The 72089-nt window shown below is 39.3% G+C and overlaps 4 protein-coding genes across 4 annotated transcripts in view; all 4 read right to left on the minus strand.

Moving 5' to 3' along the window:
- Nucleotides 1-407: 407 nt before the first annotated feature.
- On the minus strand, nt 408-14378 carry LOC101744078 (peroxidase). Its single transcript, XM_012690169.3, has 12 exons — nt 12403-14378; nt 10517-10659; nt 9172-9330; nt 7068-7252; nt 6179-6380; nt 5782-5970; nt 4791-4932; nt 4063-4219; nt 3448-3615; nt 2525-2723; nt 1699-1804; nt 408-1130 (listed from the first exon to the last, which is right to left on the minus strand). The coding sequence occupies exons 1-12, from the start codon at nt 12525-12527 to the stop codon at nt 1064-1066; spliced, it is 1842 nt and encodes a 613-aa protein (XP_012545623.2). The 5' UTR covers nt 12528-14378; the 3' UTR covers nt 408-1063.
- Nucleotides 14379-15445: 1067 nt separating this feature from the next.
- LOC101743930 (peroxidase) lies at nt 15446-32325 on the minus strand. The gene is made up of 12 exons (XM_004925871.4): nt 32180-32325; nt 29217-29356; nt 27932-28102; nt 27105-27292; nt 25646-25841; nt 23863-24051; nt 23219-23363; nt 22207-22366; nt 21249-21416; nt 20427-20625; nt 17878-17983; nt 15446-15602 (listed from the first exon to the last, which is right to left on the minus strand). The coding sequence occupies exons 1-12, from the start codon at nt 32293-32295 to the stop codon at nt 15533-15535; spliced, it is 1848 nt and encodes a 615-aa protein (XP_004925928.3). The 5' UTR covers nt 32296-32325; the 3' UTR covers nt 15446-15532.
- A 3585-nt stretch (nt 32326-35910) lies between these two features.
- On the minus strand, nt 35911-50906 carry LOC119630268 (peroxidase). The gene is made up of 12 exons (XM_038019074.2): nt 50729-50906; nt 48649-48788; nt 47460-47624; nt 42951-43138; nt 41872-42076; nt 40550-40747; nt 39831-39975; nt 38921-39077; nt 38517-38684; nt 37687-37885; nt 37295-37400; nt 35911-36302 (listed from the first exon to the last, which is right to left on the minus strand). The coding sequence occupies exons 1-12, from the start codon at nt 50851-50853 to the stop codon at nt 36200-36202; spliced, it is 1899 nt and encodes a 632-aa protein (XP_037875002.2). The 5' UTR covers nt 50854-50906; the 3' UTR covers nt 35911-36199.
- Nucleotides 50907-66326: 15420 nt separating this feature from the next.
- The window catches only part of LOC101742666 (peroxidase-like), a 15087-nt gene continuing 9324 nt past the window's right edge, over nt 66327-72089 (minus strand). The window contains exons 6-12 of the mRNA XM_038019091.2: nt 71004-71201; nt 70287-70431; nt 69405-69561; nt 69000-69167; nt 68179-68377; nt 67791-67896; nt 66327-67137 (exon numbers count right to left, since the gene is read on the minus strand). Coding sequence (XP_037875019.1) covers nt 67035-67137; nt 67791-67896; nt 68179-68377; nt 69000-69167; nt 69405-69561; nt 70287-70431; nt 71004-71201 — 1076 coding nt within the window. The 3' untranslated portion in view covers nt 66327-67034. The remainder of the gene's footprint in view (nt 67138-67790; nt 67897-68178; nt 68378-68999; nt 69168-69404; nt 69562-70286; nt 70432-71003; nt 71202-72089) is intronic.

A 72089-nucleotide genomic window follows, 5' to 3' on the forward strand; every position in this document is an offset into this window, starting at 1 on the left:
TATTACCAAACTTATTCCAGTAATGGAGTAGTATATTAAATAAGACTTTACAATTTTAAGGGGGGGAGATGTAACCTCTATACGATTAATCCTTAAAGAGGTTAATATGTTATTTATATCATTCTTCTATAGATGACATAAAATAGAATTTCGATTATTGAAACATTAGAACATTAGACATATAAAGAGCATTTTTGCAATATTAAAATATAAAAAGATATAAAAATAATGGTGAAGCAATAGCTTTAAATGTTGTTTCTCTTCATAAGAGCAACTCAATTGCTATAGTTTTACAAAGCTAAACTGTATTTTGATACAAATAAAATAATACATTATAAACATATTATTATATTAAGGTTTTATTAAATTCATCCTTAACTTGGCTACCTCAGAAAATAAAATAAAACTTCATTTGCATATAATATTTATTTGCGTAACGTAAAACAGTTAAAATTGAACAAAAACAATGGACGCCGTTAAAAATTACCAACAATATTAATTTAAACAATAACAAAGAAATAATGAACATTTAAAATTAAAGGAAAATCACTGAAATCAGTATGATTTTAAGTATTGGAAAAAAACGTGATTCGTTGCGATGCGTGTTACAGAAAATAATATAAAAATTAAGCTATGGCCGCAAGGAAGATTACGACTAGAAGGAAAAGCTTAGGATAATTTCATTGATTTTCAGTTTCGGAAACAGAAATGGTGTAAAGAATAAATGTGTCTGGCCTTTTTTTTCTTTCAAAAATACTCTTAATTCATATTTCATTAAAATCAAATAATTACATGGTATAGGGGTAGGTATGATAGAATAGAATATATTTGACAAAAATGTAAGTCGCGCTTAAAATATTCTTACCATTCGTTTGCATTAAAAAAAAAATCAACAACAATATTGTCCATATTGGTGGTTCTAAGTGATGGAAGACCTTTCCTTTCGTGGTAATTCCCCGAACGATTATCGCTTCAGAAAACAATGATTTGTTCGGATTTAGTAAATCTGTAAAGTTACGAATGTGTTGTTGGTTTTTTAGTTGCAGCTTTAAAATCATTAATCTCACTTAGATTCTTTCCAAGCAGCGAGATTCCATCTCGGGATTTCTTGGCAGCTGACCAATGGATTCCTGCGAACAATATGATACTTTATGTTTTTTATTGCTTAGATGGGTGGACGAACTCACCTGGTATTAAGTGGTAATCGAAGCCCATAGACACCAAAAACGGAAATATCGTGGCCCACCTTATTACATGAGAGCTAAGTTTCAGTTCTTATTTGTATTTATATGTATTTTGTATTTAAGATTAGAAATATTTTAAAGGTTTTTTTTTTATTGCTTATATATGCCCCAATAATAATGTCCATGTTTGTTTTTTCACAAATAGATGTATAATTACATATCATTGTGATGACCAATAGCATCAGAATCTGATTCGCTCCATGTTTTTATAATAACAATACATTTCACACCTGATCACACACATAAGATAAGGTAGACTGTTAGATAATGCCTATGGCATTAAGTCCGCCTTTATACTTTCTAGTATATGAAGTTATAAATAAATAATAGGTAGTGCAATATCACAACACGAAACTTTCGATGATGTGGCTTAGTGAGGTCCACAATACCTGTGAAAAAAGTTTGATCAGTATTTTTAGTAGACTAATATTTAATCTGGCCATAGATTACTTACGAAGCAGTCACTCTTTTAAGTGCCTCCCGTTGGATTCTCTCTACACCGTCACCAACTTCGCAAAGGAAGCCTGCAACTGTTGCTTTTCTTATTTCCGCCAGCTGAGCTATAATGTTTTAATAAAATCATCGTAAACGTTTATATTTGTTGTGTTTTGCTAATTTATATGTTTCAGCATTTTGGATTTTTTTTTTTTTTTTTTTTTTTTTTTTTTTTTTTTTTTTTTTTTTTTTTTTTTTTTTTTTTTTTTTTTTTTTTTTTTTTTTTTTTTTTTTATTGCTTAGATTGGTGGACGAGCTCACAGCCCACCTGGTGCTAAGTGGTTACTGGAGCCCAATAGACATCCACAACGTAAATGCGCCACCCACCTTGAGATACAAGTTCTAAGGTCTCGAGTATAGTTACAACGGCTGCCCCACCCTTCAAACCGAAACGCATTACTGCTTCACGGCAGAAATAGGCAGGGTGGTGGTACCCACCCGCGCGGACTCACAAGAGGTCCTACCACCAGTAATTACGCAAATTATAATTTTGCGGGTTTCATTTTTATTACACGACATAACTATGTATAAGTTAAGAGGCTTCCCCAACAAGCTTTGACTTTTTAAAATTTAAATTGTTTTATCTAAGGACCACTGAAGTGAATGGTCTCCCAACAAGGATCTATTAATTTAGAGTCTTAATGTAGTATTGTTTGTTTTGCTCTTTCCTCCTCCTTAAGGAACAGTGTTAAAATTAGCCCAATTTACTAAATCAAAGTAAACTAATACTGTTTTGTAAAGCTTATGCATAGATTGGTTAATTAAAACTAATATTGAATGCTTACCGACATTGAAAGCGTAGGGTCTGTCCGATCTCTCATACCAATGTCTGTCAGCTTTCATAGTGAGAGACAGTTGTTTGTTTATGATACAAGCTGCGGTTGGAGGAACGTAACCTCCCTCCATAGGTCTTTCAATCCAGATTCCTGCCAGGAGTTCCACGTCACCAGGGGTTTCGTAAATTTCTTGCAGACTTTCAATTCGCTGTAAAACACAAACAAAATTATTCCTAAACACAACGTGAACATGCAATTTTGCATTCCAGCAATGCAAAGAGGACTTTGCGCAGAGGTATTTTTTGTTTATAGTTAAGTCCCCACAATCTCACCTAGTCTAAGTATGTTCGATAAATAATATTACAACAGCCTATAGGTGTCGTTGCGAATACTTTCTTTTCCCGTATCATCTCTTGCTAAATAATGATAATAGACAAAAAATAGAGCAATAATGCCATATATTTGTGAACTAACAGATAATGTCTTCGTAGCCATACCGGATTTCGTATCTTGCAAATGTACAGGCAGATTCGACGGCGTTCCCGAGCAGAGTAGTGAGGGGAATTTGCGTGTATGGCATGCGGCATCACACAATGCCCAAGTTTAATTAAAGAATGCAAAGCAAGACAAGCGATATGATACAATATTTGCGACATATTATACTAGGACAGAGTGAGATCTTGTTACTAGTACGTACTAGTGAGCACGGAATTATATTCTGCGACCTTTCGAAATTCGATTTCTGAGGAAATTAAAGGTATTTTCGGTTAATGCTTGTTTATTATTTTGTCGTGAACTATGACTTCCATGGAACACTTAACAAGATGGAATTTTTGCGTCTATAAGCTCCGATAATAGCTTAGAATAAGATGTTACCGCGCTGTTGGCACTTCGTTTAAAGCAGTATTCAGGAGTAGGCATGTTATACTTACATCCATGTCAATGAATTTCAACATGTCTTTCCATGTTTTAATTTCGACATCATGGCACAGTTTTACGTAGTCGACGTAAGGTGGAATTTTGAAAAGCTGATTTTTCCTCAAATCCGCTGCTGTAAGGTCGGATGCTTTTTGCATTATTCCTAATCCCTTATCACAAATCTACGATGAAAAAAGAGAGAGTAGAGTATATATAAGTAGAGGTTCATTTTTAATCACCGGCATCGTATCAGGTGGTGTAGGACTTCCAATACTGAGCATATCTCGACTAGTCGTACTCGTCGATTCTCCCGAATTAAAGCAAATAGCTCTGTGTTAGGGATATTAAAAACCCTTGGAATGGAATATAAGAATTTTATAGTTATTTTGTACATTATTGAGTGGCAAATTTGTTTTATAGTAACATACACTTTTTGCATAACTTAATTTGCTGTGAAAATGTCAGTATAAAATAAAGCAGATACAACTGGTGGTACACCAATTGCGAGAACTTTAAGCCAATAAATATGTGATAAGGAAAAACTTAAGAAAAAAAAAATGATTTTGTAGTCCTAATGCCAAGATCTGTTTTAAATTACTAAACCAGATGATTAATTAAGTAACACTCACGGCCGGGTCTACAGCTCTATCATTATCTCCTCCAGCCTGATAGTAAGTTCCTCGTGTCATTTTTGCCAAGTTCTTATCTCTCATCAAGAAATCAGTATGTAAAGAGAGGTCTGTTACCATTTTTTTGCCCACGTACTTGAAATCCTCGTCGAAAAGTCTGAAAAAGTAAATTTTGTCCTTGTCCTTTACAATAAAGCATTGAATATAGCTGAGATGAAAGATGTGAGATGTAATGGTAAGCTGTCACTTTAGACAGGTCAATAGGTATGGGCAACTCGTTGCTTATGGCCAAGGATTGAGTTATTATTTCTCTATATTCGTGGAGAGTTTTTATGCCCAGTGGAAATCAAAGCAGAAATAGGCAATGTGTGGTGAAACCTACACCTAACGGCACACACACACACCCACATACACACACACACTCTCATACACACACTCACGCACGCACACACGCACACTCACACACTCACGCACGCACACGCACACACACAATATATCTTACAACTCGTAGAGAATACTCGATTATTCTACAAAAAATAAACCTGATCTTACGGGTCGTTTGCAACCTCTGTGTCTATGGAGGGATAACGTTAGATATTTGTAACGAAATAAATTAAAATGTTTAATTGAGAATAAGCAGTTAAAAATAGGTAACGTTTTTGTGTTCAAAAACCTTGAATATTCAGAAAGTAGTTTATATCTCTCAAATTTAAAAGATTTTTACTCACTTCAAATCACCCTCTGAAACCAAGTGGAACCATCTCAAAGCGAGGTAGTATTCGAGATAAGTAGCAGGTATAGACTCATCGTAAAGGTCTCTGTGTCCAGATTCAGAGTGAATCAGCTCATTTTTCAAACAGAATTCTTCACCTGTACATGAGTAATTTTTGTTTTGAAACCCTGCCTCCAAAAGAGATGGTATCAAGGACTTCACGACTATACCAATATATAGTTAGCCCATAGCCAACTTAATATTGTATAATCTATTTAATTGACTTCGAAACCAGACTAAGGTTAACGAATATGACGCTGATTTGTTACCGTCACATCTTGTTTGATGGAGTCCATTTTTTTTATTGCCTATCTATCTGCCAGTAGCCTTGATCGGCTATTCTGGCTTCAACCTGACTGGCTGGCGAGCTCACGGGGCTCAGTCTGAAATAATTTTCTAACACCTGCCCTAGCAAAAACAGTGTGTCGATGATTATACCACCGGATCAGAATAGCGGCCCACTGAGAAAATCCGATGAAAAGCTCAGTGGGTTGAGTCTTATGGGTTAAGTTACACGTCAAACTCTTTGTCGCTTTCAACAAGTTCCACGACAATGGTTAATGGTACTTTGAATGCCTAAAAGTAGATGTTTAGGCAACGGTGGTTGTTTCTTGTCCCTTCATCTGTATCAGGAATATACGACGGCTACGATAAGAGGCAACTAAAGTGCCCTGTCATTTTCTCGAACACGAGATCTAACTCTAAGTCGTAGAGAAGTTTACATTTATCATATACCCTGGAGGGAAATGTTGTGGAGGGGAGTTGTCCATAGAGCCAGGTAAGCACAACGGCTTCAGGTAATAACGTCACGGCGTCGGGTAAGACTTTACTGTCTTCGTTATTAAAAAAATGCTCGTTTGAATCGTGTAATTTCTATAGTAAGTAGGTAAAAAGGCGCAATATTAGAGCCAATTTCTACCAAATTAACAGTAATATTACAAGCTTACCGAATAGAGTTGGCAGCAATTCGTAGTAAACAAATTGGTTTGTTATTGCGATGTTAATGTCCCTTGCAGTTTGGAACAATGTTTCGTCATCCCAATGAGGATTGATTTCGTTTAGTTCTTTGGCGATCTTATTGTGTAGTCTCCACCACCACACGACCAACAATGTGACCGGCAGAATCGATGTTGAAACTAAAATAATAAATATTGATACTGCGAAATGATATTACCTTTTCACCATATCGCTTTTTTTATCCGATTTTTAATCGAGATGTTGTATCTATCTATGTAGTAGTGGTACCTATATGATAGTTTATCTTAGTACAGAAATATATCCAAGTCCACATTCAACTATTTATATCATCATATATTATGTGCAGTTAACTGAATTATTTTTTACCAGGGCCAAAACATTTCGTTTCTCCATTAGACGCGTCGTTTTGCAAGCATTTATTGCTGTGCGGTCCTTCTTGTGGGGGGAAGATGGTGCCATCGGCCTCTTGGGTCATCAGTAATCCGCCACTGTATGTTCTGTATTCTGGAGCCGGTTCGGTCGATCGGTAGATAGTCGATAAATCAAATAACGGTGTTGTGAATTCGATCTAAAACGATTTTCAAATAATTATGTATTATTATTAAAAGCGAACATTATATGGTTAGCAGTTGTGGCCTTAAGAGGAAATGAGGGTTCCCGCAATATTTTTTTTGTTATTGCTTAGATTGGTGTACGAGCTCACAGCCCACCTGGTGTTAAGTGGTTACTGGAGCCCATAGACATCTACGACGTCAATGCGCCACCCACTTTGAGATATAAGTTCTAAGATCTCCAGTATAGTTACAACGGCTGCCCCACCCTTCAAACCGAAACGCATTATTGCTTCACGGCAGAAATAGGCAGGGTGGTGGTACCTTCCCGCGCGGACTCACAATAGGTCCTACCACCAGTAAAGCAGTAGTTATAGTAGTTAGCAGTGAAGTATTGCGTCATTTCATGCTGTAAGACTTTTTTGTTCTGCGTCTTTAATATCTATATAATATAAATATATATATACATACATTTCAAGGTATACAGGTATATCGATCTCTGGTTCTTACAATACATCGAATTCTAGTTTAGAGAAAGGTGATCGTGTATAGCTTGTCCCCCGGCTTTTATTATTATTATTACTACCGCTGTATCCTCTTCAGTCACGACTAACCCGTATCTAATAATTTCGTACAAAGCAAACGCATTTCTGTTCGACTGAGACAGTCTGACAAAAAGCTGTATTTAAAGTGGGCGAACATACTCTGTCTACATTCGAGTCAGCAAGGCAGCCATAAGTCTGGAACGATTTCGGTCGAGTGAGATTCAAGCAGCGTATACCAGAGAACCTATGGACAGGGTCGTCCTGGGGAATATCTATAGGCGTGCACATATAATTTGATTTTCCTTCCGCTGTGCAACAATTTGTGGTCTCCGTTAACAAATTCACTGAAATTATAAAAAAAAACAGGTTTTTAGCTGTTCTGTGCTAACCTAATTGGGTTAACCTTTGTAACTGGGTAGAAGAGGTAATGTACATTAGTATTAATCGTTAACGGATCTCATAGTCGTCATAAAGTAAATACTACTTACTTTGAGACAAGAAGTTGATTTTACAATTGCATCGATTGAGTGATTTATTGGTTCATCTAAATAATAAAATGAACGAAACCAATGTAAAGTATTCGAACTAAAATGAACAATGGGCGTCCTTATCCGCAGGAGAAATACCTTACAAACAACCATTTGATGGATAAGAATCATGTTAAAAAAGATATTAAATGCGGTGAAATTACCATTTGACAAAATAAAGTAATGTTCGTAATACTTTTTATTTTTTTTTATTGCCTTGTAGGCAGACGAGCATACGGCCCACCTGATGGTGAGTGGTTACCGTTGCCCATGGACTTCAGCAATGCCAAGGGCAGAGCCAAGCCGCTGCCTACCTTTTATATGTATACTAGCTGTACCCGTCCGCTTCGCTAGGCATTTAAAATTAACATTATTATTTCTCACCCCCACAAAGACTCTCATCATTAACGCCCCCGCAACTGGTGTAAAGAGTCCAACACTCATATAAATATTAGCCTATCCATTAAGTATCTGTATTTTCTACACGAATACCAAGTTTCAAGTCAATCGGATGCACGGTTCAGTAGTTATAATGGAACATCCGTAATAACCATTGTAGATTTACATAAATCAAATCAATCAAATCAAATCAAAAAAAATTTTTATTCAACATAAATGAAAATACATACTTGTTGAACGTCAAAAGAACTACCGCCAATTCACAAGAACTAGCCTCCGTCCTGAGAAGAATTGGCAAGAAACTCAGCGGGCATGTCTTTTTTTTTTTTAAATAAGAAATTATTATTTATTTATTTTTTAATATTAGAGTTTTTTTTTTAAATATTAATTTTTTACAATAAGTATTATAACGTAACAATTACTACAATATTGAAATGCCCGGACCGAGCAACTCATTCCCACTTTGTGCAATCTTTTAGATAATCATTGACTTTATAGTAAGCTTTATTGCACATATGTTCTTTAATAGTTTTCTTAAACCTATGTATATGTAGGTTCTGAATATCTTGTGGGATTTTGTTGTACACAGACAAACGCCCGAATGAATTTCTTATCTTATGTAACCTACTCATCGGCACAACAAGCTTGTGTTTGTTCCTAGTATTTCTATTATGTATGTAGTGCATATTAGTATAGATTTTATTATTTATTTTAATTTAAGAAATAGTATTTATATGATTTTAATAAAAATATTGACAATAATAACATAATTAAATTAAAGCCAGAAACAAAATTGTAAGAGATTTAGAAGATTACTCTCCCAGAAGAACTCGCTTGATTGTATATGAATAAGAGGTTCTACATATTTTTTATAGGAATGATAAAATTTATTTATTTGGAGGATATTCGGAAAATTACGAGCATTTAGCATTAGGCGTGTTAGGTAGTGGTGGTAAGAAGTAATAAGAATAGTTGGGAGCGGCACAGTTGCCAGTTATAAATGTCTAGATAAAATGCTCCTCTAAACACCACTGAACGGTAATTGATAAAACAAAAGCGACGAATGAGTAAATAACTGAAGTGAGAGATAAGATTTTATTGCCATGACAAAATTGGAAATATATGAGTTTGAGAAATTTAAATCATGAAACGTCTGAGGTGTATTACGACGGGTCTTGCCGATTGCTAACGAACTAAGGTTTCCGGGCTATTGCTGAAAATACAGAAGTATGAATATTTTGATGTCGAGCGTCCATACTCATTGCAGTTATTTGGAAAGTAGATTTTTTTACTTTGGATATTCTAATATTAATTTATAAAACAGAAAACAAACTCACCGGAATCATGGATTGAACCAAGGTCAGCAAATATGATTGTCGAGATAATCGCCAATAGTTGTGTGTATGAGAGGTCTGATGCCTTCCCTGTCTGTAAAATACGCTGCCTGACTTCCCGGGCAGATTTTAAAGGAGCTCCAGATGGAGAGGTTTCATCGTCTATAATGAATTGTATATTACAGTGATACAACAAATGGTAACACCACTACAACATAAATACTAAAGGGAATTGTTCGTTGAGACTTTCAGTTGCTTAAAGATGCCTATTTTTCAGGATGACGGATGACCTGGTATAGTGCTTATAGAATAAATAGTTCGTTGTGTGTTTCTAGGGAAGAGTTTTGCCACGTACCATAAGGATCTGGAAAGAGCTTCTTTCACCGTATTTATTTGGCGCTGTTGCATTTCCTTTTTTAAACATTTCACTATATGCTAAGCTGTATGCAGTAGCATGATTACGCCTTTTTTATTGCCTTTGTAGACAGACAAGCATACGTCACACCTGATGAAAAGTGGTTACCGTCGCTTATGAACGTCAGAAATGCCAGGGGCAGAGCCAAACTGCTGTGTTTCAAGTACTCTTCGCAAGCCCCGTTTGAAGAAGGACATGTCATAGCGCTCGGGAATACCGTGGAGGGCAGGAATTGACATTGCCACGTGACTGCATACCGCTGTCCATCTACTCCATCACAACCATACATCATCAGGTATAAAATAAGCTTTTCTGTCATATTTAAACAAAACAGGCATAATTCAGGATCACGATTTAACCCGGTCGGCGGTGTATCGCGTTCCGACCCGGCAGGCTGGTTCTGGCCCAGCGGGGTATCCCGGAACACCAGCGGCATCACCCGGACGGCGGAGATCGACGTCGTTGGTCGTCGACTAGCGCCTCGATGACCCGTCGGTCGGGCGTCCTCGGGTTGGCGCCGCGTGTCTGGTTGTAATGTTGGCCGCGGGAGCCCCCCTACTCTGACCTGGTTTTGACCCCGGACGGAGATCGGACGTCGGGTGTAGGAGTACAGGGAAGTTGTTTAGTGGGTGGGGCCCTAAAATTCCTTGGGCCCGCGGTCTGCTCCCAACACCTTGCAGATCGTCAAGTCCCACATACCCCGCGCGGGGACCTCGTAGGAGGTTTGGCCCCCGGCCCGAAAAATAAAATAAAAGAGGATCACTGATTTAGTTTTAAAGAGTATAATAAAATATCAGATCTCCGGCTACCTTGACTCTTTAACTCGATGGTTGGATTGGATGATGAGCATATTTGTGTTAGGTAACCGCTGTTCTTTTGTCCCATTTCAGGTATAAGCATTTAAGGTAGCGCTAGTTTATTTAATTAATTTACCTCCACAGTCGGCTTCGGGTAACAATCTTATCACAGGGGTATGGAATGTTCCTCTTGACGGATAGTCGAAATTACTGCATGAGCCATCTAGACGTCGTCTCTCATTGGGGTCGCAGGGGAGTTGAATGTCATTGGTGCAGTTACTGAAAGGCTTCGTAGTTTAAAAAAAGTCCTACTAATTTTTTTTTAATGCTTAGATGGGTGGACGAGCTCACAGCCCACCTGGTGTTAAGTGGTTACTGGAGCCCATAGACATTTACAACGCAAATGCGCCACCCATCTTGAGATATAAGTTCTAAGGTCTCAGTATATTTACAACGGCTGCCCCACCCTTCAAGCCGAAACACATTACTGCTTCACGGCAGAAATAGGCGGGATGGTGGTACCTACCCGTGCGGACTCACATGAGCTCCTACCACCAGTAATTACGCAAATTATAATTTTGCGGGTTTGATTTTTATTACACGATGTTATTCCTTCACCGTCGAAGCCGATCGTGAGCATTTGTTAAGTACGTATTCCATTAGAAAAATTGGTACCCGCCTGCGGGATTCGAACACCGGTGCATCGCTAGATACGAATGCACCGGACGACTTATCCTTTAGGCCACGACGACTTCAAATTCAATATACAAGCTTCATAAAGTAGGAGAATATATTTCAATTCTTTTTTTTTTATCCATACAAGCTTTCTTACCGTCAACGTATAATTTATGAAATATTATTCATTTTATTAGGTGTGATATAATGATAGACGTTTGAAAAAATAAAAGTGGAATTGAGCCGCATATCAGATAGAGAGCGCTAATGTGCTTATCCTTATTGTCGCTCACCAATACAAGATCTGGTGTTATCTCTCGGTTCGTCAGATGTCATGTGGAAATTTCAGTCTATAGGCACTATGCATACTGGCACCGAACTGTGTAAGCGATAGGAATGTTATCTACCCATGTGAACGAACAATACGTACGCCCCTTATAATTACAGTCAAACCTGGGTAAGTGAGAACTGGATAAGTAAGAAAACTCTATAAGTGAGAGTAATAGCAAGGACCCGTCATTTTAAGCTCCCAAAACCTCTATTAGCGAGAAACAGAAACCTCTGTAACAGAGAGTCGTTTTTCCTCATGGACCTCCGTAAGTGAGACTGCTACCTATCCTATACCTCTATAAGCGACAGCCGAGCTTTATTTATTTATTTATATTATTTAGGAGGAACAAATGACAAAACAAATTACAAATTTAACATCTGCTATTTTATGACTCATTTTTAACTTTCGTGGAACTTCCTATCATTGTTTTTGTATTGTTTTCTCGTGAATATTGAACCTATTCTATTTCGTGGAACTAAATAACGTTGTTATTTTATCGTATTCTTTTATTGCATTATTTTCGAATGGACACGTGTGCCTGTGTACCGTCCTGTTTGTCGGACTTACTCAGTTTATCGTTAATCAATTGCGAAGGAAAGTTCTGTTCTGCATCATGTAAAAACAGAAAATTAAAGTACTGTCATTAAAGTCATAAACTTAAAATAGTGAATGCATTTGAATGCGGAAAATCGCGAATCGAAATTCAGAGGGAGCATTAGCGAGAAACTCGGGTTAGTGAGAAACCTCTATAAGCGAGAATGAGATTGTGCTCCCTTGAACTCTCGCTTATCCAGGTTTGACTGTATATAGTTTTAATGAACTCGGCAGTCTTTGTTTGCCATCTATGCGAGTTTCTGGCTTACGTCCAGTGATTATCGAATCTCGTAGACGCAACATAATCTTCAAATAAAATCTAGATAATAATACCTCAAATACATTGGTACAATAGCGGTACCATTCAAGCAAAACGGATCGCAATAAATTATGTATCGCGGAAATAAAACTTTGTAACTTACTCTAAATTTTCCTGTTTGATGAAGTATTGGATCTTTTCATCAGTCGCTGGTAGACCAGAAAACGATTCATAGCGAACACCGGCGGTCAGCTTCAGAAACGCCAAGAAAACTAATGACCAGAGCATTTTTGTGGCCCAATTCTTCAATTCACAGGGCTTCGTCAATCTTACGTGCAATAATTAACAGAATTGTTCTTTTTGTCGATTTTATACTATATTTTGTGTTGTGAATTAATATTTATGCAGCTGTCGTCTCGTAATTAATATAAATTTCTATATTGTTTGCATTTTTTACTTTAAGATATTTAAAATTATGAAGATACCACACAGCAAAGCATTTCGTTTTGGACAGTTAATTATACCGCGATTTTACCTGCATTTAATTTGTTATATCGTATTTTCGCATTAAAAGTGTAAAATTTCGAAATAGTGTTAATATGTGGAATCATTATTAGTATCACCAGTGTTTTTCTCATAAATACGGTCAAAAGAGCGTAGTTTAGTTTTTTTTTTGTTTACGTATATTTTGATTACTAACAAAATTAATACATAATTTTATCTTACTTTAAAATACAGATAATGTAACCGATAAAAAATAAAAAAATGAATATGGCAAAGATGATTAATATTAAAAATATCACATGTTAAACCGTTAAAACGCTCTCCTGTAAAATTAGTCATTTTTGAGATTAAACAGTTTTAATGCGAGAAGACGATATAGGAGCGTTCCGTTTCGCGGGGCAACAGTAGCCAAAGGAAATGTGACTCAGGTCCGTGCGGCGACGACCCACCCCGCGCTACCCGCGCCCGCGCATCTATCGCACCCCCTAGTAGTACGCGCCAGACTCTGAAGCGGCAAACACGCGTCCCCGATCGATATCAGAACTGACAAACCGAAAGTCCCATGCCAGTCGGGCACCCAACATTAAAATATGAATTTTTTGTCGTAATTAAAGGAGGTTTCTAGTGAACCGCGTAGGTGGGTAAGTTCTTCACTGCTCGAAGTAGCCTTGTAGCCTCTTATTTGAAGGATGGGCCATTCGCCATACAATAAGGTAGACAGCAGCAACAGCGTTAATCCTTCAGAACTGCCCATTAATCTATGTATTGGGTACGCTACACAGAACTTCACGACCTCTCTTAAAAGCTCAGGCTTAGATAAAAAGATTCTGCCATCACGGGTCTCCAGTTTCATCAGCCGACTCTACTCAGAGAGATCTCTTGTATACACCTTGGAGCCGTTGTTTCACCCTATATCCTTCTTAATACGCACGGTTTTAAAACGGCGTAGACCTGATTTAAGAGACCTTGAGACCTATTTGTTGAGCTGCCAAGATTTACACGAATCTTCTGAAATCAACAAAACCATTCCGCGTTGTCCTCCCATGAGCTTAAGAGGAGGGTCTGAGAAATTTTTGGTTCTGTTTGTACGATGGGTCCCAAAAACTTTGGAATCGATTATATGTACAGCACAAGCCCGTCGTTATAATCGTCCGTAGATCCTCTTAGGCGATTCAAACGGTCTTGAAGTTCGAGCTGAAAGTGCCCAGGAGTTTGAATCTGAGTGCTGGACGGGGCGTTGATCTCATTAGTCTGAATCTCTCCAGCTTGATATTGAGATTCAATGTCTCTTGCCTATCAATTATTAATTCTAGTTTAAACCGTATTGATCACATTGATATCATTGAATATTTGCCTTTTTGTCATTTGCCATTTAGATATTTTTAGCACCCCCTGCCATGCCGTTACCTTGGCCGCTACTGTAGTCAGAAATAGTTAAGCTGCGGGGGCTGGGCGGCGATTTTGTTAATTGCAGCCAAGTCGGGTTGCCATAATAACCACGCTTGGCATGCGGATTGGCGATTGCCGTATGCTGTTATAATACTCGGAGAATGTTGGTGCCCATTCTCTGGAGCATCCCTTAGTCGCCTCTTACGACACCCATGGGAGGAGGGGTGGTGTTATTCTTTTACGAGGCCGCCACCACACGGCCTACATGACAATTATATTTTTAGATATCTGAAAAATATAGCTTTTGTTTTTTTTTTTTGTTTAAATGAGATTTTTGCATAAATGTTACACTAAACGGCTGGTGTTGCAACGCTACCGCTGCATGCTCGTATTCTGTCTTTCTGCATTGAACATTAAGCCTTGCAATTGTGTCACAGGCTCATTGAATTCCCACTGTTACCATTGTCCTGTCTTAGTAGTTTTATTTTTATTTATTTTTATTGCTTAAATGGGTGGACAAGCTCACAGCCCACCTGGTGTTAAGTGGTTACTGGAGCCCATAGACATCTACAACATAAATGCGCCACCCACCTTGAGATATAAGTTCTAAAGTCTCAAGTATAGTTACAACGGCTGCCCCACCCTTCAAACCGAAACTCATTACTGCTTCACGGCAGAAATAGGCAGGGCGGAGGTGCCTACCTGCGCGGACTCACAAGAGGTCCTACTACCAGAATCTTAAATATTATAATATTGACGAATGATTTCCAAATATTTTAAAACATTCACTGTTCCTTTTAGTCTTTTTTTGTAGACCTTTAAATTACACACAATTTTTTTAGATATATTTGTCTTTCAAACATCTTTGATATAAATAAATCAGCATCTTTTCATGTGGTATTGAAGCCAAAACGTAAAAATCTCATTCAGAATTAAGTTAAATTTGTTTTATTTTTATGCCCTACTCGTATTTGCTGCCCCAAATTATTATAAATTTTGATAATCTATACTAATAAATCTACAGTGATTTTTACGGATGTTCCGTTATAACTACTGAATCATGCATTCGATTGCCTTGAAACTTGGTATCCATGTAAAAAATACATGTACTTAATGAATAGGCTAATGTTTATATGAGTGTTGGACTCCCTACACCAGTTGCAGGGGCGTTAATGATGAGAATCTTTGTGGCGTTGAGAAATAATAATGTTAATTTTAAATGCCCAGCGAAGCGGACGGGTACAACTAGCCTTGGCTAAAAACCATTAATAAGGTATGGTATTTCATGTTAAGATTAAAAAAACGATTCACAATTTATGATAGGGCATAATTATTGTATTTTCATGTATACAATCGGTAATTGGTCACTAAGTGATTTTTCAAAAAGAAGAGGACGTTTTTCACTGTTTGCATTCCTTCCATGCATTGAAGTCCACTTCGGGCAATTCGTCGCAGCTCACCATCTTATTTCTGAAAAGAATAAAACGAATAATAAATATAATAATCTTTCTAATACGTTCTCTATAGCATTTTTTTTTATTATTCTTTATTAGAGCCATACACTTATTAGGTTAAGTTCTCTATAGCTATTTTATTCTGAAAAACGAATGATAAAGTACAAATACCTATATAATAATGTACCACGCAAAAACGGCCCAGTATTTGAAGGCTTTTAGTGTTAGGAGAATTTTTTAGTCAAGGAGGCCCTCATTCAAAGTAAAGTCTTTATCTTATTGGTAAGATTGGTGACTGATTATGGATCATTTGGTGTTGAATAATATTCTAAGCGCATATACATCACACCCCCGCCTATCTACATAGCGCCCTCAAGCAATTATACTTCTATTGATAGGTAGATGAACTGCAACCATGAGGTCGCAGGAGATTACTGCATGTTCACTAGCTATAACTGAAGCCGTTTTGAATTTCATCCATACTATCTAGAAGTGCTTACAAGATGTACAGTGCACAGATTCTTCCTATTCGTACACTCTCGACAGAGTGGTCGTGGTCATGCATCAGTCGGATCCTGCGATACCGATGATCTCGCGACGCGACGCCACCTGGCACGGTATTTCGCAGAGTGAGAGCAATTGTTTATGTTACAGCCTGGCCACGGGACATTCGCCGATGCGAATATTCGCGCGGTGCGAACGGCGAAGCGTCTAGCGACTAAAACAAGCGCATAGAAATGTACCTAACAAGCCACGCGCACCGGCGACCGGCGAAGCGACCGGCGAAATGTACCGGGCGAATCGCGCGATGCGGCGGGCGAGCAAAACAAATGCATGAATACGGACGGCGCGAGCCACGGAGTCGAGCGGTAGTCGCGGCGAATAGTGCAGTGATTAAATGAGTTTAGTTGTTTTCGCCGCGAAAAATTAACGCCGAAATTTTTATATTTTTTATTTATTTTTTATTTTATATTTTTAAAGTCGTCGTGGCCTAACGGACGTCCGGTGCAATCGTGTTGAGCGATGCACCGGTGTTCGAATATCAGGCGGGTACCAATTTTTGTAATGAAATACGTACTCAACAACACTCAACGTTCACGATTGATTTCCACGGTGAAGGAATAACATCGTGTGATAAAAATGAAATCTTCAAAATAATAATTTGCGTAATTACTGGTGGTAGGACCTCTTGTGAGTCTACACGGGTGGGTACTACCACCCTGCCTATTTCTGCCGTGAAGCAGTAATGCGTTTCGGTTTGAAGGGTGGGGCAGCCGTTGTAACTATACTGAGACCTTAGAACTTCTATCTCAAGGTGTGTGGCGCATTTACGTTGTAGATGTCTATGGGTTCCAGTAACCACTTAACACCGGGTGGGCTGTGAGCTCGTCCACACATCTAGGCAACAAAAACAAAAAAAAAAAAATAGCTGAAATACTAGCTAGACCAGCTATTTGGAAGTCTAGCCACCCAAAGTATTTCTCGTACTTCTTGTGGAATTCTCCATCTATAGGTATACTCCGATTCTTATTCAAATCATGTACTTCACAATCTTTTCCAAATAATAGGTCCTGAACCAAAAAACTATTAATTTGTAAGCAATATCGAGATAATTTCGATATAGACATTTCGCTGTCGGACTTCCTTACTAGTCGCGGCGGCGAACGTGAGTACCCGTGGCCTGCAAACGGTGCTGCGCGAATGGTCGCCTCGCCCACCGCTTCGCTGTTCGCACCGCCGATCCCCGTGGCCAGGCCGTTAGAGTGAGTCACAGATTTTATGAGATCGGTCCATCGTGTTGGAGATCGTCCGCGAGATCTTTTGCCCTCGACTTTCCCTTGCCCCACCAACCTCTCAATGGAGTCCTCATCACGAGTGATGTGCACAGATGTAAAGGTAATATTTTCCCCGTGTTGCGAAACTCTGGGACTAACACAGCCACATTGCTCCCTCAGCGCTACCATATACCATGTTCCTCTTGTCCCTTAGCACATAATAGGTTCGGGAAAAAGTTTTTCGCATTTTTTAAGAAAATTCACAACATTTTTTAATATATTTTATTTACATTTAACTAAGGTATGTACGCACCATTTTGTTCGATAAATTTTTGCCATCTTGTAGGTAGGGACATGATCCCATTGCTATAGAAATTTTGGGGCTTCTGATCATAATACCGCAACAATTGGTTTTGGCAGTCCTCTCGTGATGTTAACCTGACACTGCCTATAGAATTCTAAAGAGAAATAAATAAATACCACGAAAATTTGAATGAAAAGGAAATGTATACTCACCTCTCACTCCTTACAAGAAAAGGATTTTTTGTGATTTTAGTGATGCCGGGTGCTACACGGCACAATAGTTTGCCCATATTCGAATTTCTTATCTGAGACAGTTGTTCTGAAACAAACCCGCAAAATTATAATTTACGTAATTACTTACCTCTCGTGAGTCCGCACGGGTAGGTACTACCGCCCTGCCTATTTCTGCCGTGAAGCAGTAATGCGTTTCGGTTTGAAAGGTGGGGCAGCCGTTGTAACTATACTGAGACCTTAGAACTTATATCTCGAGGGAGGTGGCGCATTACGTTGTAGATGTTTTTTTTTTTTTTTATTGCTTAGATGGGTGGACGAGCTCACAGCCCACCTGATGTTAAGTGATTACTGGAGCCCATAGACATCTACAACGTAGACGCGCCACCCACCTTGAGATACAAGTTCTAAAGTCTCAGTATAGTTACAACGGCTACCCCACCCTTCAAACCGAAACGCATTACTGCTTCACGGCAGAAATAAGCAGGGCGGTGGTACCTATCCGCGCGGACTCACAAGAGGTCCTACCACCAGTAATTACGCAAATTATAATTTTGCGGGTTTGATTTTTATTACACGATGTTATTCCTTCACCGTGGAAGTCAATCGTGAACATTTGTTGAGTACATATTTCATTAGAAAAATTGGTACCCGCCTGCGGGATTCGAACACCGGTGCATCGCTTCAACACGAATGCACCGGACGTCTTATCCTTTAGGCCACGACGACTTCAAACGTCTACGGGCTCCAGTAACCACTTAACACCAGGCGGGCTGTGAGCTTGTCCACCCTTGTCATTAGCCTATCAATTTTCGGCACGAAGCAATCTGATACAAAAGGTGGCGTTTTACAATGTAACCGAGAATTCGTGCTCATCTCTCCAGGTGGGTGACATACATTTATATCTATATTTATAAAAATGAATTGCTGTTCGTTAGTCTCGCTAAAACTCGAGAGCGGCTGGACAACCGATTTGGATAATTTTGGTCTTGAATTATTTGTGGAAGTCCAGAGAAGGTTTGAAAGGTAGATAAATATGAAAATGCTCGGAATTAAATAAAAATAACAATTTTGTTTTCCCTTTGATGTGTCCCCCGTCGGACGGATTCCTTTTGTTTGTTTTAAGTTTATTTTATACAAAAGCTTAGGTCTTTTATTTATCGATTGAGGCACTACGAAGTCTACCGGGTCAGCTAGTAGTGAATAAAGTCATTGGGCTGGAGTTAGCCCACTGAGTTTCTCGCCGGATCTTCTCAGTGGGTCGCGCTTCCGATCCGGTGGTAGATTCTGCGAAGCACTGCTCTTGCTAGGGTCAGGGTTAGCAACTCTCCGGTTTGAGCCCCGCGAGCTCACCTACAAACGTTAGGGCGAAACTGAAATAGCCTCTCAAGGCTATCAGCATAGGTAAAAAAAAAAGGACTGGAGTAAACAATTAATGTTAGATGGGCGGCGCCCTTGTTCAGTCATCTATTTCAAAAAATCTGTCAACGTAAGAGTAATAAGCGACTTACATATAAACGGACAGAAATCCAAACTCATTAAATCTAGCACAGTCGGGTTAAATATTTATAAAAAAAAAGGAAGTAAATTTTATCGAGACATCATTAATATTAATAAATTTGACTTCGCTTGTTGATCATACGATATATTCTCGATACGGAAACATGTTTCGTATGCTAATATAACTTAACATAACAATAAAATAAAATGAGTAATTACTGTATTTTTTTATTTCTACGAATGTGAAATCAGTCTTAAGGCCCGGTGTTAAATGGTTACCGGAGCCTATCACCACTTGCAAGCTACCATCGATCCTGGGACATGAAGACGGGATCTCAACAGTAATGTGTGACGGTTGTCCTACCGGTGTATCCCGAGTCTATGACATGTCCTTCTTAAAACGAGGCTTGTGGAGTGTATTACGCAGTGCTTGGCTCTGCCCCTGGCATTGCTGATGTCTAAGGGCGACGGTAACCATTCACCATCAGATGGGCCGGATGCTCGTCTGCCTGCTAGGGCAATATAAATATATTATTATGGTCACGTTATTTGTATTTTACATCGGACCGCCACCAGTGGGTCAGAGGTGATCCAAGCTTCCTTCAATCACAGTATATCAGACGCATTAACAATGCGTATCCAGAGATGAGGGTTTTTCAGAGTTGACTGTACCTCTGGTATTACTGATTTCCTTTACCCGGTGATCATTCACTATCAGGTAGTCAGTATGCACGTCAGTCTCCGAAAGCAATAATAGATTAATAATATCCTCATCTATTTGCTACTTTAAACAAAAACTCATAATATAACATTTCGATTTGAAGGATACATACAAAAGTAGTTATTAAAATGTAATTGAATTTAGGTCTTATGTGCCAAGCAAGGATGTTCTAATCATATCGTAGTGTCTATGGACTTTGTTATCCTTTTAACCACATATGACCCATCATCTACCTATCTTAGTGAAGTTTCTTGTCAGAGAAACTTTTATTTATCGTCTTTATATTTCTTAGGTGTTTTGTTGGGCTTACCAGGTGTAAAAGCGTATGGTCTATTCCGCCTCTCATACCAATGCCTATCTGATTTTATGCTCCGCAGAAGCTGTTCCGCCATTAGGCAGTATAGGGTACCCGGGACACTTCCATCCTTTATTTTTCGCTCAGACCATAGCCCAGGCATCAGGTCTACGTCTTGTGCACATTTGTAAACTCTTCTAAGGCGTTTAATTCTCTGTAATTAAAGAATTTCTTAAATTAGTTTTATTCAATGTAGTGACATTACTGTCTGTCGTGGTGATTTTGCAAAGAAATAATATAAATACATAGGACCATTCCCTTCTCATCTTTGCTCGGTGTTATAGGGATATAGTAATAGAGAGATAAGAATAATTAAAAAATATACACATATATAAATCAACAAAAACTGAATTCCCAAACTATGCATAGTAGAAAATATCGTTGTAAATTAAAACCATACAAAACTTTGAGGTATGGTTACAAAAAAGGGCAAAAATAAAGTAAGATCAAGTTAAGATATCTAAGCGGCATTAGGCAATACCAAAGAAAAAGAAATAAGATTATAATTTAGATCTACTCTCTTCACTCCGCACCCACTCCTATTCTGACACATTATCATCATTATCAATAGCATCATCTACCACAATTAATTATTGCAGATACAATTTTTAATCCAAACTATTTAATCTAAGATGAATTATTTTTCTCGCCAATTCCCAAACGCCATTACAATATGAATTTGCTTAGCACATAGCCACATTAAATAGCTTTCGAATTAAAATTGAGTTTGAAAATTTAAGCTTATAATGTGAAGAAGAAGACAGAATTAGAGCTCACATCTTCATCCATCACTTCAAGAAGATCCTTGAAGGTTTTGAACTTCTTCTTTCTGCATACTTCCAAATAATCAACATATGGAGCGAATCCAAATAATCGTCCTTTTGCTACATCCGCAGCTGTAATGTCGAATGCATACTGCAACCCTCCCAAGCCAACTTCGGAGATCTACAACAGGTTTGTTCGTTATATTCCGTTTTAGCACCAAAGAGGTGAGCTAGTGCTTAAAACATGTTAACATAACCAATTCTTACTGGTGGTAGGACCTCTTGTGAGTCCGCTCGGGTAGGTACTACCGCCCCGTCTATTTCTGCCGTGAAGCAGTAATGCGTTTCGGTTTGAAGGGTGGGGCAGCCGTTGTGACTATACTAAGACCTTAAAACTATATCTCAAGGTGTGTGGCGCATTTACGTTGTAGATGTCTATGGGCTCCAGTAACCACTTAACACCAGGTGGGCTGTGAGCTCGTACACACATCTATGCAATAAAAATAAAAATAAACCCGATTCAAAGCATTATAAAATGTTATGTCGTAACTATAATTGACATAGTTTAGTTTTCTTGTTTTGCAGATTAGTTCATGACCGATTTTACGTCAAGCGGTTACCGGAGTCCTTCTTTAATGTGAAAAATGACCATTTTGAGATATGAGACAACATACAGCTGTCTTGATCTATTTTATATCAAGTATTTAAGTAAAATGACTGCCAATTTTTGCTGGTCCATACAATCATTAGAGAGTAAATAAACTATTCGCTTTAATGAGTATATTTTTAACTAGATTTTAATCTCATTTTTTATAAAACAAAGAACCTTTATATATGACTATTTCTTACAACATAAATGATAATTCAGGTATTTTAAAAACTACCATAAGTTTAAGTCCTGACGTATGCAGTCTTTTTGAGAACGTTTATAGCTATTTAACTAAGCCATATGCGCGTATTTTAATACCAACATCAGGATCCACAGCATGGTCCATAAATTTAGAAGTGGACTGCAAGAAACTACCACGAGCTATCTGGGCTTCATGGTCATTTTCAGGGAAGTATGCTGTTCTGGTGGTCAAATTGACCATAGGGAATGTCTTGAAGCACTTGTAGTTTTCATCGTACAATCTAGAATTAAAAGATAATGATAAATAATCCATATATCAGATGCATAATCCATGTATTTATTTATTATATAATATTTAAAAAAAATATAGCTAAAAGAATAACCAAATATGTTTCTACAATCAAAATCACATATAAGTAGAAAGTGAACAGAGAAGAGAAATTTAGAAATTTAAATTACAAAAAAACAAAAGCAACACAATACGCACATATATTTTTATACAGCTTCAGCTATCTTAAGACACTAGGTCGACGCTACATTTGTATTGGAGGTCAGTAATACGCAAGATGGTAGTACAAAGTCGTCCTAGCTATCAGCTACGACCCATCATTACAAACTAAATAATACTCGTAGGTAGATATTACGACAACTTAGTTACAACTTACAAAGGTATGAAAGCATCTGGGATCTAAAAGGTTTCGAGCTTATTGTATTTGTAACCATCGATTACACCATGGACCAAACCCCAAATGACATTGTTCATAGATTTCACTATTGAAGGAAAAAAAAACCTTTTAAAAAAACCGTTTCCGCAAAATTTCAAAATTTGCGCAATTGTTGAAGGTAGCGGGCATTCTGAGCCTATCCAGGCACGTATCTCTGACCTGTTTACTTTTGCCGCCAAACATTCACGCTTTTCAGTTTAAAGTGTAGGAAACACACAAAAGCAAAGAGAATTGGACCTTGTGTTTCACGAAGCAATTGTGTGTGAAGTGAGCATGTGTATGGTTTCCGGCAACCAGTGGACGATATGTATCTTGTCCGCCAATTGAGTGTAATAAAATGGAATGTCTGAAATCGGGTCACCGTTCTAATATGTGTTAGCTTCCGTAACCACATACTGCTAAACTTACTCAAGGGTCGCTTCTTGTGCAATGTGAAACCATCGTAGCACATAAGAATACTCGTCGGACATTTGTGGTATAATCTTCTCATCATAAACATCTCTGTAGCCTTTGTGTTTTGATATAACCCCGTCTTTTATCAGCCTTTCCATCCCTGAAAATAGAAGTTGTTGCGTAGACTTGATAATTCCTTGTTTAATTAGAGAATTCGGTGTTTTGTACTCAAAAATGTATATTTTGCTTCAAGGATCCGTTTAGAATAATTTCAGCATATCCTTTTACTAAAACAGTACCCATCGCCGAAGTAAAATCATCCTTCTTTAATGGAGTTTCCTTTCCTTAATGAGAAATCTAGCACTACCTAAATTAATTCATAAATAGTGAATTTCTTGACTAAGATGTCTTTCGGGTTCCAGACCGTCTTCCCCTTTGAACTAAAATAATGACGTTTACTTTAACTAAAAATACTATTCAACAAAATGAGATAAAAAATTGTTATTAATATTTAACGACAACTTATGAACGGTGACGAGCATAAAATAGCCAGTTTTTAAAGCTAAATATTGGGAAAATTACAAGAACATTCGCAAGCCTGTCAAATACCCAAAATCTGCTTACGTTGAAACTTATATTTTGCATTTATGAAAACTTACCAAACAAAAGAGGCAAAAATTGATAGTAATATATTTGTAAATAACCAGCTATCAGAATTTCTCTCGTCGTGTAGAAAATTTTATTGTCATCCCAACAGGGATTGATCTTCTCCAGATTCGCGGCCACAACGTTATGGAGTCTGTAGAACCATATGTGGAATATGTTCGAGCCCATAACGCCATTGGGCACTAAAAGAAAATGTGATAAAATTTTACCTTTCCTTTAATATCATTAACTAATTAATACCTTGTTTCAATTAGTTCATACATTATGGGACATAGCATGTAGAAAAACACATTTAAATAAATTACTTTCTATTCTCTAAATTTTTTTCCTACCTAGCTGAGAGCCTTGAGAGGCTATCTCAGCGTAACCTTAACTAGTAGGTGAGCTCACGGGGCTCAAACCTGACGACGTTGCTAACACGAACCCTAGCAAGAGCCGTGCTTCGCAGAATCTACCACCGGATCGGAAACGCGACCCACTGAGAAGATCCGGCGAGAAACTCAGTGGGCTGTGTCTGAGGGTTAACTAGTCTCTCCAATCTATTTTATAAACTAAATTTATTTTATCTTTGCAAACTCTTTCCTCCTCTTTTTCCCTTCTCCCTTTCTCCCTCTTTGAATTTATTTATCAAAGACGAGTTTAGAAACGGCTTCCACAGTATTGTGGCGTTTTAATTAAAATCCGATTTTTTTGGGCAATTTAGTATTTTTAATACGCTTTTATTAGCTACAGATGTATGTATGTAACGGAATCTTTGAACATGATTTCGACCCCTTTCAAAACGTCGTATTAACTCGATATTTGGTATACTTATTAAGTACCAATGACAAGTCAATATTTAAAAAAAAACTGAAAAAGTTGAAATTCAACTAAAAAATGAAAAATAAATAATAGTTTAAAAAAACTAACAAGATACGCTTTTATAGAAAATCCTACTAAAAATAGAAAATTAATTTTAATAAATTTCAATTGAAAATAGTGTAAGAAAAAATTATGTTATTGTAGAAAATGACAACATTCTATGATACCATGGTATCAGTAGTTATAAATATTTTATGAACAGATATGAGTAGAAGGGTTACTTTGATAATATCCTGAAAAGCTCGCCGCGCTTGTCTTTCCTTTTTTTTCTATTTTTTAGTTGGATTTTCTATAAAAGCGTATTTTGTTATTTTTTTTTAAACTATTATTTATTAGTATTAATAGTTATATTAATAGCCTATGCAGATAGTCCCGAGCCTCAGTATTGAGGAAACCGAAGCGAGAAGAAGAAGATAGGTTCCACTGCCCCGTCTAAGCGCTGGCTACTTGTGTAGGCCTACAACACATCCTCTTACTAGCTAATGAGTCTATACAGCACTCTACGCCTACTACTGCCGCGAATCATTCGTAGTTTCAGTCTGAAGGATTCCCGGATTCGTTTTTCTTTATGGCTTAGTGGGCGGACGAGCTTACAGCCCACCTGCTGTTAAGTGGTCACTGGAGCCCATAGACACCTACAACGTAAATGTGCCATCCACCTTGAGATATAAGTTATAAGGTCTCAGTATAGTTAGTACGGCTAACCCACCCTTCAAATCGAAACGCATTGCTGCTTCACGGTACAAATAGGCGGGGTGGTGGTACCTACCCGTGCGGACTCACAAGAGGTCCTACCGCCAGTAAATTGATTTTAACCTAATCTGATTTTAACTTAATGTCGTAGGCCTTATATCAGACTATAGACTCTAAAATTTACTACAACTACGCAGCTTCGAAATGACAGTCAAAACTTACGATACTTGTGACATAATGTTTCTTTTGGCTTCTGATTTGCGATACAGGATCTTTCGTTTCCTGATAGTGGGTAAGTCAAACCGTTCACTAACTCAACCTTCAATCTACCTCCTTTGTACTCTCGGAAATCGTTGATGCCTCCAGGTATGTAATTGTAAATATTAGACAAATCAAAGAGTGGAGTCGATGGTAAAATCTAGAAACAGAAGAATAGCATCGCAGGCTCAAGAATTGCATTTATTTTATAAAATACGTTTTCATTCTGGTTTTTGACATTTTTTTCTTGTAAATGTAAGCTAGTAGTAGCGTTATAAAAGCAAACCTAATCAATAGAATTTCCCACATCCCTTTTTTTTGTTGCTTAACTGGGAGTTTAAAAGTCGTCGTGGCCTAACGGATAAGACGTCCGGTGCATTCGTGTTGAAGCGATGCACCGGTGTCCGAGTCCCGCAGGCGGGTACCAATTTTTCTAATGAAATACGTACTCAACAAATGTTCACGATTGACTTCCACGGTGAAGGAATAACATCGTGTAATAAAAATGAAACCCGTAAAATTATAATTTGCGTAATTACTGGTGGTAGGACCTCTTGTGAGTCCGCACGGGTAGGTACCACCGCCCCGCCTATTTCTGCCGTGAAGCAGTAATGCGTTTCGGTTTGAAGGGTGGGGCAGCCGTTGTGACTATACTGAGACCTTAGAACTATATCTCAAGGTGTGTGGCGCATTTACGTTGTAGATGTCTATGGGCTCCAGTAACCACTTAACATCAGGTGGGCTGTGAGCTCGTCCATATATCTAAGCAATAAAAAAAAAAAAAGTACGAGCTCACGGCTCACCTGATGTTAAATGGTTACTGGAGCCCATAGACATCGACAACGTAAATTCCGGCACCCACCTAGAAATATGAGTTCTAAGGTCTCAGTTTAATAGTACAATGGTGGTACCTACCTGTGCGGACAGTAAACAGAAATAGGCAGGGTTGTGGTATCTACCTCACAATTTTTCTTCAATAATTATTCCTCCCTCCGATATTAAAAAGTATTGCATCTTGACCGGGTGTATACCGCCAGCCTCACTATTCCCGGATGAATAAATTTTAATTTTCTTATGGACAGTTATATTACAATATTATTCAGATGTTGCCCACTAAGTTTCTCGCTGGACCTTAACAGTGGGTCGCGTTTCCGAACCGGTGGTAGATTCTGCGAAGCACTGCTCTTGCTAGCAACCAGTGCTAGCAACGTCCCCAGATTTGAGCTCCGAGAGCTCACCTACTCGCTCGGTTACGCTGGCATAGCTTCTCAAGGCTACCAGCTTAGATAATAAAAACGAAATTGATTTTGACCTCATATGTCATGAGCTCATAGGGACTCCGGTAAAAACTTAAAACCGGGTGGCCGTGGGCTCGTCCGTCAGTTTGAGAATAAAATTAAATAATAATAATAAAACTTCATACCCGGGAAGGCGTTGTTTTATTACTTCTGCACTTGAAATATTGAAAGGTGTAAGGACTGGTTAGGTTCATACATCGAACATTTGAGAACCGGTGGACGGGGTCATTCTCGTAGATCAAATTCGGGGTACACTCATCGTCGTATTTTCCTTTTTCCTCACAGCAATACGTTTTTCGTTTGAGATAATTAACTTAAAAAATTGTAACAAAAAAAAAAATCATAAATTAAATCAATATCTTGTTACGATTAGAGTCTAATAGAAAATATGAATTGTTTTAATATTAATAAAACATTATTTGGTAATGACGAAATAAACGGTATAAATGTTAATAAAATACCTAATAGAAAACCTCCTTCTTTTTGGGGATGGTTTAAAAAGATTACACTGTACTCATTTTAGATAATTTCTTCATCGAACTAGAGTTAGTTCGGCGAGAAAACTAGCCCATAGACACAACTAACTTAGTTTCTCGCCTGATCTTTTCAGTGGGTCGCGATTCCAATCCCCTGGTAGATTCTGCGAAGCACAGCTCTTACTAGGGCTAGTGATATAAAATTCTCTTAGGTTGAGCCCGTGAGCTCACCTACCCGTCCGCGCCTAGCTGCAATAAGCCCCTAGCCTACCAGGGAATAAGTATGGAAATGAAATTAATTCATTCACATAAAAATATATATTTATTTATAAATTTAGTTTTTTGGTTTTAAATACACAAGCCTATTTATGCAGCAAAGTTACGTTCTGCACAGACCAAGGTATAAGTCAAGATTGTGATTGCATTTCAATTTCTTAAAAACTAAACGAATTATTATTTTTAAATTAATAACTTACTAACATCCTGTACGCTTCCAATGTCGTTGAACATGAACAGTACAAAGTACGTGACCAATTGCGTGAACTTCGATGACGAAGCCTTGCCTTCTAACAATGTCTCATATCGTATAATTCTGGGTGGTTTTAATTCTTCATTCGTACCACATATAGATTTTCGGTTTCTGTAACCTAAAAAAAAGCATAATTTCAAAGATTAGCCCGCTGGGGTGTTGATTCTTATAATATTCTTTGACTTGGCGGTATTAGCTAGCGCTCGGGATAGTAATGCCAAGGGTCGTGGGTTCGGTTCGCACGTCTGGCAAACGTTTGTGTGTCAATAAGTTTGTTTGCTCTTTGTCTAAGTGTTCTCTATATTTGTCTATCTATATGTTTTCTATATCTATATTATATTTATATATTTGAACGTAGATATTATGTGTGTGGATCAGTCTCTAGTTCCCACAGGTGGAGGGTCCTAATTTCCGAGCTGGTTGCTTAGTAGATTAGCAAATTAGTAAATAAAATAAGTAGTAAATTTGTAAAGTTGTTTTTTTTATGAGCGAGGGATCGCTTGTGGCCCGGAGGCATTTCCGGTTTCACCAAGAGAGGTAGGCGAGCAAAGGCTCAGCCAGGAGGGGTGGGATTTGCTAACAGCTGCCCGAGCGCCGCCGAAGGAGACCTAACAACTCAAGAGCAACTACTACGCGAATGAATCTACTGCCGGATCAGAATCGCGACCCGGTGAGAAGATCCGGCGAAGAAACTCAGCGGGCTGATGCATGGGTTAGGTTGTACGTGGAATTTTTGACGTGACAACATCTTATAATTCGATGGAGCCGGCTGCACGCACGAAAAAACATGACTCATTGAGGCGTTCCATTTAAGGATTGAAGTGCAAGCGAGAGCGCGCAACGAGAGACAAAGAGGCTAAATCGGCCTCCGCGTTCGGCAGCGTTCGACATCTGTCTCTCTCCTACTTGAGTGAGCGATGCATCCGCGTGGACAGCTGCTATACAATAATACATTTACATGTTTTCGTCAAGTATGAAGTTCAGTGAAAAGTGAATGTGGTGTCAATTGTCCATACAAAATATCTATCAAACAAATAAAATTTAAATTTTGTTTTGAAAAATGAAACCATTCCATCAATATTTTCTTATGACGTTGTCACGTTGAACTATCGTCAGTAAACCGACTTTACAGACAACCGATTTTTTGTCGAGTTCGACTAATACGGTTACCGGTGTCCCTAAGCCACTTCCTAGCGTTAGAGCTGAAAACAATTGTAAAAGTTTTAAGATACCATCAGAATAAACAGGTGGTAGGACTCTGTAAGAAGGCGTGTGAATAGCTCCGCGCTGAGGGTTCTTCAGGTTGTTACAGGAACCATCGATCCTTCGTCTTTCATTTGGATCGCAAGGCGCGATTTCATTTGTACACATGCTGAAATTATAAAATATGTCCAATGAAAATTACAAGCCTTCATTAAGCTATAAAGTATCCATTAATAGCAGATATGTTTGGTTTTTTTTTTTTGATATGAAACATCTGTAGCCGCACGTAAAACCGATTTCTGGCGTGGCGACGCGTCGCCATGCGCAATCGACTGTGCGATTCTCTCCCACTCGATCCGGCGTTAAGCCATCTCTCTCGCTACACTGAGCTCGGATACCTATAGTGTATACTCCGTAGTGTATACAGTGTTGTTTACTACAGTACACATAACCTGTTTTATTTGAAAAATAAAAAATATTTTTTCGTAATATTGTATTTTATCATTAAAACATATTTATCCTATACTATATAAATGTCCTATCACAATCTGTTCTTTTCTGCATATTACTTTTACAAAATAATGTCGATGTTTCACTTCTGCCAGGCGTCCCGTGACGGCTCACTTTTTTTTTATTGCTTAGATGGCCGGACGAGGCTACAGGCCACCTGGTGTTAATTGGTTACTGGAGCCCATAGTCATCTACAACGTAAATGCGCCACTCACCTTGAGATATAAGTTCTAAGGTCTCAGTATAATTACAACGGCCGGCCCGCCCTTCAAACCGAAACGCATTACTGCTTCACGGCTGAAATAGACAGGGCGGTGGTACCTACCCGTGCGGACTCACAAGACGTCCTACCACCAGTAATAAAAAAAGCTTATAATAACCGAGGTCAAAACGGCAATAAGCTACCAATGTGAACGGCAACTATTTTCGTTTAGCACAAATATTCATTTAAATTAATATTCTCTACAATATAGGAGTGATATCATGTAGTAAAAAACATCCTAATTACTACAACAATAGATACAATGTATACTAATTAATTAATTTATTTTAGGCTCGTTTTAGTGGTCTCGTGGCACGTGCAAATGATTACTGTACCACGAAATTCGGGTTTGATACCCATACCAAATCTGAATCTAGGTAAAAGATATTGGATATACCGAGTCTAGATGTAGCCGTTAAAATGTGGTTAGCCGTTACGTATAAAATGGTGATTTTTTTATTTTTTTGGTGAGGAGGAAATCGCCGGACCCACCCTCCCCTGGGGATGGCAGGCGGGGTATGTAGGAGTCGAACCGACTGAAACCCCTGTCGCTCAACAACCCACGTCCGAGCCTCTCATGAGACAGAACTCATGAAAAGGCAAAGGGGGGAAAGGGAATCGTTTAGTGCGGAACACATCTCTCCCATCACCCTCCCCCTCGGGACGCCGGGTCGGCGGTCGTCGGCGCCACCAGCCCTCTCGGTCGGTAAAATGGTGGTAGCCGCTTTAGAACACAATGTAGATTTAGAAATAACTAGCCGTATTCGCCCGCTTCGCTGGGCATGTAAAATTAACATTATTATTTATTGTCATTACTATTAGGGAGTCCAACACTCATATAAACACTAGCCTATCCATTAAGTACATGTATTTTCTACATGGATACCAAGTTTCAATTCAATCGGATGCATGATTCAGTAGTTATAACGGAACATCCGTAAAAACCACTGTACATTTATATATTAGTATAGATGTCTCGATGTGAGCCGTGAGCCAGTCCACATATTTAGGCAAAAAAACGATAGGTGACGGCAATGGCATACAGATCGTCCATGGCTTCCAAATGACATTAACATTTTCGTGTATCATCGTGGGTTGAAAGATCCGGTGTATTTATATTAAATTAGTAGCATATGCCACTAAGCAATATGGCGTTTCGATTGGGTACGCTGTTAATTTTTTCCTATTTAAGCTGGTAGCCTTGATAGGCTATGCCAGCGTAAGCGAGCGAGTAGTAGAGCTCACGGGGCTCAAACCTGAACCACGCCTTTACACTTTACCGTACTATTTTACCGATTTACACCGCATGTATCAAAGTGGATGGCGGCATTCACTCTGGTAACAACTCAGTACGTGGAACGTGGGCTAATTCGTTTATTTCGACATCATGTTTTTTCTTGTTTTTTTTTTTAAAGCCTAACTAACTGAACTGCTTGATTTTGATGAAATTTTGTTGGACCAAACAGAAAATAAAAAAATAATATTTTTACTGGTGGTAGGACTTCTAGGGAGTCCGCACGGGTAGGTACCACCACCCCGCCCATTTCTGCCGTGAAGCAGTAATGCGTTTCGGTTTGAAGGGTCGGGCAGTCGTTGTATCTATATTGAGACCCTAGAACTCATATCTCAAGGTGGGTGGCGCATTTACGTTGTAGATGTTTATGGGCTCCAGTAACCGGTAACTTAACACAGGGTGGGCTGTGAGCTCGTCCACCTACGTAAGCAATAAATAAATAAAAATTTGGTAATGACGGAAACTGATAATAAACATTACTAAAATACTACCTAACAGAAAATTTTCTCCTTTTTTGTGGGGATGGATTAAAAAGGTTACCTGTGCTCATTTTAGATCATTTCCTTATCGAGCTCGAGTTAGTTCAGCGAGAAAACTAGCCCATAGTCGCAACCAATCGGTTTCTCACCGGATCTTTTCAGTGGGTCGCAATTCTGAGCGGGTGGTAGCTTCTGCTAAGCACTGCTCTTGCTAGGGCTAGTGTTAGCAAATTCTTTCAAGTTGGATCCGTGAGCTCAATTACCAGTGCGCACGTAGTTAAAATTACCCCCTAGCCACCAGCGAATAGGTAAAGAAATGAAATTTTTTCATTGAAATAAATACCTATATTTATTGATATATAATATTTAGTTTTATGGGTTTAAATCGAAATCAATGGATTTTCTTTTGGAATATCCTTATACCTTACCACACTGCCATACACCTACCTTGTTGTGCCGTACTTATCGAATTGATTCAGCTGCGGTCCAGTAGCTGGTCGCCCACTGAAGCTGTCATATGTGACAGCATTCACCACTCCAAACAGGAGTAGAATCCAAAACATTTTGACTGTTTCAAATTTTAATCAGCACCACGTTTTTATAACAATAGTCTTTATGCTAATTACTTATTTCGTGGTTTTATGAGCGTTTTAATTACATAAAAAAACAATACTATCTTTATACTTTCGTACTGGGTGTGCGTATCTAAGGTAAAAAAACCATTTTTATTACATTTTTTAAACGTTGATCTAGAAAATTCGTCGCATAACTAAAAGTTTTACAGCAAGTATTTTATCGAAGACAATAAAATTAAATAGTCTTCAACAATACACTAATAGTGAACATTTCCAAAGCGGGCTTGGGGACCCCGGTAACAGTACTCGTCGAACTCGACGAAGTTCGACGTGCAACCTAACCCATACATCAGCCCGCTGAGTTTCTTGCCGGATCTTCTCAGCGGGTCGCGATTTCGATGCGGTAGTAGATTCATTCGCGAAGCAGCTGCTCTTGAATTGTTAGGTCTCCTTCGGAGGCGCTCGAGCTGTTAGCAAATCCCACCCTTCCTGGTTGAGCCTTTGTTCGCCCACTTGTCCTGGTGAAACTGAAAAGGTCTACGGGACACCAGTAACCCTTCAGACATAAAAAAAATTAATATGCTTTTTGGAAGAACCCAAGAAGCTTCCGCCAGCGATTCCGCCAAACAGCAAGACCACGTCTTCAGCGCGGACCGCCGAGATTGGAGCCTTCGCGCATGAATCCCTTCTCCGCCGGGGTGCCGTTCCTCCCTATAGGGGGGTCGCTACGCTACGCGTGATCTACGGCGAGCACCTCTCATCACCTCTGTCTTCAGATCTCAGGGTGGCACCCCGACGAGCACGCCACCTCTGGTGGTAGGACGTCCATAACAAAATTAAAATCATACATCCGGGAATGGAATTAAGTTGGCGGTACACACCCGAGCAAGATGCAGTAATATTTAGCAGTCGGTAGACCGACGGTCCGAATGTAGTTTTTTTTTTTTTTTTCCTACCAAAGCTGATAGCCTTGAGAGGCTATTTCAGCGTAACCATGGCTAGTAGGTGAGCTCACGGGGCTCAAACCTGACGACGATGCTAACACGAACCCTAGCAAGAGCCGTGCTTCGCAGAATCTACCACCGGATCGGAAACGCGACCCACTGAGAAGATCCGGCGAGAAACTCAGTGGGCTGTGTCTGAGAGTTAATTTATTCGTCGAGCCCTTCGTCGCAAGCGGCGGGTTCGACGAGAACGGTGACCGGTGCTTGAAGTACCTAAAAGCACCGTTAGTGGATCGGGACGATCCGAGATGACGTGTTTTGGGCGACGTCGACTGCTTTCCATTCTGTCCGCAGGATCGGGAATGTAGTTACCGGCGGCCACGATGAGAGAGTTCTCGTGTCGTGCCGCTTTATCGAAGTGGCGCATCGACGCCGACTATAGATACTTACTAATGGACTCTAAGTCCAGGTCGTCATGGAGGTCGACTTTCCTGGCGAATGTTGTTGTTCGGCACTTGTATATATGCGAGCTTATCTTGAAAATGTCGTAAGCGAGATTCAGGCATCTGTCAAATATCTTGTGTTCTGTGATGGCTACCGCCACACTATTATGATTACCGTATAAAATAAAACTGTTAAAAAAATTAAACTAATACCTTATAACGTAATAAAAAACAAAACGATACATATATAATAAAAAAACGGTGGTAAAATTTGATTTCAAGTTACCGTTTGAGTTTTCGTGGCAATTAATTTATTCAATTTAAATTACGTATCAACGCGAATCACATTTGCTAGCTTAACGTCAACTCGATTGTAAGTGATCTCAGTTGGCCGCGGACTCTGCAATACCTTAACAATATTACTTTATTACTTAGTATAAATATATTATTATTATATTGGAACGAAGTTCCTTATGGAACGATGCGGAGGGGTACCCTAACCGGGAAAAAACGTCAGTAACATAAGATTTTTATTAGTAATGCACACAGTGTACGACTTAAGTTTGTAATAACGTACAAAAAATAACATATTTTTTATCACTCATTGACCACGATCTCAGAGCATTCGTTTGCGCAAAACACTAATTAACTCTTATGCAAACAACCGTGACTGAAGTGTACCACAATAAGTTCGCACGTTACCGAATGACCGTGGGTTGTTGCGAAACCTCCAGTTTTCTTTTCTTTATACCTCGAATAGAACTTAAAATTAATATTTTTATAATAAGGAACTTCGTTACTATCCGGTGTCCCACGACACCACACATCTTTTTATAAGTATATTACCTAGTCAGGTCATAAATTCTGTCACATGTTTAATGTAAAATAATTGAAACAAGTTTATTAATTATGTAACCATTCATATACCAAAATGAACTTAACAAAACATAGATTCTTATGACACTAAAGTTTATTCAAAATGACCTTCGTAATTTTGAATACAGGCCTTCAATCTGCGCGGCCAGTCGTCTATCGCAGCACGAACGAGGTCCATGTCAATATCGGCGGCTGCCTTAATCAAGGATGTCTTGAGTGAATCCAAATTGGGATGAGGCTTTGAGCACGCCTTTTCCTCCAAGTGTTGCCATATCTTGTAATCTAACGGATTCAAATCTTGACTGGAGGAGGGCCAGTCTTCGTGCCGGATGAAGTCGATTTCACGCGCCGCCAGCCAGTCTTGTGTGCTCTTCGCTCTATGAGCTGGCGCCGAATCTTGTTGGAATACCCAGTGCATTGAACATGGTATGAGAAACAGGTTCCACAAGGTTCGTCAGGACTGTATTTTGATACACAACTGCATTCGTTTTTACACCTTTCTCACAAAAATGTACCTCTGTTAAGCCCCAATAAGAAACTCCCAACCATACCATGAGCGAGGATGGAAAATGACCTCGTTGGACACGCGGAATACGGTTGCTCGCTTCTTCACTACTGTGTGCGTACACCTTATCATTTTGTTTGTTGTATCTCTCTTCTACGGTAAAAATTTTTTCATCCAAAAAAAGAATTTCCCGATATTTTTTTCCCGCGTACCGCTTCAGCAAAGCGCGGCATCTCTTCAGTCTCCGGTCCATTAGACGAGCATTCAAACGATGTCCTGTTTTTCTTCGATATGCCCGAAGCCCTAAGTCTTCATTTAACACCCTTTTCACCGTGGTTCTGCTTAACCCCATCTGAAGGGCCAACAGTTTCGGCTTACGTTTGGGATTTCTTTGAATTCGCGCCTTCACAGCTTTTATCACTGCTGGAGTCCTAACAGACCGAGGGCGAACACTTCTTGACCTGTCATCTACACTAGAGTCTTCATTGTATCGTTTGATGGTACGATAAACGAATCTTTTGGTTATATTCAAATATTTCAGTATGTTAAAAATTTTAATTGGCGCGTAACCGCAACGATGCAACGCAATAGCTGCAACACGGTCTTCTTTAAGCGTCCACTCCATATTTAAAAATCAGTAAAATTCTAAAAGTATACATTTTTATTTTCATGAACAATTCGAAATTCGAATTCAATAAACTTTTTTGTGGCCAGCATTCTAAAAGAAAAGTTTTTACTGTGTGACAATACTTATGACCTGACTAGTATAAAGGTATTGTATTAGTCTTGTTTTACTGTAAGTGTAAATGTAAAAGAGAATAAAACACATACCCAATAATTATAATCAACGTTTATTTATGAGTAATATTCTGGCCGCTTATGCTTTCGGTGTGTCAATGTTGATGTCTATGGACTCCCGTAATCAATTAAAACAAATGTCAGCCCGTCACCACATTACCTAAAACTATAATACAGTTAATAATATTTTCGACGAATAATTTAATTTAATTGTAAAAAATATTCTGTCAGTATACATAGTTCTATTACTAAATCATGTGTAATAAGTAACTTATAATTTGAGGATAGAATTCCTTAACATAAGTCTTAGTGAGTAGAAATATGTTCTATTCATTCACTAATTGCCAGGTGTACTGTTCATTGCATTTGAAGTCCTTCCAGGCTGCGAAATCGATGCTGGGAATAATCTCGCAGCGACTTATTCTGTTTCTGAAATAAAAATATAAGAAGTCGCTGATAGCAGAGTACATAGTTACTTTTCGCCTCATATTTATGTACCATTTGGTACCATTTGGTACAGAAAACAATTAAAACCCTACGGTCGTTTATTAACAAAACTTCGTTTATTAAAAAAACATTGCGAGAATATTAGAATTGAAGGTTTGATGAGCAGGGCAGCCGTTGTACTATAAAACTGAAACTTAGAAATCATGTCTCAAAGTAACTGATGCCGTTTGAATTGTTTATGTCAATAGGCTCCGGTAAACAATTAACACCAGACGTGCAGTGAGCTTCACTCATCTTGACAACTAGGAATGATCTTGGCGATAAGCTGTCGAGAAGAGATGAAAAACGAAAAAACAATGCAACAGTATGTATTTTTTTATTTTTTTGTATATATGTATATACGAGCTCACGGCCACCTAGTATTTAGTGATTACCGGAGCCCATAGGAAACACGACGTAAATGCCGCCAACCACGAGGCGTGAGGTCTATATTTCAAGTCTATGAGCCCTTTTCGGGTCATGGGCCAAACCTCCTGTGAGGTCCCCGGGGCGACCCCGAGGGGACCCCGAGGCCTAGGGGGCGCTACCCTTATACTGTGTAACGGGTATGCCACTCGCCAAACTGGAACGCATGACTGATCCACGACAGAAATTACCAGTATCGTGGTACCTACCAATATGTTCTTCTACTACGGTCTAGCATAAATGAAAGTAATAAATAATTTGTGGATTTTAATTTTTTCCGTCATGGAAATAATTCATGAACATGTGTGAGGTACGTCTTTAATTAGACAAAATGGCATCCGTCTGTGGGATTTGAATAGTGGCACAGTCGCATTGCTCAATTCAAGTACACCGGGCCTTTTATGCTTTACGCCAGGACGATTTACGAATTATTTCGAATCCGAAATACCGTTGTAATTGCAAATGGAATATTTTTCTAAAAAGCTAACATTACACGAAATTATGCATACCTTGAATGCGGTCTGAGGAACGCTTGAGGCTGTATTTCGGTGACCTTATCGCCAACGTCACAAAGGATTCGAGCTATACTAGCTTTCCTTATTTCGAAAAGTTGTTCTGGAATGAAAGTTACAATTACAATTTAATGCGGGACAACCGCGGGATACAGTACAAAGACTGATCCCGTGTTTACTGCATCCAGTTGATACCCGCGACCCTCAAAGAGCGGTGGTTAACCTTGTGGAAGACTTGCAAACGCTACATCTTTCCGTACGCGGTTTTCACACGAGAACACATGGGGACATGTCTAATATTAAATAATTCTTCTTCTTAGTCGTACACTTCTGTTCGTTTTATTGGTTGGTTGTGGCTTTTGGGAGGCTATCAAATTATAGATACTTACGTAAACTAAAGGCGTTGGGTCTTTCCGAGCTCTCGTACCAATGTCTATCAGATACAATATTGCGGACTAGCTGTTCCACTACCAAGCAGTAGAAGGTTGGCGGCACGAAACCACCTTTAATGCGCCTCTCAACCCAAATACCGGCCAAGAGGTCCATGTCTTCAACATCTTCGTACAAATCTTTGAGTATTTCGATCCTCTAAAACACAAATTTATCGTCAAGTTCGTTGGAGATTCCAAAACAGATATTTTTTCTTTAATTGAATGTGTTCTAGGTAAGATATCGGACTTTAGAGTCTAAATACCTGAGAATAAGCTCGTGTTAAAATTGTCTACTATCAAAAACAAAAACATTAATCGACTAAAACACATACTTTTCGCATTAAAAGTGTACAATTTCCAAAAATATTCGAAATTGAGTTAATATGCGGAATCATTTGGTATCACCAGTATTTTTCTCATAAATACTGTCAAAAGAGCGTAGTTTTCGTTTTTTTTTGTTTCCCTACTTATTTTGACTAGTATTAACAGAATTAATACATAATTTTATCTTTCTTTAAAAGACAGATAATGTAGCTGGTAAGAAATAAAAAATTAATGTTGCAATGATGATTAACATTAAAAATATTACATGTAAATTCTTTAAAACACTCTCCTGTAAAAAATTATTAAGTTTTGAGATTATACAGTTTTAATGCGAGAAGACGACATTTATTCAAACTCGCTCTCAAACTAGTTACTGGCTAATCGAGAAAGAATAGTTTTTTAATGAATTATAGTTCCTTCCTTGCATCATAAAAAAATCAAAATATGTAATATATGCTACCGACCTCGGGGTCAATGACTCCTTCCAGGTCTCCCCATTTTTTGATCGTTTTACCGAAGCAAAATTCGTGGTATTTAACGTAAGGCTGGAACCCAAAATATCTGTTCTTGGAGATGTCGTTTGTCATCAGATCTGACGCTCTTTGGTGAGGACCCAAGCCGATATCAACGATCTGAAAATAATAATATAAAATAACATAAATTAATCTCAAGAGACTTCGTCTTCTGCAATATCTATCATCGGAGGGAAGAGAGGAAATTTTAATCTGAGTGAAGTTCTTGAATCTGTGGAACGATTTAGTATTAATGCATTTGGTCCTGAGCTATGTTTAAAGACTTGTTTATCGGCAAATATTGTACCGAAAAGAACAAAAAAAACAAACCAGATAATTCGTTTAAGCATACATACATCAGGATCAGCTGTATGGTCAATATTAGCACTGCCTTGTCTGAAAGCTCCTTGTGTTATATAATCTATGTTATTGTCCACATCGAAGAAGCCTGTTCTCAAAGTGAGGTTCACTATCGGATACTGCTTGAGATAATATCCCTTTGTGTCGTACATTCTGAAAATTATCAAATTAAAATAAATTTAAGTAAATTTAAGTTCAAATGGTGGGTTAATCTCCATGTCAGTAGAACTTGTAGTATTTAAGTCAACAACAAAATGTTAGTATCAGATAGTAATTAGTTTTACTGTTAATCTGTCAGTCTGGAATATTTCGTTGGAACTAATTTTATTGTTAGTATCTTAAGGTGTGTGATTAATATGATTGATATTCAAGTAATTTTGATACTTTTTATTAAAAACAAATGCAGAGCAACCATTAACACAGCTTCTTTCTAACGAAACTATTTCAATTTCAATTTAATAATCGAAATAATTCAAAATGTTTATTAAAACATCTAATAATATGTGCACATTTAAAGAATTATTAAATTGAGATTAGTATTATCAAATAAAAATAAAAACTAAAAAATAAAAACTAAAGGTATATCAGAGGAAGTGTAAAAGTAGCCTCAGTGATTGATAAATTAAAGAGCAGACGGTTAGCGTGGTATGGACATGTGATGCGTAGAGAGGAGATGCATGTGACTGGGAGATGTATGGAAATGCTAGTGCAAGGTAAAGGGGGAAGAAGTTAACCGAAGAAGACATCGATGGAGTGTGCGAATGACGATATGAGAGAAAGGGGAGTGAGTGTTGAGACGACGGCTGATAGAGGAGAATGGAATAGAAAAATTCAACTTGGCGACCCCACCCTAATGGGGTAAGGTGGAGACAAAGAAGAAGGAGAAATAAAAAGAAGTAAACAGACTTAAGGGTGCCTTCCTGGACGCTGTGGAGCCATCGCAAGACGAACGGGTACTCGAGCGAAACTTGTGGTAGTATTTCAGGATTGTACGCATCTCTGTATCCAAATGAAGGCGATAATACACCATCTCTGACCAAATTTTCACGACCTGGAAAAAAATTTATCAGTATATTTTGACTCAAATACAGTGTGTTCACTGGAGCCCATAGACATCAAAATGGAATGCCAGACTCAGACGTGAGGTCATAAGGTACACTGTTTGTGAATATTGTAAATGTGTCATCAAGCAAAAAGTTAACACAGAAGGAGTATATTTTTGTATTTCACGCCTAAAGGATTAATTTTAGGTATATTTTATAATATACAACAATAGACAAACATGTTTGATTTTTTTTTTCACTTGAGTATTTTATGAAACCAACAAAAGCGTCACTTTCTGTTGTGAAACATGACAACTAAGATTACGTCCCCATGTCTCAAAAGCAGCGGTAAAAATCCTGTTGTGAAGTTTATCAGCCTAAATAATATCATAAAAACAGGTAAATCTTGAGATCCTAGGCTCCTATAGAGCAATAATAAACATATAGACGTTAGTGGTCTTGGGCATGGTGGTAATTATAATCAGAAGTATTTAAGTACAGCTTAAGCAATGTAACCTACCACACTGCTTAAAAATGTAAAACTAAAAAATCCAATAAAGAAAGGTATTTTATCATCCTTACCCAAGAAAAGAGGTAACAGCTCATAAAAATATATCTGTAGAGCTACAGCGATATTTATGTCTCTCGCCGTATTAAAAAGCGTATTGTCATCCCAACACGGGTTGATCTTTGCCAATTGTTCCGCGATGATATTGTGGTACCTCCAAAACCAAACAGCCATTATATTGACACTAGCAAGTGTATTGCTACCGTCTTCGGCTGTCGAAAAAGAGTATGATTCATAAAACCGTGGCACGTCGAAGGGTTATTATTAAAGTTCTCTAAATTATCTGTGTCTCAACGAGGAAAAGTTGTTAAATCACCTAGTGTAGCAGATCGAGACAGTACACTAGTAAATTTTGATTACTATGCTTTCATTATTGCGTAAATTTAAAAATTAAACTGATATAATATAAAACGGTCGATTCAATAGTTTTTTTGTTCGTTCATGTTTGGCTCTTGATTATTTACCTTGATGTAGTTGAAGTTTTGGAGAGTTGTTGCTTTAGGGATGATTTTTGATAAGCCATACTTGAAATCTTTTAGCAATACTATTTCTTTTTTTAATTATAGTATTCATAACATTTCATGTCGTGAAGTCAATGGCGGATCCAAGGGGGGGGTCATGGGGGTCATGACCACCCCCTGAGCTGGTTCCAGGACTTAGGTGGACCACTAATTGAATATAATGATTTTATTTATATATTTTGTCACCATACAGATTTTATGTTACTACAACATACCTTTAATATATAATTAATTTAATATAATATAATAACTTTGTATAATGGCAAACGTTTGGGAACGAACGCATCTAAATTTGACTATGTGACCCCCTCCTGGCGCCAAAGCTGGATCCGCCCTTGCGTGAAGTGATTCTAACATTTACTCACACACAAACATCAAACGTCTCGGAAATATATAATATTTTTTTTATCATAATGGCCATAATATATGAGACAAGATCTGTTGAAAAGCGAATGATTGTCTAGTAAACTGGAATGAGGATAATTCCGAATGAATTGACGACTTTGACCGCTAAATTTCGTGTTTATCAAAGATATCAGGTCAACAAACTCAACTAGAAAACTAAGTAGCAAAATTCACTATAATAATATTCGGCTTTCGATGAATAAATATTTTTTAATGCGACAGAGACATTAACATTATTCAAATTGCCTTTCGTGTTTGTAAATTTCATTAACGTTTTATAGCTAAAAATAAAAAATAAAAACATTCACAGTTTATTTCGCTAAAACATAGCAACATCGTGTGACGTGAAACGTGGCTAAATATCGATTGATCGATACATTACTGTGTGCTGATGCCAGAATGACACTTACGTGTTGCATGACATCTTGTTTCTCTAGGCTTGTCGTTTAATAAGCAAAGGTTAATTTGAGATTTGGTGCTTGGAGGCCAGATTCTTCCATTCGAAATCTCATACTTCAGTAAGCCTCCTTTGAATAGTCTTCCTTTTGCCAAAAGCGATTTCAGATCGCTTCCATATAACATCGAAAGGTCCAGCAGAGGTGTCGATGATGTGATCTGTCACGAAAAAGGTGTTTGATATTTTACCTTCAATGTATTTTAAATGTAAGCTTTACTTGTAACAGCTAGATAAGTAAGTAAGATATATAAGAATGATATGTTATGTTATGTTATGTTGTGTTGTGTTGTGTTATTTTGTGTTATGTTGTGTTGTGTTGTGTGTTGTGTTATGTTGTGTGTTATGTTGTGTGTTGAGTTGTGTTGTTTTGTGTTGTGTTAATTTGATGTCATTTTTGTCTCACTAAATAGGTTTCATGGATGTATATGTTTTAATCTCTGTGTATGATATAGAAAATAAATGTCTTTTAAGTAGTGCCTTTATCGCATGCATAAGGTCACAAATAAAGTTAGGTGCAAAAGATCACAAATATAAAGCCGTCGTGGCCTAAAAGATAAGACGCCCGGTGCATTCGTATCGACCGTTTGCCGGCTGTGCCAGTGTTCGGATCCCGCAGGCAGGTACAATTTTTTTCTAATGAAATACGAACTTAGCAAATGTTGCGGAATTACTTTCACGGTGAAGGAGTAACATCGTGTGATGAAAATTAAATCCGCAAAAATAATGATTTGCGTAAATACTGGTTGGTGGTAGAACGTCTTGTAAGTCCGCACGGGTAACCACTATCCTGCATATTTCTGTCGTGAAACAGTAATGCGTTTCGAATCGAAGGGTGAGATATGAATGGTGAGGATGATTTATGTTTTTATGTCTATGGTCTCCAATAACTTAACTCCAGGTGGACGTGAGCTCATTCATCCATGTAAACAAAAAAGTGTGTCCCGTAGTATAGGTGACTAAATACTCGCTCGGATGTTATTTCTGACAGTGTATCTCGTTGAGTAAGGAGTATATCTCGTGTCCATTACATACCCTTTCTGGAACTGTTCCATTTTTCACACAGCCAGTGGATTGGAAAGACTCCGGTCGCGTCATGTTCAGACACCTGATGTCTGAGAAGCGGTGCACCGGATCATCATCAGGTATTTTATTCTGTACGCAATCTCTATCAGTTTTTCCTTTGGCCGTACAGCAATATGGCTTCCATATAATATATTTTACTGTTGAACATTAGAATTTCAGATAAAATTATACTGGATAGTTGTGAACATTATTCTCGCTTTATTTTCACTATTGCGTTTTTGCGAGAGTGGGATACTAAATAGCAGTGCAGCAAGTACACCTTAAAATTGACATTCCCATCTCATGTTTCGAAATTGTTAGTACCATTTGTAGGCTGGAGTAATCACTTAACAACATGTGATCCGTGAGCTCGACTACCGATCTTAAAAAACAAGAAACGAATTTAATATAAGTGTGGTCTAGAACTAATTACCAATGCTAACTTCAAATTTGCTTTTATACTTTTCCGGATATTGATATCATTTTTAACTTGATTTTATTGGCTCGGTATGTTTTTTTTTTTTTTTTTTTTTTTATTGCCTTTGTAGGCAGACGAGCATACGGCCCACCTGATGGTAAGTGGTCACCGTCGCTCATGGACGTCAGCAATGCCAGGGGCAGAGCCAAGCCGCTGCCTACCATAAAGAACTCTCCGCAAGCCTCGTTTGAAGAAGGACATGTCATAGCGCTCGGAAAACACCGTGGAGGGGAGTTCATTCCAAAGCCGGATGGTACGTGGCAAAAAAGATCTTTGGAAACGCACTGTCGATGAACGCAGCGGTTCCAGATAATATGGATGAACTCTGCTCCGATGGCGGGAGGTGCGATGATAGAAAGGAGATGAGGGAATCATCTCGAATAATTCCTCAGAGCATTCCCCATGGACCATGCGGTATAAAACACAGAGAGAACCGAAGTCCCTCCGTAGACCCAGAGGTTCCAAGCGATCCGCGAGCGCAGGACTATCGACCATCCGAACAGCCCGTTTCTGTATGGAGTCAAATGGAAGTAGCTGGTATTTGGGAGCCCCGGCCCAGAGGTGAGAGCAGTACTCCACGCGAGGTCGGACCTGCGCTTTATAAAGCGCAAGTCTCTGTCCAGGCGTGAAATACCGCTTCGCTCTGTTGAGAACTCCCAACATTTTAGAGGCCAATTTGGCTTTACCTTCCAAATGACTCCGAAACTGGACATCGCTCGAAATATCGACCCCCAGAATCCCGATACTCGCGGAAAGCTGCAGGGATACTCCTTGAAATTCCGGCGCCATGACAAAAGGGTCCTTCTTCGCAGTGAACGCGCAAACCTGTGTCTTCAATGGGTTGAACTGAACTGAATTCAGTTCACCCCACTTGGAGACCCGCCCCAGAGAGTTCTCCACTTCAGACACAAGTTTTAATCGCCTCTCGTGTATAACGCTTCGAGAGAGACTCTGATGGCCGATATATCGCGCATCCCCCGTGCTGTCATCCGCATAGCAATGCATGCCATCAATAGATAGCATGTCATTGATATGCAGTATGAAAAGCGTGGGGGAGAGCACCGAACCTTGTGGAACACCAGCGTTGATGGTCATGGTATCGGAGCAGCAGCCGTCGACGACAACTGCGATGCTCCGTCCATCCAAAAAGCTAGTGATCCACTTGCAGAGTCCCTCAGGGATCCCGTATGCTGGAAGCTTCGATAGAAGTGCCCTATGCCAGACCCTGTCAAAGGCCTTCGCGATGTCAAGGCTCACAGCGAGAGCCTCGCCCTTGCTTTCCAAGGCTTCAGCCCACCTGTGTGTAAGGTATACAAGAAGATCGCCAGCTGAGCGACCATGACGGAAACCGTACTGCCGGTCACTGATCAGCTGGCGATCCTCAAGATACTTAAGAAGTTGGATGTTTATGATTCGCTCCATCACCTTGGAAAGCAAGGAAGTTATCGCGATAGGTCTGTAATTCGAGGGGTCCGACCGGTCACCCTTCTTGGGGATAGGGTGGACATGAGCAGTCTTCCATGAAGACGGAACCCTGTTGGTATTGTACGAGAGGCGATATAGACGCGTTAGCGCGGGTGTCAATTCAGGGGCGCATGTTTTTAGAACCACTGCGGGGATGCAATCTGGCCCACTCGACTTATGGACATCAAGAAGCCGAAGCTCCTGCCTGACCGCACGCTGTGTGATGCGAATCTCAGGCATGGAGCTGTCACACCGGGAGATGTTGGGCGGCGTGGCTCCCCCGTCATCCAAAGTCGAGTATGAGGCAAAGAGCTTGACCAGAAGGTCAGCCTTCTCCTTCGCACTATGAGCCAGACTGTCATTGGACTTACGCAGTGGTGGAAGGCTTGACCTGCAGAAGTTACCTTCTGCAGCCTTAGCCAGCGACCAGAAAGCACGGCTCCCAGAGGGATAGCTATTCAGTCGCTCGCCAATTCTGGCAACGTGCTCCGACTTCGCCTTGGCAATAGCCCTCTTATAGGACCTAGAGGCGGCGTTAAATTTCCGCCTTTTCTCCGAGATATCAGGATCCCGGCATCTCCTAGCAACATTAAATGCCACGTATGCAGACCGCTTGAGGCGTGCAGCATCCCTACTGGCTTTATTATACCAGGGTTTGCTGCGACCCCCAACGGGCACCTCAGAAGAAGGAATGAATAATTCCATTCCCTGAAGCACCACGTCTTTAAGTCGGTCCGCACAGACGTCAGGATCATCGGAGGAAAAGCAGAGCCGCCCCCATGGGTAGGATGCGTAAAATTCACGCATTCCATCCCAGTCTGCTGACCTGTACCGCCAAACTCTTCGAAACCCGGTCGTCGTTCGACGACTAGGACGAGAGAGTGGTATGGCAGCACGGATAAGGCAGTGATCAGACGATCCAAGTGGAGCGTCGACCACCACACTGTATCCAGCTGGGTGAGTAGTCAGCAGAAGGTCCAACAAAGAAGGCTCGTGCCCCTCAATGTCTGGGACACGGGTGGGCTGTGTCACCAGTTGTGAGAGGCCGTAGGACAAGGCGAAATCGTAGGCAGCCCGACCCGGGAGGTCAGTGGTTCTGGACCCCAACCACTCCTGGTGATGAGCGTTAAAGTCACCAAGGACCACCACCTCCGCAGATGGGTACTGCTCAAGCACGCGGTCAGTCCCCTCTTGTACATGCTCAAACAGAGCTGACCCCGCATCACTGCTGTGAGACCTGTACAGGCAAGCGTAGACTCGGGTGCAGCCCCCATAGTCCACGCGTAGCCACAAGAGGGACAGGTCCCGTTGCTCGAGGCCCCGAAGCCGACGACAGCAGACATCCTCCCGGATAAACACGCACACCCCGGCTTTACGCAGGAAGGTGTGCTCCAATACGTAGCCGGGGTATCCGAGGTACGACGTATCGTCTGGGGCAGATATCTGCGTCTCAGTCAGGAAAAAGAGGGCAGGCTGCGCCGTCTCAAGGTGGTGATGTACGGCGTCAAGGTTACTGTGTAGGCCCCTGACATTGCTGAAATCCACATTAAACGTGGAATGGGGATCCGCCGAAAAAACTCTTTTTCTTTTGTCGACTTTCATAATTTTAGTTGGAGAGTAAGGATTTGGAGAGGTAGGATGCTAGAGGTGAGATCAAGGCAATACCTGAATAAAGCGCAGGGCACAATGAACACTCGATCCGGGGTTGCGCGAGAAGCTGACGCAGGGCATGGAAGGGCCCCCAGTCCACCCTGCATACGATCGCCGGGATCCACTCCGGTCTCCGACTCCGGCACGACGACCGCATGGCAGAATTTTACACCCGTTGGCGGGACAGCTTCCTGGGGCGGAGTTTAGTTGTGACACCCAGGTTCAGGTCCCCTACTGACCGGCGGGCGGCGGCAGGCACCGTTTCACTGGGTCTCCCTATACCCCCGTCAGCAACCCACGCCCCGCGGACTTGCGCGCACGTTTGCTCTGCATGTTCCAAGTATCACCAAGACTCACCCCCAACAAGGACGAGGAAAGGAAAGGAATAGAACTGGCTCTCCAACCCACATGCCGGAACACAGCTAGGCTATTTGGCGGCAGACTCTAGTTGGAGGGTGGTCGCCAGCCAGTCGGACAAGGTCCTACCACCGATTGTGTTTTCGGCTCCCGTTTAGCACCACCCAGGGGTTACTTGTAGGGAATCGCGGGTTAAACCTACGGAAGCGGGAAGCATCAACCCCCAAATGTTTGTATGATTGTTTGTACATATTTAACTGAACCCTTGAAAGTCATTTTCTTCGACTTTATTACGTCTAATTAACTTGAAAATGTTGCCTTCAATACAATAATATTATAAGATCACTCTAATACTTTAACCAGTATCACACCCAGCTTAACCCAGTACAAATAGGATTTAAAACGGTTTTTAAACTACAATACATACATTTTTTATGGCGATTTGGTTTGAAGAGGATTTACCATAGCGGATCATGAATCTAACCAACTTATAAGTTAATAAGTACATAGTTATGTATATACATGATTACCTGTATCATGAAGAGACACTACATCAGCAGACATGAAAACGAAATCATGAATCGCTAGTTGAGTAAACAATTGGCTGGAAACCTTGCCCACACTCCACAGATTGGTTCTTAAATACCTTGGAGTGGGCATAGCATTTCCGGATTTCGCCGTTTTCGGTTCAAAATCTGTTGATAAATAAGCTTTTTACAAATGAATTAGTATCGCCGGATATTCTCCGTGAGTGGCGATTTCGATCGTCTTGATGCCCTTGCTAGGGCCTGTTTTAGAAAAGCCGTCAGAGCCCGCATGCACGTCCGATGAAGCTAGGATAACACGTCGAAGCTAGTAGCATAGTTAGGCAAAACAGGAAGGTTCCACTATCCTGGTCGTTTCTGTCCTGATCCATCACGGGTTCCGATTTGACGCTTGGCATAGCCGTTACACGATACATTGAGGATTTCGACCTCATATCTCCAGGTGGGTAGAAGCATTCAAGTTATGATGCATATAAACCTTTATAATCACTTATATGTATTATTATGAAACTAGCTTTCGCCTTTTCCACGCGCACGGAGTCACAACTCCGTCCGCGTGGAATAGTTACTTTGGCATAACGCAATATTTTACCCCCACTTCATTTACGTAGAAAGTGAAAATATTCTTGAATTATAGAATATTAAGGAGCTATTTAAACCACTATTTTGAAACATTCTTTATTGGTGCTCCACTTGTAATTACCTTACCGTGATATTATATAGCCTGTAAGCCTTCCTCAATAAATGGGCTATCTAATACTGACAGAATTTTCCAAATCAGACCAGTTGTTCCTGAGATTAGCGCGTTCAAACAAAGAAACTCTTGAGCTTTATAATACAGTTTACCCTATTTCATTACCACGTTTTTTTTTTCCTACCTAAGCTGATACCCTTGATACCTTGCTGATACCTTGCTATTTCAGCGTAACCTTAGCTAGTAGGTGAGCTCACGGGGCCCAAACCGGAGTGATGCTAACACTGACCCTAGCAAGAGCAGTGCTTCGCAGAATCTACCACCGGATCGGAAACGCGACCCACGAATCGAAACTCAATGGGCTGTATCTATGGGTTAATTCGCTCGTCGAACCTTTCGTCGCAAGCGACCGGTGCTTGTGATACCTAAAAGCACTGTTAATGGATCGGGAAGATCCGTAATGACGTGTTTTGGAATGACCTTTATCGTAAACAGCTGGTAGGACTCTGACGAATGGAGTATGACTGGCGCCTCTGGTTGGGTGTTGGAGATTATTGCAGGAGCCATCAACCCGTCGGCCTTCGTTCGGGTCACAAGGTTCGAACTCTCCGACACACCAACTAAATAATACATAATACTATGGTTGATAAAGTTGGCGTTAAAGTAGCAGAATTACATATGGGCGCTATGAATTAATTTGTGTGTGTAATTTATATAAATATTTTCATTGCTTAAATGGATGGACGAGCTCATAGCCCACCTGGTGTTAAGTGGTTACTGGAGCCCATAGAATCTATGACGTAAATGCGTCACCCACCTTGAGATATAAGTTCTAAGGTTTTAAAATATACTTAGTCTGGCCATAAATACTGTTACAATTAAAAATAAACAAAATATTACCTTTGAATTTGGAATCTGTCATTTTAATATGATTGCTTATTAAGTTCTCATTTTGGCGCCAATACATTGTACAATATTTTGCGATATTAAATTGGAGTGGGGTGATAAATAGAACCGAGTCGCTGTGATTGCATTACACAAAGTACCTAGGTATGGAACCAAATGCAATTTTTAAAACTCTCCATACGCTTGGTATTAGTAAAATGTTTGTGTACCGGGCTATTAATAGGTGCAATAAGACCTCCTCTGTTAGTGACAGAAAAAGATCTGGCCGTCCACGTAGCGTTCGTACGAAAAAGGTGGTCAAAGCAGTAAGAGAAAGAATTCGAAAAAATCCTGTCCGAAAGCAAAATATTTTATCTCGGGAGATGAAGATAGCACCTAGAACCATGTCGCGTATTTTAAAAGATGACTTAGGACTTGCAGCCTATAAAAGACGTACTGGTCATTTCTTAACTGATAATTTAAAAGAGAATAGGGTGGTAAAATCGAAACAACTACTGAAGCGGTACGCAAAGGGAGGTCTCCCTTTGCGTACCGCTTCAGTAGTTGTAGAAATAGAAAAATTTTGTTTACGGATGAGAATTTTTTTACAATTGAGCAATTGAGCTCACAACTGAGCTCTAAGGAACCTTCCCAATCGGTCGACAGAGTGCAACGTGGGCACTATCCGACTTCAGTGATGGTTTGGTGGGGTATCTATGAAGGAGTGACTGAGCCATACTTTTGTGAAAAAGGTACCAAAACATCTACACAAGTGTATCAAGATACCATCCTTGAGAAGGTAGTGAAGCCCCTTAACAACACCATGTTCAATAATCAAGAATGGTCCTTCCAGCAAGACTCGGTGCCAGGTCATAAAGTTCGGTCTACGCAGTCTTGGTTGGAAACGAACGTTTCGGACTTCATCAGAGCTGAAGACTGGCCGTCGTGTAGTCCCGATCTTAATCCGCTGGGTTATGATTTATGGTCAGTTTCAGAGAGTACGGCTTGCTCTAAACGTCATGATAATTTGGAGTCCCTAAAACAATCCGTACGATTGGCAGTGAAAATTTTTCCCATGGAAAGAGTGCGTGCATCTATTGATAACTGGCCTCAACGTTTAAAGGACTGTATTGCAGCCAATGGAGACCACTTCGCATAAGCTTTTAATACTTTAAATTGTTTTATATTTGTGTATTAAACTAACACACTGTAGAAGTAATAAATGTTATTTGCAATAGAATCTTTTTTCCTTTGTCTCAGTATTTATGGCAAGACTAGGTAGTTACAACGGCTGCCCCACCCTTCAAATAGAAACCCATTACTGCTTCACTTGAGAAACAGGCAAGGTGGTGGTACCTACCTGTGCGGACTCACAAGAAGTCCTACCACCAGTAATTACGCAAATTAGAATTTTGCGGGTTTGATTTTTATTACACGGTGTTATTCCTTTAGCGTGAAAGTCAATCGTGAACATTTGTTAAGTGTGTATTTTATTAGAAAAATTTGTACCCGCCTGCGGGATTCGAACACCAGTGCATCGCTCAACACGAATACACCGGACGTCTTAACATAGTTACAAAAAACGTTTTAAAAATAGCATAATCAAATAAAATTATACTAATTAATCACGAGATCAATGATCAACTTATTTAAATATGTAGAAGAAAAAACTTACAAAGTGTTATTCGCTTTGTCGTGTTGTTTCACTTCATCTTTACTAATAACATTACCCGTGTAAGAATCATAAAATATGCAATTAACTGTAACGGCGAATAGAGATAAAAAAACAAAAATAATCATATTTTTTTTGCCGACACGTCCTTCTCCGTACAAAATAAGCTGTTACTGAAAACAGATATTCATTCTCACATCCTAATATAACTTTGTGTGACCATTAAGCTTTAACAAAACTGGTTATTGTAATCTGTATGTTGATAATCTATATATATAAAAATGAATTGCTGTTCGTTAGTCTCGCTAAAACTCGAGAACGGCTGGACCGATTTCGCTAATTTTAGTCTTTAATTATTTGTGGAGGTCCAGAGAAGGTTTAAAAGGTTAGGTAAATATGAAAATGTTCGGAATTAAATAAAAATAACAATTTTATTTTTCCTTTGATGTGCCCCCTATCGGATGGATTCCTTTTGTTTGTTTTTGTTTATTTTATACAAAAGTTTAGATCTTTTATTTATCGATTGAGGCACTAAGAAGTCTGCCGGGTCAGCTAGTTTAAGAATATACTTAGTCTGGTCATAAATAATGTTACAATTAAAAATAAAAAATAAATCTATTGCAAATAACATTTATTACTTTTACAGTGTTTTAGTTTAATACATAAATATATAAAAAATTAAAGTATTAAAAGCTTATTCGAAGTGGTCTCCATTGGCTGCAATACAGTCCTTTAAACGTTGAGGCCAGTTATCAATAGAAGCACGCACTCTTTCCATGGGAAAATTTTTCACTGCCAATCGTACGGATTGTTTTAGGGACTCCAAATTAACATGACGTTTAGAGCAAGCCGTACTCTCTAAAACTGACCATAAATCATAATCCAGCGGATTAAGATCGGGACTAGATCATGGCCAGTCTTCAGCTCTGATGAAGTCCGAAACCTTCGTTTCCAACCAAGACTGCGTAGACCGAGCTTTATGACCTGGCGCCGAGTCTTGCTGGAAGGACCATTCTTGATTATTGAACATGGTGTTGTTAACGGGCTTCACTACCTTCTCAAGAATGGTATCTTGATACACTTGTGACGATTTTTTGATACCTTTTTCACAAAAGTATGGCTCAGTCACTCCTTCATAGCTAATACCCCACCAAACCATCACTGAAGTCAGATAGTGCCCACGTTGCACTCTGTCGACTAATTGGGAAGGTTCCTTAGAGCTCAGTTGTGAGCTCAATTGCTCAATTGTAAAAAAAATCTCATCCGTAAACAAAATTTTTCTATGACCTCCCTTTGCGTACCGCTTCAGTAGTTGTTTCGATTTTACCACCCTATTCTCTTTTAAATTATCAGTTAAGAAATGACCAGTACGTCTTTTATAGGCTGCAAGTCCTAAGTCATCTTTTAAAATACGCGACATGGTTCTAGGTGCTATCTTCATCTCCCGAGATAAAATATTTTGCTTTCGGACAGGATTTTTTCGAATTCTTTCTCTTACTGCTTTGACCACCTTTTTCGTACGAACGCTACGTGGACGGCCAGATCTTTTTCTGTCACTAACAGAGGAGGTCTTATTGCACCTATTAATAGCCCGGTACACAAACATTTTACTAATACCAAGCGTATGGAGAGTTTTAAAAATTGCATTTGGCTCCATACCTACTTTGTTTAATGCAATCACAGCGATTCGGTTCTCTTTATCACCCCACTCCATTTTAATATCGCAAAACATTGTACAATGTTTTGGCGCCAAAATGAGAAAACTCAATGAGCAATCATATAAAAATGACAGATTCCAAATTCAAATGTAATATTTTGTTTATTTTTAATTGTAACATTACTTATAGCCAGACTAAGTAATTCTTAGTTTAAAAAAAGTATTTGCTTTCGTGGAAACGCTACGCTTTGATGTAATTACATCGAAGGAATAGTAATACTGTAACACTATTGCGTAAACGGCAAGGTCCAGCTTATTGAGAGCCCTCACGAATACGTACCACGATCTTTCTTATTTCTACCGCGAACCTATCCGTCAGTTCCGGATTGAAACAGAGAGACCGAAGTAAATAAGTTCGTATGAGTCTTCGACATTATGTCCGATCCATCCAACTAGGACTAAAAATCAATTTATGATTCTGCTTAGCTTGGGATGGAAGGAATCCGGTTGGCCCAAAGACCTTATTGCTTAACCAGCATGAATGGGCATTGAGAGCTAAACGAGGAGAAGTTTCCTATCGACTGCCATGCGCCCCCTGAGGAAGTCTTATAGGTGAAGAGCATAATACAATCGGATTTTTTATATTTTATATTTGCTTTGTGGGCCGACGAGCATAGTGAATGGCTACCATATCTTGATTTGCATCCATCTGATAGTGAATGGTTACCACATCTGGATATGGACTGTGGACGAACGCAGTGGTAATATTGTTTTTGTTGTTTTGTTTTGTTGTTTTTTTTTTTGTGATGGCTCAAATATTACCTAGGTTTACCTTGTTGTTATAATATGTAATATTTTACCCGCGCCATGAACGTTATAGAATTTTTTCGATCAAATTAAGCATGGTCATTGTTGGGACATCACCAAATCCATACCAAATATCCTGTTATAGTTACTAAAACGTTAAGAGAGGATTTCGTGGCATAAAAATAAATAAATGATGGAAATTTATAAACGTCCTTGGTTGGTTATTTTTAGAATTTTAAAGCAAATATTCAATGGGAATTTGGTAAATAAAATATTAATCAAGCAACATTTTCATGACAGTCGTTCTTTTAATAACTGCGTTAATAACTTATCTACCGATTCCCCTCCCCTTCTCCAAGCAATTAAATTCGAAACTATTGTTGAATTCGAAACTATAAACTAAGTGATAAAATGTCTTCATTTCTTCTTATTAAGGAAGTATGAAAAATAAAGTAAATGACGCACATACGTGAACGTTTAGATAGTTAATATACAAGGTCAACGCTGCCATTGTGTGACGTCCACGTCATTTCGGATCCTCCCGATCCACTAACGATGCTTTTAGATACCCCAAGCACCGGTCATCGTTCTCGTCGAACCCGTCGCGATGAAGGGCTCGGCGAGTAAATTAACCCACAGAAACAGCCCACTGAGTTTCTCGCCGGATCTTCTCAGTGGGTCGCGTTTCCGATCCGGTGGTAGATTCTGCGAAGCACGACTCTTGCTAGGGTTCGTGTTAGCAACAACGTCAGGTTTGAGCCTCGTGAGCTCACTTACACGCTCGGCGACGCTGATATGGTCTCTCAAGACCATCAGTTTAGGTAGGAAAAAAAAAAGTATGACGCACTGGGTAGTATTGGACTTTCCATGCATTTATGCTATCCAATGCTATTTTTAGGTGGATAGACGAACTTATTGCACTCACGGTATTAGGGGGGTCATTGGAGGCGTCGTGTCCCATATACCCAGGCGCCGCATGAGGCACAGAATCTTCGTAGGAGGTTCGGCCCTTTGTTTCGAAGAGGGTTGTTTGAGTCGATAGATATTAGAACGTGGGTGCTGCTTTATTAGCAGCAGAAAGGTGCGGACTTATAATACCAGTATGAACACATAGTATGACTTTCTGAATCGAGTCAGAATTTGGGATTCCCAACAAACTTGCATTCTTAATACACACGTAGAAAACATTTCAATGACCACTTTAATTAAATACGAGTTTAAGGTCATAAATATCTTATAAAATTAAGTAAAATAAAATTAAGATAATTTAGGGCGGATTCGACCAAACTTAAATTTAAACTCGAGTAACTATACGAGGAATAACCTATTCCATGATTTTAATCTCGAGTAAATTCATAGTCGTTTTTCCACGTATACTTGCGCTAGGAATAACAATACGCGAATAGCAGAGTGAATGGTGAACAAAAATAAAATCCGGCAAATAAATGTTGTTGTTCAACGGCATAGTGTAAGAGCATACAAATCGTCAACTCGATTTTGCCGTATTTTAGTGTGAAAAAGTAGCTGTTGTGTAAGATATCCAGCTGTCAAACGTATTATTTTTATTTCTTGTTTGTTTGAGGGAATTGTCAAGTTTTGTCGTGTGGTTTTATCTTTTTTCGTTTAAACGTTGCATTCAGACTATTAATAATCATTTAGTGCATTGCGTTGACTTGAAATTAAAACAGAATAAATATTTATGAAATGACAGAAATCAGATGTTGGACTGACAGACGCCATTACTTTATTCTAGGAATAGCTCCGTTATTCCGTGCGAAACGGCGGTATAGTAACAATTCCCGAATAGGCCCACTATTCTTAGAATTGTAGTTGGTAAAACGTAAAATTGATTTACTCTCGATTAACTGACGAGTTATTCTAAGAATAAGATTTACTCTTGTTTGGTCGAATCGACCCTTAATTGCATAAATTATATTATAGCGTAGATTAAGATCACGTTTGCTTCTAAAACTATGCGTTTTATTTACAAAACAAAACAGGATACTTGCGTTTTGCAAGGTAATTATGTTATTTTTAACTGTGTTCACTGAATGGAAACATACAGGGTGTAGAAAAAAAAAACTTCAGAGGTGTCAAGGGATACCCGGATGGAACGAAGTTCCTTTCGATTAATTAGTGAAGGAATTGTATTTTTTTTTTTTTAAGTTGTAATAATAAATTACGGCATTATGAAGAAGAAAAAAACAATACTATGAACTAAATTACTATTGTTGAAACGCTATCTCGAGAAACTGTACTCATTACGCGGACCAATCGGATACGAGCAATGTCACGCGATAAGCGCCTACACGTTGATTCGTCAGAATGACGGATCTAAAAAGTGTCGTGACAACTTTTCGTAAGAATTTTTTCCGTCTAGCCCCCTTTCACAACGCGCGATAAGGAACTTCGTTCCAACTACTGTGATTTGAATTAGCCTACCCTGTACAACGATGTTTTGTAATAACTGTTAGTCTCATAGGGGTCGCAATTTCATCTGTTTCTCTACTCCCCATTTCTAACTCCTCAACCTTGATCTTAAGTAAAGTAGTGTAAGTTGCGAACTTGCTTACTTAGGTACTAGAAGTTGTAAAAGAAATGACAAATAGTCTACTGATTAACTTTTTGATTTTCCTACCTGATAGTCCTAGCTGATAGTCTTGAGGGGCTATGTCAGCGTAACCCTAACGTGTAAGTGAGCTCTCGGGGCTCAAACCAGGAGGCGTTGCTAACGCTGGCCCTAGCAAGAGCAGTGCTTCGCAAAATCTACCACCGGATCGGAAAAGCGACCCACTGAGAAGATCCGGCCGATAACAATCGGTACTCATTGTCGGCACGATGTTCATGTCGTACAAAACATACGTCACATACTTAGCTGCTTAAGGTGTATTTATTAGTTTAACTGTATTTTGAACGAAAATCGTGTAATTTAAATTAAATGCGATTTAATTGGTAAATTGTTTTACCTGACTGGTAAATCAATTACTACTAGGTACGGACGGAAAATTAATGAATTTTTAATAGATTTTCTGTAAAATTTAATGCAATCAACGAAATTCATTTTTTCCCTACCTATGCTCTATTTCAGCCTCTCCTTGACGCGTAGGTGAGCTCACAAGGCTCAAACCGAGAGTATTGCTAACACTTGCCTTAGCAAGAGCAGTGCTTCGCAGAATCTACCATCGGATCGGAAACGCGACCCACTGAGAAGATCCGGCGAGAAACTCACTAGGCTATGTCTATGGGTTAATTCACTTATTGAGCCCTTCGTCGCAAGCGACGGGTTCGACAAGGACGGTGACCGGTGCTTATCGTACCTAAAGGCACCGTTAATGGATCGGAAGGATTCGTAATGACGTGTTTAGGGCGACGTTGAATGTTTACCATTCGGTTCACAAGATCGGGTATATAATTTCCGGCGGCCACGACAAGAGAGTTTTCACGTCGTGCCGCCTTCTCGAAATGGCGCAATGATGCCGACTGTATTTACTTACTAACTGAGTCAAGCTCCAGGTCATCATGAAGATCCACGTCCCTTAGCAACCATGGTGTTCCGACGGCTATTCTGCAAAAACGGGATTCAATAACTTGAAGGGGTGTCAAGTTGGTGCGGGCCGTGTGAGCGAACACTACGCTTGCATTGGCCATGACGGGGCGTATGCAAGTTTTTTTTTTTTTATCTCTTTGATGGGTGGACGAGCTCACAGCCTACCTGGTGTTAAGTGGTTACTGGAGCCCATAGACATTTACAACGTAAATGCGCCACCCACCTTGAGATATAAGTTCTAAGGTCTCAAGTACAGTTACAACGGCTGCCCCACCCTTCGAACCGAAACGCATTACTGCTTCACGGCAGAAAATAGGCGGGGCGGTGGTACCTACCCGTGCTCACAAGAAATCCTACCGCCAGTAATTACGTAAATTATAATTTTGCGGGTTTCATTTTTATTACACGATGTTATTCCTTCACCGCGGAAATCAATCGTGAACATTTGTTGAGTACGTATTTCATTAGAAAAATTGGTACCTGCCTGGGATTCGAACACCGGTGCATCGCTTCAACACGAATGCACTGGATGTCTTATTCTTTCGGCCACTACGACAATAAAAAGAGAGAGACTTTTGTAGAGTGTCACCGTATTATGAAGGGACAAGTTACTTCGCTTGCGAATCATGGGATAGAGGCGTCCTAATATGAAGGCAGCACGGTCGCGTACCGTTTTATTGTAGGGTCGGAACATCATCCCTTTGTCGAAGTTGAAGCTGTACTTAGCAAGTAACTTTGTTAAAATTGTTTATTTGAATACCTCATGTATATCTGCGGATATTCTTACAAAAAGTTTGCCTAGTGTTAATTAAGCATTATAATTTTCGGTAGGAGTTAGGCAAAAGAAACAAATGCAAATTGTATTTTTAATTTGTAAATGGAACAAATGTTTTTGACTGAGGATGTGACTTTGAATATAAGAAAAATATTGTTTTTTGTATATATTTTGTATTTTGTATATATCATCATCATCATCATCATCATTATCCTGCCCTTCTCCCAGTCACCTGGGGTCGGCGCAACATGTTTTCTCCTTCCATACTCTTCTATCATATACCATTTCTTCGCTCACTCCCCTCCTACCCATATCGTCTTTCACACAATCCATCAATTTCTTCTTAGGTCTACCTCTTCCTCTAAATCCTTCCACATTCATAGTTAACACTCTCTTTCACATTCATAGTTAACTGTATTTTGTATATATATTGAGTTTATTTCAATGATTGGTAGTATTAAAATATTGTTTTGTATGTCATTGAAATACAACTAACGCCATTCTACTATTGGCTATGATTGTACTAAGTCTATGTTACGTACAAAATAAATGTCCGTCTAAAATCAACCTTTACCGCGTTTTGTTATTCGTGAGTAATAATAGGGGTTAAAGTCTGAAATTTGCCTTTTTATTGTAACTAGTGGTCCCGCAGTGGTCGAAATTCGACTATAATTAAGTGAAATTATAAGTTTGAAGCATTGGGGAAGGCCTATGTCCAGCAGTGGGCAGATAAAGGCTGATGATGATGATGATGATGATGATAAGTTTGAACATTATTATGGTTATATTGTCAAAGACTACTACTATAATCACAGATTTCGCCCAGACTACACTATAGACAAAGAAAACAATATAAACCTATTTTCAATTTGACCACAGACTTTAAGCAATAACTAAAGTTTGACAATAAACAAAGAGTATAATAATAATATACATATGCGTGTGTATCAAATACATGGCAGTGTGTGTAATGTTTTCTTTATTGATTTAATGTATCTTTTATACATTATTTAAAAAAAAAAACATTAGCAGCCTGCACTTCTTCTCTATATTCTCTATAAGTGTTTGAAATTTCATACTCCTCCGTCCGCGCAATTTTCGTAAAAGGGGTACAAAGTTTTTACTTCACGTATTAATATGTAGATAGGCGCTTCGAATTGACATAGAACCTTCATGGTTTGGGATTTTCGAGTGAAACTTTTTTCAAATGGTACCTATGAGGTTTTTCTTTTAAAAATGTGCATATATTCGACTTTCAGTGGTTTTTTTTATTCAGCGTAGACAAGAAGGATGGATACTTCGGAAACTCGAGTGATTTTTGAATACGAGTTCCGACGCGGAACTAACGCTGCAGAAACAGCTCGCAATATCAATGGTGCGTTTGGACAAGGAACTGCTGCTAATGAACGCACCGTGCAATTTTGGCTTAAACGATTTCGTGATGGAAATTTCGATTTGAAAAACGAACCACGTAGAAGAAAGATCGCCCACATATGTGAATAACAATGAATTGAAAGAGATGGCGGAAGCCGATCCGAGCCAAGCTACCCAGGAATTAGCGGCATGGCTTAACGGTACCTTACCAAAAATGTTGACTCATTTGCGTCAACCAATAAAATAAAAAATATGAAAAATGGGTGCCTCATGATTTGACTGATCTGCAGAAAGAAACGCTTGTTGAAACTTTTGTTGCCTTTTTGAATCCATTCAGAAATGTAGGAATATTGGATCGAATTGTGTGACATGTGATGAAAAGTGGATTCTTTAAGATAACCGTAATAAAAAGGTAGTGTATAACTGTTTCGTGGTCTCAGCATGGCGTGATTCACTATAGCATTCTCCGATCTGGTCAAGCAATAACGGAAGATGCCTACTGTGCCAAACTCCGAACAATGATAGCAAAACTTGCAGTGAAACAGCCCCGACTCATGAATCGATCTTCACTATTATAGTCTCAAGTACAGTTACAACGGCTGCCCCACCCTTTAAACCGAAACGCATTACTGATTCACGGCAGAAATAGGCAGGGTGGTGGTACCTACACGTGCGGACTCACAAGACGTCCTACCGTGTCGTGATGAAGTGATATCCTTACATAGAGCCCTGTGAGAGTGTGTGAAGAGCCCTCCTCTCTTTCGGGGGCTGTCTTGATTGGAATGAAGGATTTTACCCACCGCACTAGACTAACGTCTATCTTTCGGCTATAACTAAAGCACCACACATTACCAGAACCTATTTTCAAATTCTCATATTAAAGTTCTCTCCTCAGTGGTAGTACTCATTGATAGAACGTCTTTATTAGGATCAACAAGATGCCGGCATTAGTAAGATTTTTAAGGAAATAAAAAAACTTTTTAAAAATAGACTTAAATGCATCATTACGTTCTTTATTTTATCTACTTTTTGTAGTTTTATTATTGGCCGTAATAGGTACTTAATCAGTATTTTTTTATATACATTGAACATTGATTGAACAAAGCAAATTTTATTATCAAGGTGAAATAAAAATTTAACATTTCTTTCACTAAAAACATTTTTCCTAGTCCTAGTGTGGTTAAGGATAGCAGATATCAGGAATTAATTCCTACTAGTATTGTCATCTGTCCTTGGTACGTAAACAAATTTTTAAGGTACTGCCAGAGGTTTGGTTGGTGAAAATTACTTTCAATAATTTGTTTTTAAATACACATTATATGAGCCTAAGCGTAGTTATAACCATCTTATGTTACGTAACAGCTGCGTACGTTATCTAGAGAATTACTATTGATCCTACTACCATTTGTATATAGATGGATCAATAGTAAATAATCTAAACATGGGAGCTGCTATTTTTAACCCACAAACTGAAAATTGTATGAAGTTCATTATTATCTCAGATGTACGAGTGTCAATTATGCACATAGGACTACTGGCCATTTTAGAATCTATATCATATGCTAGCTCAGTAGACTCTGACAATTTTGTAATACTTACTGATTCTCGTAGTTCGGTGCAACACTTAAGCCTTTGTCAAACAGAACGCGTACTTAGCGCCGCGTACTTAACGTCGCGCTCTTTTCATGTCACACAAATTGACTAGATGAGCCCAACGCTCCTTGACGCAATGCATTTGCCAAATCATAGTGCCTTTTGATAGCAGTGTGAAAATTTAAAAGCATTAAGAAATCGAGTGATTCAGATGTGGCATTGTATAAGCATGGATATTTTCTAACTATTTATATCATTTTTTCGGGCATTATCTAGTATTTTAATACACATTCACTCCGACGCTAAAATAAAATTTGTAAAAAATTACAACGCCTGACGTCAAAGCGTCCTAACGCCGCGACAGAGCGCTGCGTACTTATAGCGCTAGGGCTTTGTTTGACGGTATGTTACCATAGTTGTACAACACATCTCGGCGTCATAGCGCGGCGTCAGTTTAGCGTTCTGACGCGCGCTAATTACGCGTTCTGTTTGACGAAGCCTTTAAGCCGATGCGTTTATGGTGATAGGGGTAATCCAATTTCTTATACTTTTTTTTTTTTTTTTTTATGATTGAGAAATTACTGGTGGCCCAAAGGCCTTTCCAGTTTCACCAGGACAGGTGGGCGAGCAAAGGCTCAGCCAGGAGGGGTGGGATTTGCTAACAGCTGCCCGAGCGCCTCCGAAGGAGACCTAACAACTCAAGAGCAATTGCTTCGCGAATGAATCTACTACCGGATCGGAATCGCGACCCGCTGAGAAGATCCGGCGAGAAACTCAGTGGGCTGATGCATGGGTTAGGTTGCACGTCGACCTCTTTGTCGAGTTCGACGAGTACGGTTACTGGGGTCCCTAAGCCTGCTCCTAGTATTAGAGCTGAAGGCATCTAATGCAAAGGTTATTGGATCTGATGGATCCGTAAGGACGTGTCTAGGGCGTCGACGGTGACTGGCTCCTGCATGATCAGGATTCGGTGAGTAGTCAGCGGCGGCAACGATAAGGCGATTATCATGACGCATAGCCTTATCGAAGTACCGTTCCGACGCTGACTTCATGTATTTCTGGATTGATTCAAGGCCCAGGTCGTCGTGTAGGTCAACGTTCCTCACGAACCACGGAGCCCCGACGGCTAACCTGCAAAAGCGGGATTGTAGGGATTGGAGGGTGTCTATGTGTGTGCGGGCTGCGTGAGCGAACACCACACTCGCGTAAGTCATGACGGGCCTTATGCAAGTTTTGTAAAGTGTCACCTTATTCCGAAGGGACATTTTACTCCGCTTACAGATCATGGGATAGAGTCTGCCGAGAATGAATGCGGCACGGTCGCGGACTGTTTTTATGTGTGGGCGGAATGTCATGGATGCATCCAGGGTGACTCCCAGGTACTTAACCTTCCTGACCCAGGGTATAGGTTGGCCGAAGAGGGTGATCGGGGGAGTGATATTTCTCCTCCTAATGCGGGAGGAAATAAGCGGTGAGTTTCCCCTTTGAAATAACACTGCTGTGCTTTTCGCCGGGTTGATGTCTATGCGCCATTTTCGGAACCACTGTCCGAGGGCTAACGCTGCGCTCTGGAGTTTACTCGCGATTAGGGACTTGTTTCTACTTGAGTAGTAAACGGTTGTGTCGTCAGCGAATAAGGCTAGCTGGGTCGGCGGCGACCGGGGAATATCATTAATAAATAAACTAAATAGGAGCGGTGAGAGAACAGAGCCTTGCGGCACTCCAGCCGTGAGTGGTCGCGGGGAGGAGCGGGTTCCCTCTACTCGATATCGAAAAGAGCGGTTAGACAAGAAGTCCCGTATGATGAGCACGAGACTATCCGGCACGCCCATGTTGAATAGTTTGAAAATCAAACCGTTGTGCCAGACTTTGTCGAACGCTTTTGCGACGTCGAAGAAGAGAGCTCCCGTGTATAACGGTTTTGGTCGATTAAGCCCCACAAGAATGTGCTCCGTGAGGCGGTGCACCTGTTGAACGCATGAGTGATTTGTACGGAATCCGAATTGTTCATCGATGAGAATGCCCTTGGATGAGACGAAGTCTCTGAGGCGTTTGTAGAGCAGACGCTCATACAGTTTGCCTAGAGACATGAGGAGGCTAATCGGGCGGTAACTCGTCGGATTATTTTTTCGTTTACCGGGTTTGTGTATGCCGATAACGTCCGCTTCTTTCCACACTGTGGGAAAGATACAGTTAGCCATAGCGGCATTGAAAATAGATGCCAACATCACGATGAGTTGGACGGGTAAAAGTTTAATAACGCGGTTAGATATACCGTCGGAACCGGGAGCCTTGCGAGGACGTAGGTCTTTGATTAGGTCTTTAACTTCCATTGAGGTGACGGGCGGTAACGCGTCCAAGGCTGGCAAGGAGGCTCTGCGTTCTACCTCACTGTCTACTAATTCTACATGAACAGGGTCCGCGGATTGAATGCTGGGCATGCACTGGGCTTGCAATGTATCGGCCAGCAGCTCTGCTTTTTCGTCATCATCGAACGCCGCGAGTCGGCCTGAGGGGCCTACGAGGGGGGGCATAGTTACTACCGTATCCGATTTGAGAGTACGAGCTAAGCGGTAGTAAGACCTTTGGGAGGGCGCGAGTCCTTCTAAGAAATCAGACCATCTGGCATCTCGGACTTCGGCGATGCGAGACTTTACGTCGCGTTGTAGGGCACGCATTCGAATACGATTTTCCGCGGTAGGATACCTATCGTACGCACGGATCGAGGCATTCTTAGCTCTAAGGAGTTCCCTAATATCGTCGGGCAATATGAAGCGGTGAAGGAAGTCCTCCGCTACAACTTGCTTCGATGACCTATCTAATGTCGAGGTGATGTGTGACGTTACGATGTCTATGGCTTCAGCGGTATCCTGAGGAGACGGGATAGAGTCCGGACTAAACGGAAGCGATGGTGGATCAGATTCAGCCAGGCTGATGCCCAGCGTGTGCCAATCCACCACAGTCCTCGTGACGGGAACGGAATCGGGAGCGCGACCGAGCTTCATAATGACGGGACGATGGTCTGAATCTAATTCTGAAACTACTTCAATCGAATGTAAGCGCAGAGTTACGTTTTTTAATAACGCTATGTCGAGTATATCCGGGCGATGCGCGATATTTAGCGGGTAGTGAGTCGGGGTCAGCGGAGCCACGATATCGAAGGCGAGATCATCGACTAACGCGTCGAGGCGCCTGCCATTAGGGGTTGAGGTGTGAGAGTTCCACCTGACGTGTTTACAATTTAGGTCACCCGCCAGAATGACAGAGCTTCCCATGCCGAGCAGTGCCTCGATATCACTACTTAGAACGATTTTATCCGGTGGAAGATAAACGGACGCGATAATTTCTTATACAATTATTGAGCAGATGTATAACTTAAAAGCGAATGGTAAAGAAGTGATATTGCAGTGGATACTCTTTTACTGGTGGTAGGACCTCTTGTGAGTCCGCACGGGTAGGTACCACCGCCCCGCCTATTTCTGCCGTGAAGCAATAATGCGTTTCGGTTTGAAGGGTGGGGCAGCCGTTGTAACTATACTGAGATCTTAGAACTTATATCTCAAGGTGTGTGGCGCATTTACGCTGTAGATGTCTATGGGCTCCAGTAACCACTTAACACCAGGTGGGCTGTGAGCTCGTCCACACATCTAAGCAATAAAAAAAAAAAAAAAAAAAAAAAAAGGATACCTTCTCACATCGGTTTGTGTGGCAACGAAAGGGTGGATAAGTTAGCTAAGGAAGCTAGTGATGGTGTACCATAGAACATAGTTCCTAATTATACCGATTGTGTCAACTTAGTAAGAGAGGAATGCCATCGTCTATGGAAGGTATATTTCGATGAAAGGTCTTTGGAAAAAGGGGTGTGGTACAAAACAATTCAAAGTCTACCATGGAAAACGCCATGGTTTGATTCTTGTAACCTTAATAGAACCACCCTAGTGACTGCTTTTAGACTTCGTTCCGGGCACATCCCACTCAATAAATTTGCTCATTTAATGGAGAAGGCTCCTGATCTCAAGTGTTCAGTTTGTGATGTAGTGGAAGATGCTTTTCTCATTATGATGGAGTGTGCGCGGAACGATGATCTGAGACAAAAAATCTTTGCAAAATATACAGATTTTCAACAAGTTGGAGGTGTAAATTACGCATTAGCCTCTCCGGAATCCGAAATGGTTAAGTCACTTTATAAAATAGTTTTGGTAGGCCTTCAGAGACGATAACAGTTTCCTTTAATTTTTATATAATTTTTAATAAAACTAGTTAATAAAATAGTAACATTACAAAACAAAAAGTCAAATCAAAATAATTTAACATAACTCAACCCACACAGTACATTTTTATATAATTATTTTCTCACTCTCTTTTGTTGCACAACAGAGTGTCATATTCACTGGGTGAATAATCTCCTAAAGATCAATCAATCAATCAATCGGAATCAATCAATCACGCCCGGTCGGGGTCAGCATACATGAAAGATACTGAAAATCTTTGGTGCAAATATGCATGATATCGGAAGGGTAGCTGCTATGTTTGGTATAAAAGTTAGCGTGTCACCGACCATCTGGCTTATCACTTGTCGCTAACAAAACAAAACAGTAATAATCACTGAGCTTATTACTTCCGAGATTGGAACAGAATCAAATCTAAAAGAAAGAATGTCACAGCCTTTACACGCGAATACTGAGATTTTACACGGATATCTTAGAGCGTGTGGTGTCATCCACTTCGAAAACCACATAACACTTAAAAGGCAGTGATTTCGTATGCACATACACAAAAAAAAAAAAAAATAATGTGTTAAGAACTTACTGGCGGTAGGACCTCTTGTGAGTCCGCACGGGTAGGTACCACCACCCTGCCTATTTCTGCCGTGAAGCAGTAATGCGTTTCGGTTTGAAGGGTGGGGTAGCCGTTGTAACTATACTGAAACCTTAGAACTTATATCTCAAGGTGAGTGGCGCATTTACGTTGTAGATGTCTATAGGCTCCGGTAACCACTTAACACCAGGTGGGCTGTGAGCTCGTCCACCCATCTAAGAAATAGAAAAAAGCCTCGCATTAACTAATATGATTAGCGTATAAAATAAAATTGTTAAAAAATAAAACGAATACCTTATAACGTAATAAAAGACAAAACGATACATATATAATAAAAAAATTATAAAGAGGAAAGATTTGTTTGTTTGTTTGTTTCGAATAGGCTCCGAAACTACTGGACCGATTTGAAAAAATATTTTTCCATTAGAAGCCGACATTGTCCCTGATGAACATAGGCTACTTTTTTTAAAAAAAAAATTATTTTTTTTGTTTGTTTCATGTGTGTTTTAATGTTTCCGAAGCAAAGCGAGGGCGGGTCGCTAGTATATAATAAAAAAACAGTGGTGAAATTTTATTTCAAGTTACCGTTCGAGTTTTCGTGCCAATTCATTATTCAATTTAAATTACGTATTAACACGAATCACAATTTGTTAGCTTAACGCCAACTCGATTGTAAGTGGTCTCAGTTGACCGCGGACTCTGCAATACCTTACTAATATCACTAACTTTATTTAGTACTAGCGACCCGCCCTCGCTTCGCTTCGGAAACATTAAATTTTATTATTGATAGTCGAAGCGCCATGTTGCGCGCGGTACGACAATAACTGCGGGTGACGTCGCGGGGCAAAGCTAGTATAAAAAAAGTAGCCTCAGTTACTCCTTATATCATCAGCTACCTATTAGTGAAAGTCTCATCAAAATCGGTCCAGCCGTTCCAGAGATAAATTTATTATTATATTATAAGGTATGGTATAAATCTTGTTTTACTATAAAATTTAAATGTAAAAGAGAAATAAAACACACACCCAATACTTATAATCAAAGTTTATTTGTGGGTAATACTCTGGCCGCTATTATGCTTCCGGTATGTCAAGGTTGATGTCTATGGACTCCCGTAATCACTTAAAACAAACGTCAGCCCGTCACCGCATCATCTAAAACTACAATTAATCGTTAATAGTATTTGCGATAAATAATTGAATTTAATTGTAAAGAATATTTTTTCAGTCAGTATACATAGTTTTAATACTATATCATGTGTAATCCATATATTAATACGTGAAGAAAAAACTTTTTACGAAAATTGCGCGGACGGAGGAGTATGAAATTTTCCACACATATATAAAATATAGAGGAGTGCAAAATGATAATATTTTTTAAAAATTATGTATGTAATACATTAAATCAATAAAAAAAAAACAGTACACACACTACCACGTATTTGACACACAAACACGCATATATACTTTTTGTTTATTGTCAAACTTTTGTTATAGCTTAAAGTCTGTGGTCAAATTGAGAATAGGCTAATATTGTTTTATCTTTCATATTATTTGTCTATAGTGTGGTCTTGGCGAAATCTGTGAATAAAGAAGTATCTTTGACAATAGAACCTTAATAATGTTCAAACTTATAATTTCAATTAATTATAGTCGAATTTCGACTACCGCGGGACCACTAGTAACTAAATTATAATGTGAGGATAGAATTCGTTAACATAAGTGAATAGAAACATGTTCTATTCATTTACTAATTGCCAGGTGTACTGTTCGTTGCATTTGAAGTCCTTCCAGGCTGCGAAATCGATGCTGGGAATATTCTCGCAGCGACTTATTCTGTTTCTGAAATAAAAATATAAGAAGTCGCTGATAGCAGAGTACATAGTTACTTTTCGCCTCATAAATGGTACAGAAAACAATTTAAACCCTACGGTCGTTTATTAACAAAACTTCTCTGACAAGTAAACATTGCGAGAATATTAGAATTGAAGGTTTGATGAGTAGGGCAGCCACCCACGAGGCGTGAGGTCTATATTTCAAGTCTATGGGCCCTTTTCGGGCCATGGGCCGAACCTCCTGTGAGGTTCCCGGGGCGACCCCGAGGGGTCTCCGAGGCCTAGGGGGCGCTACCCTTATACTGTGTAACGGTTATGCCACTCCCCAAACTGGAACGCATGACTGATCTACGACAGAAATTACCAGTATGTTCTTCTACTACGGTCTAGCATAAATAAAAATAATAAATAATTTGTGGATTTTATTTTTTTCCGTCACGGAAATAATTCATGAACATGTGTGAGGTAATTAATTAGAAAAAATGGCATCCGCCTGCGGGATTTGAATACTGGCACAGTCGCATTGCTCAATTCAAGTACACCGGGCCTTTTATGCTTTACGCCAGGACGATTTACGAATTATTTCGAATTCGAAATACCGTTGTAATTGCAAATGGAATATTTTTCTAAAAAGCTAACATTACACGAAATCATGTATACCTTGAATGTGGTCTCAGGAACGCTTGAGGCTGTATTTCGGTGACCTTATCGGCAACATCACAAAGGATTCGAGCTATACTAGCTTTCCTTATTTCGAAAAGTTGTTCTGGAATGAAAATTACAATTTAATGCGGGATAACCACGGGATTCATCACAAAGACTGATCCCGCTGCATCCAGCTGATTCCCGCGACCCTCAAAGGGCGATAGATACCTTGTGGAAGGCCTACAAACGCTACATCTTCCGGTACGCGGTTTTCACCCGAGAAATTTTCGGCCCCAGCGGGACATATCTAATATTAAATAATTCTTCTTCTTAGTCGTACACTTCGGTTCGTTTTATTGGTTGATTGTGGCTTTTAGGAGGATATTTAATAATAGGTACTCACGTAAACTAAAGGCGTTGGGTCTTTCCGAGCTCTCGTACCAATGTCTATCAGATACAATATTGCGGACTAGCTGTTCCACTACCAAGCAGTAGAAGGTTGGCGGCACGAAACCACCTTTAATGCGCCTCTCAACCCAAATACCGGCCAAGAGGTCCATGTCTTCAACATCTTCGTACAAATCTCTGAGTATTTCGATCCTCTAAAACACAAATTTATCGTCAAGTTCGTTGGAGATTCCAAAACAGATATTTTTTCTTTAATTGAATGTGTTCTAGGTAAGATATCGGACTTTAGAGTCTAAATACCTGAGAATAAGCTTGTGTTAAAATTGTCTACTATCAAAAACAAAAACATTAATCGACTAAAACACATACTTTTCGCATTAAAAGTGTACAATTTCCAAAAATATTCGAAATTGAGTTAATATGCGGAATCATTTGGTATCACCAGTATTTTTCTCATAAATACTGTCAAAAGAGCGTAGTGTTAGTTTTTTTTAGTTTACCTATATTTTGACTAGTATTAACAGAATTAATACAGAATTTTATCTTTCTTTAAAATACAGATAATGTAACTGGTAAAAAATAAAAAATAAATGTTGCAATGATGACTAATATTAAAAATATTACATGTTAATTCTTTAAAACACTCTCCTGTAAAAAATTATTAAGTTTTGAGTTTATATAGTTTTAATGCGAGAAGACGACATTTATTCAAACTCGCTCTCAAACTAGTTACTGGCTAATCGAGAAAGAATAGTTTTTTAATGAATCCTTCCTTGCATCATAAAAAAATCAAAATATGTTATATATGCTACCGACCTCGGGGTCAATGACTCCTTCCAGGTCTCCCCATTTTTTGATCGTTTTACCGAAACAAAATTCGTGGTATTTAACGTAAGGCTGGAATCCAAAATATCTGTTCTTGGAGATGTCGTTTGTCATCAGATCCGATGCTCTTTGGTGAGGACCCAAGCCGATATCAACGATCTGAAAATAATAATATAAAATAACATAAATTAATCTCAAGAGACTTCGTCTTCTGCAATATCTATCATCGGAGGGAAGAGAGGAAATTTGAATCTGAGTGAAGTTCTTGAATCTGTGGAACGATTTAGTATTAATGCATTTGGTCCTGAGCCATGTTTAAAGACTAGTTTATCGGCAAATATTGTACCGAAAAGAACAAAAAAAAACAAACCAGATAATTCGTTTAAGCATACATACATCAGGATCAGCTGTATGGTCAATATTAGCACTGCCTTGTCTGAAAGCTCCTTGTGTTATATAATCTATGTTATTGTCCACATCGAAGAAGCCTGTTCTCAAAGTGAGGTTCACTATCGGATACTGCTTGAGATAATATCCCTTTGTGTCGTACATTCTGAAATTTATAAAATTAAAACAAATTTAAGTAAATTTAAGTTCAAATGGTGAGTTAATCTCCATGTCAGTAGAACTAGTAGGATTTAAGTCAACAACAAAATGTTAGTATCAGATAGTAATTAGTTTTACTGTTAATCTGTCAGTCTGGAATATTTCGTTGGAACTAATTTTATTGTTAGTATCTTAAGGTGTGTGATTAATATGATTGATATTCAAGTACTTTTGATAATTATTATTAAAAACAAAATCAGCCTTAACACAGCTTTTTTCTAACGAAACTAATTCAATTTCAGTTTAATGGTTGAAATAATTCAAAATGTTTATTAAAACATCTATAAATTTACAATTGAAGAATTATTAAATTGAGATTGGTATTATCAAATAAACACTAAAGGTATATCAGAGGAAGTGTGAAAGCAGCCCCAGTGATTGATAAATTAAAGAGCGGACGGTTAGCGTGGTATGGACATTTGATGCGTAGAGAGGAGATGCATGTGACTAGGAGATGTATGGAAATGGTAGCACAAGGTAGACGGGGAAGAGGTTGGCCGAAGAAGACATGAGTACAGTGTTTGTGAATGACGATATAAGAGAAAGGGGAGTGAGTGTTGAGATGACGGCTGACAGAGGAAAATGGAATAAAAAAAATCGTTTTGCCGACCCCACCCTAATGGGATAAGGTGGAAACAAAGAAGAAGGAGAAATAAAACGAAGCAAACAGACTTAAGGGTGCCTTCCTGGACGCTGTGGAGCCATCGCAAAACGAACGGGTACTCGAGCGAAACTTGTGGTAGTATTTCAGGATTGTACGCATCTCTGTATCCAAACGAAGACGATAATACACCATCTCTGACCAAATTGTCACGACCTGGAAAAAAAATTCTCAGTATATTTTGACTCAAATGCAGTGTGTTCACTAGAGCCCATAGAAATCAAAATAGAATGCCAAATTCAGACGTGAGGTCATAAGGTACACTGTTATGAATATTGTAAATGTGTCATCAAGCAAAAAGTTAACACATAAGGATTATAGTTATATTTCACGCCTAAAACTAATCCTGTTTAAGGTATATTTTATAATATACAACAATAGACAAACATGTTTGGATTTTTTTTCACTTCAATATTTTATGAAACCAACAAAAGCGTCACTTTCTTTTGTGAAGCAAGACAACTAAGATTACGTCCCCATGTCTCAAAGGGAGTGGTAAAATTCCTGTTGTGAAGTCTATCAGCCTAAATAATATCTTAAAAACAGGTAGATCTTGAGATCCTAGTCTCCTATAGAGCAATAATAAACATATAGACGTTAGTGGTCTTGGCATGGTAGTAATTATAATCAGAAGTATTTTAGTACAGCTTAAGCAATGCAACCTACCACACTGCTTAAAAATGTAAAACTAAAGAATCCAATAAAGAAAGGTATTTTATCATCCTTACCCAAGAAAAGAGGTAACAGCTCATAAAAATATATCTGTATAGCTACAGCGATATTTATGTCTCTCGCTGTATTAAAGAGCGTATTGTCATCCCAACACGGGTTGATCTTTGCCAATTGTTCCGCGATGAAATTGTGGTGCCTCCAAAACCAAACAGCCATTATATTGACACTAGCAAGTGTATTGCTACCGTCTTCGGCTGTCGAAAAAGAGTATGATTCATAAAACCGTGGCACGTCGAAGGGTTATTATTAAAGTTCTCTAAATTATCTGTGTCTCAACGAGGAAAAGTTGTTAAATCACCTAGTGTAGCAGATCGAGACAGTACACTAGTAAATTTTGATTACTATGCTTTCATTATTGCGTAAATTTAAAAATTAAACTGATATAATATAAAACGGTCGATTCAATAGTTTTTTTGTTCGTTCATGTTTGGCTCTTGATTATTTACCTTGATGTAGTTGAAGTTTTGGAGAGTTGTTGCTTTAGGGATGATTTTTGATAAGCCATACTTGAAATCTTTTAGCAATACTATTTCTTTTTTTAATTATAGTATTCATAACATTTCATGTCGTGAAGTCAATGGCGGATCCAAGGGGGGGGTCATGGGGGTCATGACCACCCCCTGAGCTGGTTCCAGGACTTAGGTGGACCACTAATTGAATATAATGATTTTATTTATATATTTTGTCACCATACAGATTTTATGTTACTACATACCTTTAATATATAATTAATTTAATATAATATAATAACTTTGTATAATGGCAAACGTTTGGGAACGAACGCATCTAAATTTGACTATGTGACCCCCTCCTGGCGCCAAAGCTGGATCCGCCCTTGCGTGAAGTGATTCTAACATTTACTCACACACAAACATCAAACGTCTCGGAAATATATAATATTTTTTTTATCATAATGGCCATAATATATGAGACAAGATCTGTTGAAAAGCGAATGATTGTCTAGTAAACTGGAATGAGGATAATTCCGAATGAATTGACGACTTTGACCGCTAAATTTCGTGTTTATCAAAGATATCAGGTCAACAAACTCAACTAGAAAACTAAGTAGCAAAATTCACTAT

Source organism: Bombyx mori, chromosome 22, assembly GCF_030269925.1.
Source record: "Bombyx mori chromosome 22, ASM3026992v2".
NCBI lineage: Eukaryota > Metazoa > Arthropoda > Insecta > Lepidoptera > Bombycidae > Bombyx > Bombyx mori.

Coding starts and splice junctions, on each gene's coding strand:
- LOC101744078 (XM_012690169.3), bottom strand. CDS start 12,527: ATGCTCTGGTCATTAGTTTTCTTGGCGTTTCTGAAGCTGACCGCCGGT. Junction 10,660..12,402: donor ATCAAACAGGAAAATTTAGA/GTAAGTTACAAA, acceptor GAAGCCTTTCAG/TAACTGCACCAATGACATTC. Junction 1,805..2,524: donor ACCCTACGCTTTCAATGTCG/GTAAGCATTCAA, acceptor AAAACATTATAG/CTCAGCTGGCGGAAATAAGA.
- LOC101743930 (XM_004925871.4), bottom strand. CDS start 32,295: ATGTTTTGGATTCTACTCCTGTTTGGAGTGGTGAATGCTGTCACATAT. Junction 25,842..27,104: donor ATAAAACAACGCCTTCCCGG/GTATGAAGTTTT, acceptor TTCTGTTTCTAG/ATTTTACCATCGACTCCACT. Junction 20,626..21,248: donor TTGAAGTGATGGATGAAGAT/GTGAGCTCTAAT, acceptor CTTTAATTACAG/AGAATTAAACGCCTTAGAAG.
- LOC119630268 (XM_038019074.2), bottom strand. CDS start 50,853: ATGATTATTTTTGTTTTTTTATCTCTATTCGCCGTTACAGTTAATTGC. Junction 47,625..48,648: donor ACCAGCTGTTTACGATAAAG/GTCATTCCAAAA, acceptor ATTTATCAACAG/ATTTTGAACCGAAAACGGCG. Junction 37,886..38,516: donor AAGGAGTCATTGACCCCGAG/GTCGGTAGCATA, acceptor TTTGTGTTTTAG/AGGATCGAAATACTCAAAGA.